Consider the following 72089-nt stretch of genomic DNA (forward strand, 5'->3'; position numbering starts at 1 on the left):
TGGATCCCAGTAAAATTGAGGCAGTAGTGAATTGGGCTAGACCGAGGAACGTCCAGGAGATCAGGAGTTTCTTGGGGCTGACTGGGTATTACCGTCGTTTCGTTGAGGGATTCTCAGCATTATCAGGACCTCTGACATGACTGACTAGGAAGAATGTCAGATTTGAGTGAGACAACAACCGTGAGCAGAGTTTTTAGGAACTGAAGCAGAGGTTAGTCACAACACCAATATTGATCATCCCATTAAAGGGTGAGGGTTATACCATCTACAGTGATGCGTCCTTTACAGTGATGCGTCCTTGAAGGGACTTGATTGTGTATTGATGCAGCATGGTAGAGTGGTGGCGTGTGCTTCTAGACAGTTGAAGGAGTATGAGAAGGACTACCCTAACCATGATCTTGAATTTGCTATAGTTGTACACGCATTGAAGATTTGGAGGCATTACCTGTATGGCGAGCGGTGTGAGATCTATTCCAACTACAAGAGCTTAAAGTACTTTTTTGCTTAGAAGGAACTGAATATGAGGCATAGAAGATGGTTGGAACTTACTAAAGACTTTGACTGCATTATCAGTTATCACCAAGGGAAATCGAATGTGGTAGTTGATGCGTTGAGCAAGAAGTCCAAGGAACCAGTGTTGGCGGCTATGGAGATCTAGTATCCGATCATGATGGATTTGGAGAGACTCGGCATTGAATTAGTTAAAAGTGGTTCTCAAGCTCACATTGCTAGTTTAGTGGTGCAACCTACTCTGCAGGAAAGGATTAAAGCTGCTCATAAGGAGACCCAGAGTTAGCAGAGGTAATAGACAGGGTATAGAGTGGTCAGGGGGAGGAATTTAGTATTGTAGATGATGGGGCTTTACGATTCCATTCCAAATTATGTGTTCCTACCGATGTGGATATTAGGAAGACTATTCTAGAGAAGGCTCACAGATCTTTATATACAGTTCATCCTGGAAGTATGAAGATGTATAGGGATCTGCGAAAGTCATTCTGGTGGAGTGGTATGAAGAAAGAGATTGACGAGTATGTGGCCCAGTGTTTGACGTACAAGCATGATAAAAGCTAAACACCAAAGGTCGGCAGGGCAGATGCAACCATTATTTATCCCAGAGTGGAAGTGGGATCATATATTTATGGATTTTGTGACAGGACTGTCGACAGTGTTACACGGTCAGAATGCCATTCGGGTGATTGTTGATCCTTTGAAAAAGACCGCCCACTTCTTGCCTATCAAGATCAGTTACTCCCTCAATCGTTTGGCAAAGATCTACATTCAGGAGATAGTTCGTCCTCGTAGGGTGTCAATATCTATTGTGTCAGATCGAGACTCGTGTTTCATGTCACGTTTTTGGAAGAGTTTGCAGGAAGCACTAGGCTCTCAGTTGTCTTTTAGCACGACATTCCATCCTCAGTCAGATGGGTAGACTGAGAGGACGATACAGATACTAGAGGATATGCTCCAACATGTGTATTAGATTTTTGGGGTAGTTGGACTCAGTTCATGTCGCTGGTGGAATTTGCATATAATAATAGTTATTAGGACAGCATTGGCATGACACCCTTTGAGGCTCTTTATGGTAGGAGATGTTGTTCTCCTTTATTTTGGGAAGAAGTGGGTGAGTGGCGAGTTGTAGGACCGGAACTTGTTCAGCAGACATACAATAAGGTTCGACTCATCAGAGAGAGAATCAGTGCAGCTCAGAGCTGAAAAAAAAAAGTTATGCTGATAATCGTCACAAGAATTTGGAGTTCGATGTTGGTGATCATGTATTTTTGAAGATAACTCCGTTAAAAGGAATTATGAGGTTTGGAAAGAAGGGTAAACTTAGCCCTAAGTTTATTTGTCCATTTGAGATCCTAAAGAAAATGGGGCCGGTGGCCTACAGGATAACTTTGCCCCCTGTGTTATCCAGAATTCATGACGTGTTCCATGTATCTATATTGAGGAAGTACGTCCTAGACCCTTCTCATATTATTAGTTACGGTGAATTAGAACTCAGTGATTCACTGGTGTTTGAGGAGGTTCCACTACAGATTTTGGATAGGATAGTGCAATAGTTACGTAATAAGAACATTCCTCTGATAAAAGTTCTGTGGAGAAATCATACAGTGGAAGAGGCTTCTTATGAGTTCGAGGAGAATATGAAGCAGAAGTATCCGCAATTATTTCAAGAAGCTTAAGTAGTTAGGTAATATTTCTTTTTGCAGGTACATGTAATAGTTTAATTAGTAAGTGATATTTTAGTTTGGGGAGAATTTTATTTTGTTTATATAATCTCCCAAGACTCAGAATGTAACCACGACATTCCTTTGCCATAAGTGAGGGTAGGTAATAAAATAAATAGACTGTTTTTCTTTAAGGGATGATGAACTACGTGAATAGAAAATTTTGAGGACGAAATTTTTACAAGAAGGGGAGAATGTAATGACCCGGAGGAATTATGGTATTTTAAATAATGATAAAGAGGGGGAAAATAGAAGTTGGAAGGGAAAAGAAAGGGGTAGTAGGCCTCATCATCGATTTCGCGTTCGCCGACGAAGTTACAATTGGGCTCGTCGACGAGGACGTGTTTCGTCGATGAGAAAATACCTAAAGATGGTTTTGGGTGACTCTGAATTTCGTCGACGAGGAGAGACTTCGTCAACCAGTTGTCTTCATGACCTTATCGACGAGGTGACGTGGCTCATCGACGAAGGCCATAGTATAAATAGTGCTAAATGCCAATTTTTGGCAGATTTCAGGCGAACATACTATCCCTCTCTCCTCCCTTAGGTTTTCCACTCTTCTCTCTTAGTTTCTGGGCCGGATTTCCGCTGAGCCACCACGACACTCCTGGGAGAATTCTCTTCAAATCTTCTGGAGTGGATCGTCAGTGGGGCTGAGTTGGAAACCATCCCAAATTCAGGGTAAGACTTTCTACTTAGTATTTGGATTTACTATAGTTGTAAGAAATGTTATATACGATGAAATACTGAAGTTTAGTTCTGAGAAATGTCGTCTTCAGGGTGTTGACTAGGGAACTCCGCGGGGGTTGAGTTAATTGTTTTTGGAGGCTTTTTTAGGAATCAGGTAAGAGAATAAACTAAACTAGTAATTTTATGAAAATGTATATATGATCTTACAATATTTGGCTTTGGGAAAATGAATATATATGTATATTTTATGTTGGGAAATACTGTGATAAATGGCGATGTGTTTAAATATACCTAATACCCATTTTATGTGGCATGAGTAAGATTTATCGTGAAATACTATTTTCTGAGAATACTTTTATATAATATGCTGGCGTATAGGCCGAGCTACTGATATGATACACCGACGTACGGGCTGAGCTACTGATATGATATGCCAGCGTACGAGCCGAGCTATTGAGGTGATTGAGCTGACATACGGGCTGAGTCTCCTATTTGTTATGTAAAGTGGCGTACGAGCCGTGATTGATAAAATATGAAATGCCGGTGTACGGGCCGATGATTTTTCACTTTGTATATGAAATGTGATATGATGATAGTGATTTGACAATTACTACTATGGAATAATGATGTATCACGATTTGGAATATGATATATAGTATCAGAACGTGGTTGGCTTGGTTTAGGCTTACACTAGACACGGTACCGTAGCTATGTGGTCACGTTGATCATGATATTTGTGTTATCATTGTCGTACGGGGCAGCGTGAGGATGGATAGTCGATGTGGTTATTGAAGTGTTGGCGCCCTGGTGTACAGACCAGTATGGCAGACCCATCGTACTTACTGACATTTATTTTGACTTGGCAGTGGTTGGCCAGCCATTGTCAGGTCCCGCCTTCAGGCCACACAACCTAGACATGTTGGGGTAATACATGACATTAGCCAACTAACCTAATATGGTTGTTTTCGTATTATTATCATTATAAAAGACGGATTATATTTATGGAAACTCAGTATGTTCAGTTATGCTATGATTATACATGTTTTCCTAGAAATAATATTGACAGTTTTACTAAATATGTTTATGTATGCTTTTATGTATAACACGGAATACTCATGTTGCCACACACTAGTAATAGTTTATCTTCTCTTACTGAGAGGTGTCTCACCCCAAATTATTTGATTATTTCTGGAGCCCCGGATAGGAGAGGGGATAAAGTTCCGCTGAGATAGATATCACTGGTCTACCCTTTTCTGAAGGGTAAGTCTTTTTGGTAGGGTCAGATGGATGTTATGGGAAACGACCCTAGGATTGGTCTTTGGAGATTTTGGGAGTTGTCTTACGGATATAGTAAACTCTAGTTTTGTATTTAATGATATTCTAGGATATATATATATATATATATATATATATATATATATATATGATTTTATGTTTTCCTGCTGCCTAGGCTTTCGCATTGTATTTTTGATATGTCCCTGGCACCTACGGGTACAGGTGGATTATGATCTGTAAGATTTATTAAGTTGGAAAAAATATATATGTAAAATAGGCATGTCATTACAGGTAATCCTTGTGCTTGTTAGCCAAGGCGGGGACGTAGGCAATTAGCCGAACCTTGATAACATTTCAGCGTGTCACCCTTACTTTACTGCTTTCTGGTGCATGTATGTTCGATTAAATTGCCTTATTTACTTCCTAGTATACATTTACATTACCTGCACTAGATTGACCGTAGAGTTGTGAATATACTGGTATTAGGAGATTGACCTAGGGCTTAAATTTTAAAATTACCAATTCACCCCCCCCCCCCTCTTGGGATCATGGTAAAGCTAACACTGTGTGAACTTGAAATCTTTTGAAAATTTAAATTGAAATGTCAAATGACTAAATCTTACTGATGGATTGTATTATGTTATATGAATTGTAAATTGAACTACTGAAATACATGCTTATGTTGAACGCCAACTGCATGGCTAATGCAGTACATTGTGAATTGCATGCGGGTAGTGGATTTAGGTTCTCGTATGGTCAAACTAACTAGTATCTGCATGATGCGTATTATTGTTATTTGTTTGCTTGAATCTATCAACTTTTAGTGTAGGAATTTTTTGGGAAATGTCAAATTTACAGATAGCGTGCTGTCGAAACTTCGTTAAAATTTTTTCAGAATAAAACCACGTACAAAGAAACATATGCCTGATCAGTTAAAAATTAGGCTTATCATTGAAAATCTAAAACACTTGGTTAAGAATAGCAATGTATATAATATAGTGAATGATCAAGAACTAAATGTCATATGAAGTAAAATATTACTTTTAATTATTTTCATTTCATGTGTTCATTGAAGCTTAGACCCGTTCAAGAACGGTTATTATGCATTCATGCCTAATCGTACATGTGAGACAAATCAATTGTTATAATTCAATTAATTATTTGTTTCACTTATGATTAGTAATGTTTGTATTTCAACCATTCTTGGATTGTCCAATGTGAGCAGTTCAGGAAGATGTATTTACATTCTTGTCATCGTTCACTCCTTGTCAATTGTCATTATATATTTTGAGCGTGTCTCTACTTGTGTTCTCTGGGTGTATAGTGGGGTGTCTTGACAATTTGTTAGTGATGAAAAACTAGCAACATATTTATTTCTCCCATCTCGTGTACTTGGAGAGCCATGGGGAGATGCTACCGAAATTTCTAATGACTACGACGAAGGAATTTGAGCGATTGATCGTAATGTAAATGCAACATTCCTAAATGGGATAGGATCCGTACCCTTTAGAGGAAGGTGGTTGATTATAGGATTCACGATGCATGCATCATAAACATTATGAGAATATAATCAACACCATTTACTTGAACATGTTATAGGGTAACTAATGAACATGGATAAGAGTTGGATGAATGCTCAGGGAAATTTTTTTCCAGAATACGTGAAAGGGGTACATAATTTAATAGAGTTCATGCATCCTCGTATAGACAAAGCCAGTAGAATAAGGTGTCCTTGCAAGAAATTCCAAAACATAACATTTAAACACATTGATCTGGTCCATTCACATTTATTAGACTTTGGAATGGAGAAAAGGTACACAACATGGGTGTTCCACGGTGAAGATTATGCAGTTCAGAGCGATGATGATGACAATGAAGATGAGGAGGCAAATATAGTAGGTGGTGATACACATTCAGAAGGGTTAATCGAAATGTTAGGTGACTTGCAAAGGGGGATTGCAGTGGACATGGGCGATGTCGGTGTGTCGCGTACCGGTGATGAATCTACTTTAGCAGGTACCATACCTTGTGATCCTAGTATGCTAAATCAACTCAGTAAACCATTTGCTAAACTCATGAGGGATGCACGGGCCCCCCTATATCCATACTGTAAAAATTTCTCGAAATTAGAGTTTCTGACAAAGTTGCTTCATGCAAGGACAATGCATGGGATATCTCAGAGCGCATTCAACATGCATTTAAGCTTCATTAAGACGACACTGCCTGATGGTGAAACACTTCCGAAGTCTTTTTATGAGGAGAAGATATACATGTGTGAATTGGGTCTCGGTTACACTCTAATACATGCGTGTAGGTATGATTGTGCACTCTTTTATGGTGAACATGAAAATGTGAACGAGTGCCCAAAATGTGGTGAGCCAAGGTATACAACTAATTGGTCAAAGGGCAAAAAGATCCCCTAAAGAGTTTTGCTATATTGTCTGTCGCGACGTCCCGGGAGCTCGTGTGCCCCGGGCGGCGAAATTAAAAAATCAATTTAATATTTTCATGGAAAAACATGGATATCGGAGTCGCCACTAACCTTTAGTGCGGTTAGAACACATGATTACTACCCCGTTAGGAGTAGAATCGGTCTACATTACCAGAGTTAGGCTCGGGAGTTTGGTTACGCGAGGGGAAGGTACAAGCACCCCCTACGCGCCCGTTCTTACGAACGGTACCTAATTAATTTGAAATTATCCCTAAGTTAATTTAATAAGTCTTTACATTACTCATTTTTATGAATTTATAATTATACATGAAAATAAATAAATAAATAAATATATACATATATTCCCTCAGAGCTTAAGGTACGTGAAGCCCGAAGGCTCATACCCTCGCAATAAAATCATAGGGATATACACACATGAAAATAAATAATAATAAAAATAAATACCCTAATATGCAACACAAAATATAAATATACCAAAGAAACAAAAATACTAAACATATTTAATATTAGTAATTAATAAAACAGAAATAATAGTAACAACACTGAAAACAATATAATAACAACCTTGTACTAATAATATTATATTAATAATACAATGCAATACTATAATTGTAGTGTATAATATCATAATAACATCATACTAATATATGTCGTAAAACTTCATAACAATATAATAATAATAATAGATAATACATAATAAAATATCATAACAAGAAACTACATAATAAACTACTATAAAAATGAACTAATATAATAATGTATAATACTAAACATACCATAATAAAAATACCATAATGTACTAAAATACTAAAAATAATATAATATATAGTACTGAGTATAAACATAATAATACTGAAATACCATAATATCATATATATACATATACACTACCATAATAAGAAACTACCATAAACAATAATAATAATTACATAATAACAATCTACCATAGTAATTAATAAAATATCATAATAGTAAACTACCTTCCTACATAATAATGATACCCTAATAATAAACTAAAAATGATAGTAAATACAAACATAATACACTAAAATAAAGATAATAATACAATAATAAACTAAAATGCTAAACTAACATAATAACACAATACGTAACTCTACACTACCATAATATATAATAATAAAAAGAATCATAACAATAAACTACCATAATATACAATAATAAAAAGAATCATAACAATAAACTACACATGATAATGGATGTAAATATAATAATAAACATAAACATAATAGTAAATGTAAACATAATAATAAATATAAACACAATTAATACTATAATAATAAAGAAAAACACAATAGTAAGTATGAACGTAATGATAAATATAAACATAATACCAACACATAATAACAAATATAAGCATCACACAATAAACTAAACATAATAAAAAAAAAAGGATAACCACAATAATAATCAAGATGACAACAATAATATATATATAATGAAAACTAAGATACTAAACCACCATAATACATAAACTAAACATGATAATACTATATATAATATAAACGTAATAATAATAAATACAAAAAAAAAATGTATATATATATATATATATATGTATATATATGTATTGCAAATAGCAAGTGGGTGTGCTATGTGTGTTGTGTGTGTGATGTGTGTGCTGTTTGTGTGTTGTGTGCAGTGTGTGTGCTGTGTGTGTGTGCAGTGTGTGTGCGTGCAGTGTGTGTGTGTGCAGAGTGTGTGCGTGCAGTGTGTGTGTGTGCAGAGTGTGTGCGTGCAGTGTGTGTGCTGTGTGCGGGTCTCTGCTGCTGCCCACCGGAGATGGCTGCTGGGGTGGAGTTGCAGAGGGGCTGCGGCTGTGCTGGCCATGAAGTTCTGGTGTGGAGAAGAGCTTGCTGCAGCGGTGCTGTTATTGCCGGTGGTGGCGAACTCTACGGCTGTCCGACGTGTGGCGGAGAGAGTTCGCCGGAGTAGAGCTGTACCACGCTCGGTCTGTGTATGAACTCCGGCGACGACGACGGACTGGAGATAGTGAGGTGCGTGCTACAGTGGGGCTGCCCTGAACTTCTGGTTGCGAGGAGATGCTGTCGTGGCCGTCGGTGTTTGCAGTGGAGGCCACCGGTGGTGATTATTGCTGGTGCTGGGCTCTTGGTGCTCGGGTTGATGCTTGAGGGATGCTCGGGTGTTGGAACCGGGGAGTAGAGGATGGCTGGGAAACAGAGCAAAAGAACCGAAGGAGGCTGGCTGGAATGGAGATAAGAGAGGGATGTGAGAGTAAATGGTTGCTGGAGATAGAAGCTAGAAGAAGAAGAAGAAGTGGAAAAAGAAAAAAAAATTTTCTTTGCAGTGCAGCCTCCCCGGCTGCGTTGCCGCCTCCCCTCTTATAAAAAAAGTTTGGGAAACCCTAAAACAACTTCCCTTTTTTTATTTTCTTTTTCTTTTTTCTTTTTTTTTATTCTTTTATTCTTATGGTAATAATGAAAAAGGAAGTAATAATCATAATAATAATCATAATAATATAAATATCAATAAGGTAATAATAATAATACTACTAAATAAATAATTATAGTAAAAATAAAGATAATAAAGATAAAAAAAATAATAATAATAATGATAATAATAAATAAATAATAGTGATAATAATAAATTACTTATAATAATGTAGGAAAATAAATAATAATAATAATAATAATAAATAATAAACAAATAACAGTAATTATAATAATAATAAACAAATAACAGTAATAATAATAATAATAATAATAATAATAATAATAATAATAATAATAATAATAATAATACTAATAAGAATAATAAAAATAATAATAAAAAAAATAATAGTAATAATAATAATAATAATAATAATAATAATAATAATAGTATTAATGGAAAATAAAATTTAAAATAAAAGTACTAGTAAGGATAATAATAATAATAATAATAATAATAAATATACTAATAATATAGGAAAATAATAATAATAAAAATAATAAAAACAATAATAATAATAAAGTATCAATTTTGAAGAAAATAATAATAATAATAATACTAATAATAATAATAAAATAATAAAACAGAGGGAACCCCTTGTTCTATTTGGCTAGGGCAAAAATAGGGTGTCTACATTGTCCATTAATCCTGTGACTGCAACGATTGTATATGTGCAAAAAAACTGCTGTAGATATGAGATGGCATCAAAAGAAACATCTACAAGATGGAAACACGCTTAGCCATCCAGTGGACTCTAAAGCTTGGGCCAATTTTGATAAAATGCATCTGTGGTTTGCTAGTGATCCTCGCAACATTAGACTTGGCCTTGCTTTAGATGGGTTCAATCCTTTCGGTAACATGAACAACCCATATAGAATGTGGCCAATTATGATGATGTCATACAATACGCCACCATGGCGATGTATGAAAGAACCTTTCATTTATATGTCTCTGCTCATTCCTGGATCGAGGGCATCTGGTAATGATATTGATATTTACCTGTGTTTGTTAATTGATGAGTTGAAAGAACTGTGGGAAAAAAAAGTGGAGACATTCGATGTGGAAACTGGGACTACATTTCGGATGCATGCTGCAGTGTCGTGGACAATTAATGATTTCCCTGCTTATGGTAACCTGTCGGGTTGGAGTACAAAAGGTTACTTAGCATGCCCAGTCTGTAATAAGGATGTTAGGTGCTTATCCTTGAAACATGGCCGCAAGTTATGCTTTATGTGTCATCATCATTTTCCACGAACTAGATATCCTTAGAGGACTCATGGCGTCAAAGGCTTTAATGGAAAACCTGAACGAAGGTTGCAACCAAAGCGACTAAGTGGAGAAGAGATATTAAACCAGCTCAGGTTGATTGGAGATATGAAATTTGGGAAACCACTGACTAGTAGGAAAAGAAAACGCACTGAGTGAGAGTTAAATTGGATAAAGAGAAGCATCTTCTTCAAGTTGTCATACTGGAAAGATCTTCCACTACGTCACAACTTGGATGTCATGCACATCGAAAAGAACATTTGTGAGAATGTCATTTGTACATTGCTGGATATAAATGGGAAGACGAAGGACACCACAAATGTTTACCGGGATATGGAAGACATGGGAATATGGCCTGAGTTGCACTTGTTTCGTGATGGGGACAAAATTCTTACGTCCCCAATAATTGTGATGAAATTGTTCCATATATCGAGTACGTGGTTCTAAACTCCTTACTGTGCATTGTGTTTACAAATGCATATTTATATACTTAGTTGACATTAACATGTACTACTATTGCATATAGCGAACATAAAGTTGAACTTCTAGACCAAAATGAAAGGAATGTTGACGAAAGACATAAGAAAGAATTTGTTAATTGGTTTGGGAGTCGTGTAAGTAACAAATATTGCCTGAGTATGAAGCAATGTACGTTTTCACTATTGACGGTTTACTCTTCTAAATTCCTGCTTATTTAATAGATGAAACTCATGTATTATAATAAGGAACCAACGACAAGAAAAGATTTGTATGCGTTGGCATGTGGCCCCGATCAACGAGTTAACCGCTACAGTGGTTGCATTATCAATGGATTTCGATTTCATACAGAATTCCTCGAAATGAATAGAAGAACCCAAAATTGTGGGGTTGCAGTGTTAGGCACAGAAGGAGATAAAGAAATTGACTACTTTGGTGTCTTGGATTACATTTTAAAGCTTAACTATGAAGCTAGCAGACTCGTCCACCTGTTCAAGTGTACCTGGTGGGACATTGGCAATAAGAAGACTGGGATAAATATGGATGCCTACTTTACTAGTGTCAATTTTAGTAAAACATGGTATCAAAATGACCCTTTTGTGCTAGCGACGTAGGCTGAACAAGTGTTTTACCTTAAAGACAAAAAATTGAAGGATGAATGACATGTGGCCCAAAAGATTCCTTCCCGAAGTTTGTATGTTGTTATAGAAGTTGCAGATGGAGAGATGAGTGCAAGTGAGGCTGCATTCCAAGAAGATGAGACATCTGTCAGTGCAGTAGCGCTATCTGCTTTCAATGTTGTCAAAGAAGGAGTCGATCTTATACCATTGCAGAGGGTTGGTGCCAAGGCAGAACACGTAGGGACATCTGACATTACAATTGAACCTTCTGTAGATGTTCACTTCATCGACGATGAGGAAACTGATTGGGAATATGAAACAGGGGTCGAGTACTGTAGTGAAGAGGAAGACACTTTAGAAAGTGAGTATGATACCGATATTGAGGACGTATAGGGGGTAAGCAAGTGAAAGTTGTCACCATGTATCTAACATGTGTAAATAACTAAAAATATAATTATTATGCTTCCATATAATATTCTTACTTCTTATATTTACTTGTCTAATATTTTGCAGACATGGCACCAGGAGGCCGTTGTGGCCAACTTCCTTCCAGGCTATCGACTACGTCATCGCATAAGGCTGATCCGGCGGTCTCGAGACTGGCGAAGCACGTCAGTGGTGCTGCGGCACCATCATTGTTGGAGCCATCTGGACCTTGGCCAGACATTGATACCACAGCTGCGACTGATACGCAGGGTGAGTTACCGACCATGATGAGCAGCGTTGGTAAGGTCACGATTAATTTATTTACATTTCAACTATTGATGGTTATTCAAGTGTATGATTATAATGTTGTTCTTAATTTAACTCTTCTTTTAGCATCTACATCCACGGTAAGGTCAAGCTGTGGTGTACTGAAGAACATGGCGATGAAGAAGCACCTTGATAGGACTAAGCAGTGGATTCGGATAGACATTCCTCTAGGCTACATGGACCTGCTTTACGATTGGTGCATAGGTGGACCCAGGAGCTCGGCATTATATGCCGATAGTATGCTCCAGTCACCGCTTTCAGTTGGCTGCAGGTGACTCAGGAGCAGCGAATAGTTATTTACATGCACATTTTGGTAAGTAATCCCAAACCTTGTTTTTCATTTTTTTTTTTTTTTTAATTTTAATATATTAGCCAAACAACTGTCTAACATTCTAATTATATTACTTATGCAGGAGGAGCTCGATATGGACATTCTCGAGGCTGACCATGTGAAGAGGGCGGTGGACGTCCAACTGTGCAGTAAATTTAAGACCTATCGCTCTAAAATGCGCGAGCATTTTCCAGTGATGGGAGATCAAGCAGAAGCATGCCTATACGATAAGATATCCCAAGAGGATTGGGAGGTGGTGTGTCGCCATTTTCGTGACCCACACTATCAGGTAATGTGTTTGTAATATAATAACTATTTTTTCACATTGATGACACTAATAAAAAGTCATTACATCTTTTTTGTAGGCTATATGTGAAACAAATGCTGCGAACCGCAACAATCTCCCTACGAATCATTGTGGTGGTTCGATTAACTCACTCGAAAAATGAGCAACTCGAAAGCTATCCCAAGTATAGGAGTTCTGTCGTGTAATATTAAGCCCAAGGGCTAGATCGTCTCCTCAGCGAATGCGTTTAATCTCAGATTTTACGTTCTTCCAATCGAAATTAAAAAGGTACTGAATTTAGTTCAGATTCGGGTTTTTTAGAATTTTGGAGAGTTAAACAAAAACTTAAATTAAAGTCCTAAAACTAGCATGCTTCAATTTAAAGAGTACGTATGGATGGAAACTCTAATCTACCTAAGGGAACATCGAAACACGCACTCATTAAAAATGGTAACATTGATCATGGAATTAAAGCACATAATGGAAACTCAATTAGACACAAACGCACATACTAAAATCGAACCTTTAACAAAACTACGAAAATTAAATCAAGCATCATGTTGTAAACGCAAACACAAACTCAATGAGAATTCAAAACACACAAACAATACGGAGCGCGATAAAAATATAAACTTAAATAAAATGGACCCTAACTAAACCGAAACTCAACAAAAAGAGTAAACTTTCTTGAAAAAAAAAAAACAACTAATTAAATTCTTTAAAATAAAGAAAAAAAAAACACTTTTATTTATTTATTTATTTCATAACGAACCCAACCTTAATCTGATTAAACAAATAACTTAAACAATGAAAACTAAATACTAAAGCAAAACACACTAACATCATATTAATATTCAGTCAAATACTAATTAAAGAACAAAAGATAGAGAAGCAAAACTAATAACTTAAAAATTAAAATAACAATCAACTACATAAAAAATTAAGAGAGAGAGAACAGAGAGTGGCTCGGTTGTTTCTGAAAAGCCTGAGAAGATGATGGCCACTGCTGCTGTGTGTAGCTTAGGAGGCAGGTATGAAGTTGTGGAGATTGGAGCAAGATGCAGGAAACAGGGCTGGTGCTTGGCAAGCTGCTGTTGGTGAAGCTGCTGCGAACAGGAACTGCTGTGCGGTGGAGCTCGGCTATGCTCTGTGGTTGTAGCTGGCCGGGGGTGAAGTTGCTGATGGTTCTGCAAGGTGGCGCTACTACTGCTTGCTGGTATTTTGGCCGAGGCTGCTGTGGCACTGCCGTGTGGAGTTGCTGGCTGTGCAGAGGGCTGAGGAGGAGGCTTGCTGTGGTGGGTGTGTCACAGGTTGCAGCAGAGGGGCTGCTGGTGTGCCACGAAGCTGGGGCAGCAGGTAAGGAATAGGGAGAGGGAGAGACTTCAAGAGATTAAGGAAAACAGGGGAAGAAGGGAAGGGAAACAGAGAAGGAGCAAAGCAGCAATTGAAAGAAAAAAAATACAAAACCAAAGAAGAAGAAGAAGAAGAAGAAGAAGAAGAACAGAGGAGAGCTGAGGAGAGGAGAACCCCCACGGGGCTGCCAAGGAGAGGAAGAGAAGGAGATTTAAAGGAGGCATTGGGTGCCCTAGACCCGGATAGCACTAACCCAACCCGTTTGGAAAGGGTTGACCCAGTAACTTGATTTTTTCATTTTTTTCATTCTTTGTTCATCGTAAATCTGACTCTACTGAAACTCGTATCTCACAAAACTTAAAACACAAAAGTTATAGATAATCCTTTCCTATTTTTCTAGAAATTTGAATCGTCTCGATCGGAGTTTGGACGGAAAAGTTATACATGAAATACGAACAGGTGTTGGTTTTGATTCCCGGGAATTTTTCCTACGACAAAAAATTACCAAAACTTCATAAATAGTGTAATAAAGTTCAAAAATGATGATTTTGGCACTTTATTAAAATATTGGACAATTTTGGATATTTAATTAAAAATATAAACCGTAAAACCCGGGTTAAACATCCAATTACACAGTTTTGGCGCGTAATCATCGATGTTATTTGTAAATCATCAAAGGGTAATTATTACATATTAAACTATTTGACAATGATTTGGCTTAATATTAATGATTTTTTATATGGTAATGTAGTGTGATCCCAAGACTGGCGCAGAGGAGCCGTTGCCGGATCTTTATCAAAGAACACACCAACGATAATAGGGGGAGTGGTGTGAGGGTGCGCAGGAAAAACATGTAAGTCAAAGAAAATATTTAGTTTATTACTTGATTCAAAATAACGAAGTTGTATTCTTACTTCTTGTTGACCTTATAGGTCATGTCCAATTTTGATTATGACAAATACTCATAATATCTAATGAGTATACGAGATTATGTGTAGGAACCTCAATCGTCAAAATCAAGATGCATGTAAAGTAAATGAAGCTTGAAGACCAATTTATATTTATGATTGTAACATATGTTTCTCCTACGTAATTAGTCTATAATAGTAAATTAGGGTCTTTGGTTTGTAATAAGCACACACATCACATGCATGGTCTATTACGTAAGCTCAAACCAAAAATAACTAAAAATGACCTTATAAAGACCATAGGGTTCCAAAAATGACCCTAGGACACTCACCTTTGCACTCATAAATGTTAGGCACTTAAATAGGGTGAAAGTGTATTGAATCAGGACCAAAATGCACACTTTGTGCACTTTCGATCGACCGACATTGGCAGTTCATTCTGCCCCGATCGACCGAAACAAATCTGGGTCAACATTTTGACCTCAGCCCGGTCGACCGAGCCCAAATTGCATTGCAACTGTCTGGTCGACCGAGGGTCCTCGGGAGAAATCCCAACTGTCTAGTCGACCGAATCACCCAGTACAAATCATCCTGACTGACCGAACCTCGGTAAAACTGAAAAATCACCTCGGACACGCACTTTTAGTCGACCGAGTCCCAAATTCAAAAATAGGCCGGTCGACTGAGCCATATGAACTTTGATCGATTGAAATGGTTCTGGATGACCAGGCCTCTTGGGTTGCTGTGAAGTTTTATCATGGTTAATAATTTTAAAACAGGGTTAAAATGGCTAATACATCATTAAACTTTTCTAATAATCCTAACTATGTCCCCAACGGTTATATTTTATGGGGTGTCTATATATACCCCTTCATTTGGGATTATTAGTAGCAGATTAGCAGATTTGATTAGGGAAAATTCTTTGAAAATCCGACCTGAGTATGTGCTTAATAGACATACAAGTCATAATCAATACTCATTAAGCCCAATACCTGAGTATGTGCTTAATAGACATACTAGAAAATTTGTTGCTTGCTTGCATGATCTTTAAATTTGTTTTTGGCAAGCATGCCCAGAACCATTTTGCAAACATTGAAAAGGGGATGTATATTATAATTATATACGTATATATATTTATCTGCATTAACTTTTGGCAAGATCAAATTTCAAAACAAACTCTTTTTCCTCTTGCCTCAGTGTTATTATATACATACATGTATTTCAAAATTGCATAACTTTGAGTATAGTCTTAATTGACTATTGTGCTCTTAAAATGAAATGCAATATGTCATGCATATGCCTTGAATGCTTAATATTTGTTGTATGCTAAATTTATTTGATAGGATGAGTATGTAAGAAATGCACTTGAGAGAACATCATCATTGAGCTTAATTCAAGTAAGCATGCATGCAAATGTACATGGGAATTTAAGTCCCAATCTTAGAATAAATCAGAAGAACTTAATGCCTAAAATCTCTTGCATGCTAAGTAATAGTAAGAAAAATGAACATATGATGGATGTGCTTAAATTAAATTCATTCTTAGGCATAAACGCACTTATGTATGCCTGAGACTATATCGGAGAGTTTAAGCCCCATCCTTGAGAAGAGAATTATAACTCACCAAGCTCAGTGGACCTATACTATTAATTAACTTTAACTTTTTGAGTCCGATTTGTTTCATTACTTATACTGTATTAGAAACCTAATGAATTCTTATAATTAATGTCAGTATAAGTAGATGCTTCCTAGACATTTCATAGTTTGCATAAATTTAGAGGGAGCTCTCAAGTAAAATTTACAAGTCTAAGAAACAAATTTTACAGTTGATATGTTTTATTACCTTAGACTTTGTGAATATTGATTGTTGCTTGTGTGCATAATTCGTATGTCTACTCCATGATGGCCTTGGACTCTACATTTTATTACATAATCATATTGGGCTTAATGAGTATTGATTATGACTTGTATTGGCCACTTCCTTTGTCCACTTTATGATGGATGATATTGAAATTTTATACTTGATTGATGGACCACACTAAACTGTTTGAGTAGTTATGGATAACTTGTTAGGTTTATAAACTCAAACAGGTCCTTTTTACAACAGGATTTGTTTTGGAAAGTCTTATTTTCAAACGGCATGCTGTCGAAATTTTTCGAAAAACTTTCCAAACTTATTGTGTATAAAAATGATATTTTCCTCTTATTTGCCTATATAAACTAAAATGTTTATCTACACCTTTTTTGCTGTTGCCAAAAGGGGGAGAAGTAGGCAAGTATTTGTCATCATCAAAATAGGGTATGACCCATAGAGTCAACGCTAATAGTTAACAAACTCTTCCACCTCCAAAAAGAAATTCTAGTATCTTTCAAACTTATATGCACCACCGACATTAGAAGAAAATTAAAAAACAGTTACTTTACTCCTGATAGAAAGTTATTGTGCTCATTTATGAAGGCAAATGTATTTTCTAAATTTGTTAAAGTACAAAACTAACTAGCTAACTAATCCACTAATGTAAGAAACTACAGTGACCAATTCAATTGAACAAAAATGGATTAAAACAGTTCATAAATTCATTTTTTGCGTCATTAAGCATCTTAACATATGAAATTCATTGTAGCCACACTCAAAAGAAAAAGTACACTGGATTTAAATACATTGAATGGCCTCACTTTTCAACTTGAAGCATAAACATTTAGCTCATAAGCTAGAAAAAAGAGAATCTAAAATCCAGTTTGCAAGTAACCATAACAGGATCCAAAGCTAAAGAACAAACAATTGTGCAAAAAATTGTGACCTAGCATTTAAATGTATGGGACTTAAATACAGAGAGTTAATTCATAATTTTACAAGAGAATAAACAGGAGGCAATATGCTTACATCAATATCACTACTCAGAAGATAAATCCCTATCTTGAATGAGCCAAAAACTTCTACCTATAAACCAGCAGCAACATCATAGAATCTAAGTAACAACTTCATGCACAACCCAAGTTGTATCAAGAATGCTTGAGAAGCAACCTTCTGGACAAACTAGAAAACCTTACTTGAATTGTGTTTTAACTTTTTCCTTGTAATATTTTCTTGATGGATAGTATTATGTTATATGAATTGTATATATTGAACTACTAGAATACACACTTGTGTTGAACGCCAACTGCATTGCTGATGCAGTACATTGTGAATTGCATGCTGGTAGTGGATTTAGGTTGTTGCATGTTTGAAATGTTTTATTTTGTGAAAACAATCATGCTTTAGGTATAAGTTTTATGGGAAAATGTCTAATTTACAGACGACATGCTGTCGAAATTTCGTTAAAATTTTTCCAAAAAAAAAATTCATGTACAAAGATAATTATAATAAAAGGAATGTTAAAATATTTTTGAAAGGATGAGTGAAAGTTAAATGAAAAGTCATTCCATTAATCCCTAAATTTGCATCTATTAACATACATGTCATATTTTGCTTTCAGAACGAGTTAAAGTGTTTACGTGCATGGTTTGATGCATGCAACTATATATATTCATACGTATGCCATTCACATTCATTTCAGTTATTGGTTTAGGGTTGAAAATTATTGTATGGCGCACTCTATATTTTCCTTTTTGATTATACTGAGTGTCAACTCTCCATTTGTATACTAATTTTTTTTCATGATTCTTAACTTGTAGAGTTTGCGGCTGTTATAACATCAGCACGATGCCATGCATGCATGCACTACAGTCGTCGGATACAACTTTTGATTATTCTTTGTAATTTTTATTGTTATTTGTAAAAATAAAATTTTTTTTATTTTAATTTGAATTTGTATAATATATTTGTATTTGAATTTTGATTTTTTTGAAATTTGTTTTTGTTATCTGAACAAATGTTATTTCTTTATTTTAATTGAACTTGTATTTGAATTCGAAATTTTGAATAATTTATGAATTTTGTAGTAATTATGGTTTCAGGTTATGTATGAGAAAATGTAATTACAAATTTTTATAGGAATTGATGATTTAAAAAATTAGTATTAAATTTTTTTAAAATTTTTTTAATTATTAGTGAAGGATTCAAATCCGTAACTACTAGTAGGGTATTAGTGACGAATTACAAATTCGTCACTAATAGTAGAATATTAGTGAAGGATTAAAATTTGTCACTAATAGTAGGCTATTAGTAAATGATTCAAATTCGTCACTAATAGTAGGGTATTAGTGACGAATTTGTACTAATACCCTACTGTTAGTAACAAATTTGAGCAGAACCGATGTAAAATTTATAGTGACGATATTAGGGTTTTAGTGAGGGTTATAATCTGTCACTAATATCGTATTATTAGTGAGAGATTTAAAATTCATAACTAATAGTTAGTAGTAACGACAGATATAACAACTAATTTAAAACTGTCACTAATACTTATAAATTCATCACTAATTGTATTAGTGATGAATTTATAAGTATTAGTGACGAATTTGATCCTTCACTAATACACTTATTTTTTATAGTGACAGTTAGGTTTCAGGTACAGGTTTTTTGGGAAAATGTCCAATTTACAGATGGCATACTGCTAAATTTTTTTTTTTTTTTAATTTCCCCAAAATAAAATCATGTACAAAGATAATTTTGATAAAATGAATGTTAACATATTTTTGAAAGGATGAGTGAAAGTTAAACAAATATTAAACTTCATCTTTTATGTGAACAACATTACAGATTACTATCCATAATGCACCGAATGACTAAATCTTTTTTTTAAACTTCTATAATTTTGGAAAACGTAATCTTATGGACTTTCATGCATATCAGTGTCTTTAATTTTGAGTCCTAATGTTTTCTTGAGCACATTGAGCATTTGTATGATGCAAATATCTTGTGAATTGCATGTTTTTGTGACTTGCACATTAGGAAATGCTCTATTTATAGACAGCGCGCTGTCGAAAAATTGTTAATTTTTTTTCAAAATAATTAAAACCATATACCATATTTGTGAGAATGATTATAGTGTGCTGAATGTTAAAACAAGTTTTTAAAGGAAGAGTGAAGGTCATATGAATTTTGAATTTCATCTCTAAATTTACTTTTGCATATGTTAAGTGAAAATTCTATCAATCATAGACTCATTTGCATTATTTGATTATTATAGTTGTTTTTGAGTCCTAAGAAAGCCATGTAAACCATGAACATTACATTCTATTTTTTCATAGGTTATATTCTAATATAGATTCTTTGTGAGATGTATGAACACATTACATTATTTAATGCTTATTATATGAAACTCTTGTGCACTTATTGTTAACTTTGGTGCAATCTCAAAAGGGGGCTGAATTGGTATTTAAAAAATTATTGCCTAGGTTAATTGATTAATCAACCATATTACACAATCTAGGGTCAATCTATGCTATCAATAAACAAACATAGACGTGCGATAAAAGTGAAGTGTAGAAATGTAAAGAACACGCACGATATGTTATCAGGGTTGGCCAACTGTGCCTACGTCCCCGCCTTAGCCACACCAGCAGAAGGATTACCACTAGAATGCTCACTTAAACAGGTGAAGCGACACCTAATACAATCAGGTCAATTCAAGGAGCTGACCTCAACCGACACGCCATAACAGGATGACGTACCTAACTTTCCTAACCGGGTCTAAGCCAATCTGGGACTATTCAACATGGCTAGTCTCCCTCTTTAGGCTCGTGCTTAAAATACAGCCAATGTGTATAAAATGTTCGTACACGGAAATACGCTTGTTGACAGGCAAATGTGTGCACCAATATAGCTCAGTCAATAATGCAAGTACGAATGATATGTAAATATGTTCAATGCTCTTATGTGTGCTAACCACTCAATTAAGTATGATAATCAATCAAGATCTAGAGTGTGTATCTAAATAAGATTTGAAACACAATATTTGAATATCACAATATCAGATCAGAGTTTCAAATATGTTAAGCAAGATAAATCAAACAAATTCAATAGGATATTTCAATGTATAAAGCACAATGAAATTGTTTGAAAGACTAGCCTTTTATAAAAGGATTTTTGCACACAAAATCTAGGTTTAGGTAACTTGCAATAATAATGCAAGAACCAAAAACCCTCAAAGTCTTTACATACTAGATTTATCAAATGAAATCGGTGGAAGTACTTTTAGACTATACTCTCAAATAAAATCATTCAATAAATATAAGTTTTAGGATAGAAATCTCTCATTAAAGAAAGATCGGGTCATCATCTAAATTTAACGTAACTAGACTCCACAGAAGTCCAACATTTCTTTTTCCAAAAAAAGAAATTGTGGTCATCTACATTGAGGGTAATTAAGCCTCACCGCAGACAACCGCCCCGGGTATGAATATTTATAGTTTTGGGGGAGAATATAGTTTAATATTCTCGTGCATTGGAATGCACACCATGAGAAAAAAATGCCTTGCATTTATCAGAGCTACCAAAGCACGGCCTCTCACATTATGCCCGCCTCATGTACATCAATATGCACCTAAACATCTTAAAAGCTTATCCTCTCTCCACTTCCCTCATTTGCCTCCCTCCTTGTCTACTTCAATTCCTTTCTGCTTCCATTTCTATATATACGTTTCTCTTCCCACCTCCTCGCATATGCGCATGCCTCCCCTATAGTTATCTTTACTTTCTCTTTTTTGCTTGCTTATTCATTCTTGATTTGCCTCTGCATTTCCCACTTATTGCCATTGCTATCTTCTTATTCACTTTTTAATTTTGGGAAATGGGCTGTTGTGGCTTTGACAAATGGCGTCCCGTGATGGCGGCAGCGGCGGTGGCGTTGGTGGTGATTTTGAATTTGGGTTGTGGGGTTGGAGGGGAAACCCAAGTTCCATGCTACTTCATATTTGGGGATTCTTTGGTAGACAATGGAAACAATAATGATATTTCATCGTTGGCCAAAGCCAATTACCTTCCTTACGGGATTGATTATCCTGATGGACCCTCCGGCAGGTTTTCCAATGGCAAAACCACTGTTGATGTCATTGGTGAGCTTCTCATTCTTCTCATTGTGTGTGTAGGTTTTACTGTTAATTTTTAAGCAGAGCTTTACTGATAAGATTGAAACATGAGATGAAGAATTAGTCATGTATTAATGTGTTTTGTACTGTTTGACAGCTGAGCTGTTGGGGTTCGACCATCCAATTCCGCCCTATGCAACCGCAAGAGGTCAAGACATACTAAAAGGGGTAAATTACGCTTCTGCAGCCGCAGGAATCAGAGACGAAACCGGCCAGCAATTGGTAATTCCGATACTATTAATTGAGAAAAGATTTAAAATAAAATTTTTAACCAAAAATTTACCGCATGAATTATTTTGATTAATAGAATGATATATAACGTATGCGCGTGTTTATTTATTTTTGTTTTTGTTGGTGAAGGGGGGTAGAACGAGCATGAACGGACAGGTGAAAAATTACCAGAACACGGTGGCGCAGGTGGTGGAGCTGCTGGGAAGTGAGGATTCCGCCGCTAATTACTTAAGCAAATGCATATACTCAGTGGGTTTGGGGAGCAACGATTACCTCAACAACTACTTCATGCCTCTCTACTATTCCTCCGGCCAGCGGTACACCCCCGACCAGTACGCCGACGCTCTCATTCGCGATTATTCTCAGCAAATCAGGGTCCGCTTCTCCTCCCCCTCCAAAGCCCTTCAGCCCAACATAACCACAAAATTCAAATACAACAGTACTAAATCAAAATCCAACTTATTAAAAATTTAGAATTCACTAATTATAGGGTGTATGTTCCCTATATTGAGGTATAAATCCATTAAAGTGATGTGGATCTCCAATGGACACATAACTATATTGCTTGTGTTTGAATTCAAGTGATAATTAATGTGAGGTAAGTCATGAAATTTGCAGTGGCCCTTCATCATTAATTAAGGTTACTGATTATAATTGAATTGGTAGATATTGTACAACTATGGAGCAAGGAGGATAGCGATGATAGGGGTGGGAGAAATAGGGTGCAGCCCAAATGAGCTGGCTCAAAACAGCGACGATGGGAAGACGTGTGTCCAGAAAATTAACAGCGCCAACGAGATTTTCAATAACCGACTTAAATCCCTTGTTGATCAATTCAACACGACTCTCCCCGATGCAAAATTTACCTACATTAATGTCTATGGCATGTTCCACGATTTGATCACCAACCCTTCGGCATATGGTACACATTTATTTTTCAAATAAAACTTTACCAGGGTAAACAAAAATATTTTGACTTAATGATTGAATTACTTTTTTGGATAGGTTTTCGGGTGACGAATACAGGGTGCTGTGGGGTGGGGAGGAACAATGGACAAATCACATGTCTTCCATTCCAAACTCCATGTGAGAATAGGAATGAACACTTATTCTGGGATGCATTTCATCCCACGGAAGCTGCCAATGTGATTATTGGAAAGAGATCTTACGGTGCCGAGTCTCCCTCCGACGCTTACCCCTATGACATTCGCCACCTGGCTCAGCTCTAACTCTTAACTAGTTAGGGATGCACGCGCAGCACTCACGATTCCAGTTAGCCGGCGATGGCTCTGATATGTATAGTACACTACGTATTTGTGTCATGTAATTTGTACTTTTTTTTTTCTTTTTATTTGATTTCTTGCTGTCATGGTTTGCGGGGTGTTAAATCGTTTTATTCATACAAGCTTGTAATTCGATATTTTGTGTGAAGATTGATTGTGCTTCTATCTAAGCACAATTTATGATATTATTTTAAGAAAAAAAAAAATTTTTTCCATTTAATACGCAGTTTTTGCCTTTGAATAAAATTTTATTGAAGGTAAACTATTTTTTTTTTTTGCAATGATAATAATCTCACTATATTATAGCCCTTATAAAAAACTTGTTTGTAAGATGAAAATAAAATTTGCCTCCCTTACATTCTAACTATAAGAGCATGAGGTTTTTATGTTATAAGTATTAGGTTCTAACTTCTGGGAGAAGGTGGAAAGCAGAACTGATGAGATGAATTAGATTTAGTTGTATAGCCTAAGGCTAGCGGGCCTCAAATAGGCCAAAAATAAAATGTAAAAAAAAAAAATTATCTGATATTACCCACTTTACCTTGGTTCATGCATTTTGTTAATTGATTCAATGGAGATTTCTAGCTTTTTTTTTTTTAATATATATTTTTTCTTCTTTTCATCAAGTATTTTTTTATAAACAATATTGAATTCTTAAGTCATTAGGTTTTTTGGCCCAACTATAAATATAAGTCACTCCCCCTTTATTTCTTTATTTCTTTCTCTTGCTAATGTGGGTAAACTTTTATTCGTATAATTTTCAACAATCTCTCTATCTTTTCAGTTCCTAGCACTTTCCCTTGAATAGAAGTCGGCTCTACTAAAAGCAAACTCAATTCTCAACAATTACTTAAGTGGTTTTCTTCCCATCACCTTGTTTGCTTTGAATTAGCATTCAATGTGCTTCTAGATCCATCTTACCACCTTAATTATTCTATTCTTATTAGCCTCGATTATACCCTACTCTAGCTATTGGCATTGTCCTTTATCTAGAGGTGTAGGCCATCGACTCTAACATAACTTAGTAGTACCAACGAAATTCTATTGAGATTTTCATATACATGAATGAGTATCGTCTTGACCCAAGAGATCAAGTCATTAGGCCTTGGATCCATCCTTCTATGCATGCAAGTCACTTCTCTACTCTCTTTTTTAATGCAAGACAACTTTCACAAATAAAGTTTCTAACACATTCAAATGTTCAATAAAAAAAGAATTGCATTAGGTTGCTATGGTTTTTGCTTGGAGGGCAATTTAAATGAGCATTCTCTATACTTTTCAGTAGAACAATTGAGTGAGGGATGATTTTCAAAGCTCAATTACTTACTCTTTTGGTGGGGGATCATCTTAGATCATTTCCTAAGGTAGTTACAGAAGCTCAATAGTGGGAAAGTTTCAGTTTTCTACTCTAGGGATGATTTTCAAGGCTCAATTACTTACTCTTTTGGTGGGGGATCATCTTAGATCATTTCCTAAGGTAGTTGCAGAAGCTCAATAGCGGGAAAGTTTCAGTTTTCTACTCTAATCAACTTTATCATTTTGAGATGAGAAGTATGTAGAAAAATAATTAAAAGGAATGGTTCCTCCATGTGGTACTTGTAACCTACCAATCACAAGATACTATATTAATATTTTGAACCCAAAGTGTCACGCCTCGAACCCGGAAATGGGACCCAGGGGTGAAAATATAAACCAATCAGTTCCTGTATCATACAAAACATCCAAGATACAGAACAAGGATGAGGATCCGACCACGTGGGGTTCCCAGGCACCCTATACACATCCAAACATAACAGAACATAAGGTCTTACTATATACATACAGTACCATACCAGAGTCTATACAAAAATAGAAACAGACTCTATTATATAATGTACAACTGGGTGCCCAACACATCCCAAAACGGCAACCCATCAAAATATAGTCCTAGCACTTACCCAAGCGCTAACCACAATATACCGGCCACTACGCTCCCTGCACCAGGACGCTAGTTCTGGTTACTCGAAGGACCTGTAAAAATGTACATACAGTAGGGGTGAGACACCTCTCGGTAAGGAAAAACACAAGTTATATTGGTGTGTGGCATTTGAGTGTTATCATGATGCAACATACACGTAGTTAAATGCAGTCCAGTACTAATTTTACACAGTGCATACACACACACATACACATGATCAGCAATCTTGGTGTCGTCACACCCATAAACCCGAAGCCGACTCGCAACATATGGCGTTGGCCCATAGCCAACCCGCGAACACGACACCACTGGCACATGGCTAGTCCGCGACTCCCATGGCATCGTACCAGTGCTAAACTGGTGGATCCACACCCTTCGACCTGCTCTTCCGAAATAGGCTTACGCCCTTGGACACTCTACCAATCTATGGCCAGCGATTTCATACGCCCTCAGATATAGAGCCGGACACTCTCAGTGCCTGGAACAATTCGGAACCGCGTTCCTACTAGCTTTTCAACCAATCACACACACATACATGCTCATATAACCAAACAAACCACACTCATTTGGTAATCTAAAATCATCGTTTTCCAAACAAATATAGTTTAAAACAAGTCAAGGCATGACCATCCCTATGACACAGTATAAATCAACATATATGTTTGGTTTCCAACAAAACCAGGGATCCAGCCAGTCGCCCCCTTTTCTCTAAAACTGTAATCATGAAAAACCCATAGTGTTCCCCGTTAGATCTCCCTAAATGAGTAGCCAAAACACACACAGGACCGTGAACCACAGTTCTACTGAGTCCAATTTAAAAAATAACCGATATAAACACAATTCACCTTACCTTTTCCCCGAATAGCAAATCTCGAACTCTAAGGCCCCTAAACAGCGAACCGAGTTCCAAAACCTACAATCAACAATACAGAATATACTCATACACTGCCCTCTACCAAACTACCAGATTAGAAAATAAAATCAAGCCTGACCTCGATTTTAAGCCGAAACCCAAAAATCTCCGAAATGGGATTCCGATCCGTAGAACTTGTAGAGAATCCTTCAACGATCCTTGTGGTAACTTCAGATTTATGATTCTCGTGATGAACGACGAAGAAATCTAGATAGATAAAGAGTAGGGAGAGTTCTAGAGAGAGAGAGAGATAGGATTTAGTTTTCTTAGTTGAGAAGTAAAGAGAATTGATATTTATAGCCCATTGACTCAGGCGTCCTCATCTACGAAATGGTGTCCTCGTCGACGAGGTCATATAGACAGCTCATCAACGAGACGATGGATTCGTCGACGAATCCTGATATCATTGTTTTCCCAAAATCTCTCAGCTTCTCCTTGTCAACGAGCCTCTGAACTTCGTCGACGAGACTTACATGAACTTCGTCGACGAACTCTGGCTTCATCGACGAATCCTGCTAAATTCTCAATTTGCCCCTATCTTATTTAATAAAACCCATATATCATGGTTCGATTTCTTACACAAAGAATATGGTGGGATATACATAATCGGGATCCACACCTAACAGTGCCATTCACTTATATGAGTCCAAGTGCTAATGTGGGCTGATATAGTTGGTGGGTTGAAAGTCCTCTATGGAATAACTTTTCTTTTTAAACATTTCTCCTATATGTGTGTGTGTGTGTGTGTGTGTGTGTGTTTTTTTTTTTTTTTTTTATCTGAAAATTATAATTATAGACCAAAAGGATATGTACAATGTCACTGGGCATAACTAGGAAAGGGAGAATTAACTCCTAAATAAGGATCTGCTAAGCAGATTATCAAAAAGCCTTACACGACTGAGAATAACTACAAATCAATACATCAAAACCTTGGCATCCCTAGGGGCAGAATCCAGGAAGGCAAAACAATCAAACAAACTCACTCAACCAAATGTGAGCACTGCCCTAAAGCAATTAGCAAGCCATACAAGGCTAGAATAACTACTACTCAAACATCAGAGTTGTTAACTTTTTGAGTTTGATCCTTATTTTGATGCTGACAAAACACATGTATCTTATATGTGCATTTAGTGTGTGAGTAGGTCTACGTCTCAGCACGGATATTGACTCTATGAGTCTGATCCCATTTTGATAATGAAAAAACCAATGTTTCTCACCTATGCTCTGAGCTTCTTAAATAGGTATATCCTTAGCATACATTGTTGGTAGGAACTTAAGTAGGTCATATAGACTATGAAGATCAAGCTTCATTTATGGCGTCTGAAGAATCGAAAGAATGAAGACCTATTTTTCCTATTGTATTTGCATTCATTTTTAATTGGTCTGTAATTGTAAATATTGGATAATGTATATAATAATCTCTACATGTCATGCATGTAGGTAATTGTAAGTTCAAGACCTTAGAAAGACCTTAGGGATCACCCTTTAGTTGACTGATGCCGAATTTTTGGGACCATTTCAAAATGACCCTAAAAGGACCTTAGGTCCCCACACAAATGCACAAAATAGTGACGGATTCAATTTCGTCACTAAAGGGGGGGTATTAGTGAGGAATTTGAGGACCGTCACTAATACGAAAATATTAGTGATGAAATTGAATCAGTAACTAATAATTTCATCACTAAAAATTGAAAAAAATTACGGAAAATAGTTTTTTGCGCAAAAATTATCTCAGCAAAATATTTGCAACGATTTGTACAGTATTAGTGATGAATAAGATCCATCATTAAAATATTCTTATTAGTGACGAATAAATAACCATCACTACTGTTATTTTAAAAATAAATAAATTTTTTATTTCAGAGTATTAGAGACGAATATTCAAATTTGTTACTATTGTTCCAGTATTAGTGAAAGATTTGGGAACCGTCACTAATAATTCCTGTATTTAAAAATAAATAAGAATTTTTTATTTCAAAATATTAGTGACGAATTTCTTTATTCGTCACTATTTTCCTATGATTAGTGATGGACTGGGAACCGTCACTAATACTTCACGTATTGAAAAATAAAATAAGAATTTTTTGTTTTAGAGTATTAGTGATGAATTCATATATTCATCACTATTGCCCAGTATTAGTGACGGATTTAAGAACCGTCACTAATACCTCACGTATTTAAAAAAAGAAAAAAAAATTTCTTGCTTCAGAGTATTAGTGACGAATCTCTTTATTCGTCACTATTTGCCCATTATTAGTGACGAATTTAAGAACCATCATTAATACTTCCCGTATTTAAAAATAATCTCAATATTATTGTTTCAAAGTATTAGTGACGAATTCGTTTATTCGTTACTATTGCACCAGTATTAGGGATGGACTTGGGAACCGTCACTAATACTTTTCGTATTTAAAAATAATCCCAATATTTTTGTTTTAGAGTATTAGTGACGATATTATATGTTCGTCACTATTGCCTCAGTATTAGTGACAGATTTGAGAACCATCACTAATACTCCTTGTATTCTAAATTTTTTTTTATTTCAGAGTATTAGTAACGAATTTCGATATTCGTCACTATTTCCCTTGTATTAGTGACGAATTTGAGAACCGTAACTAATATTTCCCGTATTCTAAAATAATTTTAATTTTTTTATTTCAGAGTATTAGTAACGAATTTCGATATTTGTCACTATTTCCCTTGATTTAGTGATGGATTTGAGGACCGTCACTAATACTTCCTGTATTTAAAAAAAAAAAGAATTTTGGTTGCAAAGTATTAGTGATGAATTTATTAATTCATCCCTATTGCCCTACTAGTAGTGACGGTTATGGATTCGTCACTACTAGTCCTTTTATTAACTTTATCCTAATCTTTCTTCTCTTTCCTCGTTTCCCTTTCCTTTCTCACTCGTCTCACTTTGCGCTCTTCCCATCCCCCCTTACCGATCCCCCTCCTTTCCCTCCTCTTTTTTTCCCCTCCTTTCCTTCCTCCTTCAGTTGCCTTCGAGGCCACTCTCAGAGCCGCCCCCTCCTTTCCCTCCTCCCTTCGTTCCGCTCCTTTCTTTCCTCCTCCAACTGCCCTCGCAGCCGCCGCCACCGCTACCCGCCACTTTCCATCAAGTTCACCGCCTCCGACTACCTTTGGAGCCACAGTTGCAGCCGCCGCCACCGCTACCCAGCTAGTTAGTCGTCGTCAAGTACCCCGCCTCTGGTTGCGCGCACTCGGAGCTTCAGCCGCAGCCACGCCGCCGCTACACTGTCGAGTCCGCTACCTCCCAACCCCTGGTATGTGTTTTTTTTTATTAAAATTTGGGCGATTTTGAATACATGTCCTAAAATTTTTAACAGTCATAAATTTAAAAATCCAACATTTAATCATTCAAATAGCAATATGATCTTCAAAATTTAACCATTATATATATATATATATATATATATGTTTGTTTATAGCATTATAATAAGAAAAATACTTTGTAACCTTAGTAATAATAGTAATAATAATGATGATGAATTTGAACTACATGAATTTCCAAGTTTTTAAGCGATTGAATGAGTCTGAGAAATTGATACAAGAGCCTCCAAATGAAATTTTATAGTAATCTGCATGCATAGGGACATGTAGAGTTAAAGTGCTTTAATATTAATGTTGATTCATATCATTTCGACCCAACTAGCTAGAGACTGCAATTATCATTAGCTGATTTGCATTTAAATGAACATTTTAGAATTTGGCTTTTGCTTGGTTAATTTTGACAATTATGTGAGTTGGTTTGTATCCTTATTTTTTTCTGTACGATTATAGTTATAAGCTTTTTGCATGGTATTCTTTGCTAATAAATTTTCATTTATTTATAAAATTTAGCGCATTTTGTATAATGCAAACATGAATGATATTTGAAAATTCTCAACAAATGTAACTATTGTTTGATTTTTGTTGTTGACAAGTTTTTACCTAGTTGGTTAGAGTAAAATTAAAATTGAAGGATATAAAAGTAATTTCATTATTTTAGTTTGAATCTCCACAAATAGAAAGAAGATTAGTCTTTCACTTTCTGCTATGTGAAATAAAAACTAAATTTTTTTAAAGAAAAAAACATATGCTATATCTTTACTAAAAAAGCACAAACTTTCCTCAAAAGATTTATTTTTTCACAAAATACAACAAAAGTTTGTGTCTTTTTGATAAATCTTAGGGAGGTCTTTGCAATTCCTGAAACATTAGGAGTAAGCACAAACTAACGATTTTGATGCTGCTCTTAATATAGATCAATGTCAAAACTTGTTTGGTACTGAAAGTAGAAGTAAGCACCATTATAGTTCATTCTCTTTTTTCCAAACTGTATTATGATTGACATGATTATAATTGTTACAAAACAGTTAATGATTTAGACAAATTTCTAACCATGATCCATCTTGATATTATGTAATTACTATACCATCATTAATGTATTAGTTAATATAAGCAAAAATAAATAAAAAAAATTCAAGCTATATTGATAATGAGACCTATAATAAGTTTGAATAGTTTAATTTTTCTAATGTGAAACAATTGTAAGAATTGTTGACTCTAGACACATTTAGATATTTAAGTTGCAACATGTTATTAGTATTAATTTGGTTGATGATATTCCTACCACATTTGGTGCTCCCCTATTGGGATCATGTTGGCCTAACGTGGCTTTCATATCTTCTTTTGACGATAACAAATAAAGGATAATTTAACTTGTGTTGTTCAAGTGATGATATTTCATGATTGATTATTGCACAAAGTTCTAAAGCATCAAAATGGGTTCAAAACTCACCAAGACATATTCATTGTTCAAAGAGATTGTAAAGAAGCTCAAGCAACACCGAAATGTACAAAGGATGATGAAACTAAAGCTAATTCACGCTAAAGTCCAGGGAAACACAAAGGGAACATGACATGGAGGGCTTAAAGCTTAGAATATAGGGCTTTAGGACATGAAATGTAAGTACTTCATAAATGAAATATCATGAGAAAATATTTTGAAGCTTATAAGGGGTATTATGGACTTAGAGACCTTATTTTTAAAATCTCGAAAAATGTTTTATAAAGTAATTAAAGAGAGCAAGTTGTGTTTGAAAACAAATCTAAAAATCATATTTTTGTCTATCCAGACGACTGAACGTTCACTTCAGACGTTTGAAGAATTTCCTCAGACGACTGAAGATTTTATTCAGATGGCTGAAGAATTTCCTGACCAGATTCTGAAGAGGTAGTATACTCTCAAACGTCTGACCTTGATCCTTAGACAACTGAAGTGTCACCTCAGACGTCTGAATAGGATCTTCAGACAGCTGATCCTGTATCAGTTCAAATTCTTCAGAGTTTTTAAATTCTTCAGACGACTGAACACTGTTAATGGCCTTATTTTTTAAATATTCTGATTTCAAATTTAAACTTTTTGCGCCCCAATCTTTCTAAAACCTTGCGGGACACTCCAAGTAAACTTGGGCAGCATGAATGAGAGTATTTCTAAGCCTATAAATACATGGTTTATGAAAATCAAACTTACCAAGAAATTGAAAACTCTCAAAGCTCTCTAAATTCTCTCTAGCTCTCACTCTTGCTGATCTGAATTGCTGAGAATCTCAGACGTACTGATTATTCATCACCTGTATTCTGAGTGCTAATCTCTCATCTTGAAGTGATATCTGTGATATCAATTCTAAGCTTCAATCTATACTCTTTTGATATTTGAATTTGAAGTATATAGTGCTGAACTTGTACTAACCTGCTCCTGTTTGAGGGTGTTTCTTGTACATAGAAATTTTTTTTTTATTCTCTTATAGATTGACGACTCCAAGGATTGTTTGAATCATTGTTTAAGCGTGGGGTATCACTTGTAAAAGGTTTGCTACGCCTGGAAAGGAGTGTCATAGTGGAATCCTTTGGTGGTTTGGAAAAGGCGAGGACATAGGTTGGGGATAAACCAAACCTCGTAAAAACTTGGTGTTCTTCTCAACCATACTCTTTTAATTTCTACACTATATATATATATATATATATATATATATATATATATATATATTCATTCTTGTGTATGCCAAGTGCAAGTTGCAGGGTTTAAACACTGAATTCAAAGAAGACACTTAATCTATAAAAAGTACGTTTCAATTAATCGTTTACAGAAACCCACAAAGGAGTACGTTGGTTAATTTGCGAAAGTCTTTATTAAGAGAAACGCAATAAAAATCAATCGAAAGCAGGGCTTGCATACAAATTGCAGGGCTAATTACAAAAGTTGAAAGCAATTCAAAGAGTTTCAACTTCTTGATTATTTTGGTTGTTGGTATTGTGTGGTTGATTGGATTATTTAACTTTTTAGCAAATTGTTGTGTGTTTTAGTTTTGATTGATAATTGATTTATTTACTTAAGTTTTGCTATAAGTATTAAAGAAGTAAGTAAAAGAATTTAAAAAGAACTTAAAATTTTTAAATAACCCAATTCACCCCCCTCTTGGAATCACTAATCTACTTTCAGATTACACAAATTCCAACAATTGGTATTAGAGCCTCGTTTCAAAAAGTTTAACCTCTTATGCTAAAAATCGCAATGAATCAATTGTTTGGTGTATCCCTGTTTGAGGGTCGGTGCTTTGCAAATTCTCCATTACTTTTATTATATAAATTTTATCGTTTGATTATTGAAAATGCTTTTGTAAAATCAATTGATTGGAGGATTTGGAAAGTATTTGTCAAAGCTTTTCATATCCCAATGAAAATGTTTTTAATATGCAAAGTTTCCCAAACCTGAAAATGATTTGAATTTGCATGACACTGTCTTAATGTATATCATCTTGTGTGTCATGCATACTTTTATTGTGTCTTAGATACTGATATTATTGCAAAGTTCATGCTATTTAATAGTGCTAATGATATTTGGGAACATTAAGAATTCTAAAAAAACCAAGTGAGAGAGGAACACCACCTTATGCTCTAACATCTAAGGAGTAAATTGGAAAGGTATATATTTTCCTCCTACTTTATTTGATGCTTGATTCACATGTTGTATGTTTTATGTTTATTCTTACTATGTGAATCTTGTAATGATTGCATACCATCTTATGAGGTGTACTTTAAAATAATTCTTTTTATACTCGTAAGAATTTAGGATAAAATATTTAAGATATTTCAATGTTCTGAACGCTTAAATGTGTTTCGTGCTTAAACTCTAAATTTTAATATACACTATCATCATACAATGAACCTTAGGAAGTTCAAGCCAGTATAAGAACTTTAGTGAAAAATCCAATCCATTTGGCCTAAGGTATCTACATCATTATGATTGGATATTACTTGATAATATTGGCTATAGCATGCTTATGTAAAACTATCAATTCTTAATTCAAATCTCATAAGCATGTTTAAATAAAATCCCATTCAAATGGTCAAAATGATTTTAAAACGTCATTAAGTTCTTAATGCTATATATATATATATATATATGTGTGTGTGTGTGTATGTGTGTGTGTGTGTGTGTGTGTGTGTGTGTGTGTGTGTTTTAATTTAAAAATCTTAAATATAGCATATCTTTGTCCAACACATGAAATTGAGCTTTAGGGAATTATTCTGGTACTACATATTTTTTTTTACCCTAAACTCATTTTGAAGATTAATAGTTTAATCATTTTCAAATTGGCTGCATAATTGAGGGGGAGCAGCATTGTTTTTTTAAAATTCATTTGATAAGCAGTATATTATGTTATGCTTATCTTGTTTTGTTTGTTGGATGATTTGTTTGAGCTGAATGCAACTGTACATTGTTTTCAAAATGATTATATCTTCATATGGATAGTTTATATTTTATTTTATGTATTGATTGAACTACTAAATACATGCTTGTATTGAATGCATCCTGCATGGCGGATGTAGTGATGTGAATTGCATGCCAGTAGTGGATTTAGGTTCTCGCATGCTTGAGATGAATTATAAATTGATTGTGTGAATCTATCAAGTTTTAGATACATGAAAAAATGGGAAATGTTCAATTTACAGACGACATGCTGCTGAAATTTCAGTAGAACTTTTCCCAAAAATGAAGCTACGTACTAGAATAAATTTTGATAAAATGCATGCTAGGTGAACTTTATAATTATTTTTATAATGCATGCAAAATAATTAAATAACTAGCTGGTGCATGTTGAATTTTAAAATGGTATGTGCCTAATGGAAAAACATGCACAGTCTTTGTGTCATTTCCTAGTTTGCTAGATAATTAAATAGATTAGTACATGTCAAATCCTATTGGTTTGCGCTGAATTGAAAACATGTACACATTTTATGGATCTAGGAGGAACTAGTTCAGGGAATCCATTTGGTCCTAATCCCTAGGATGTGAACTTCATGTTGGATCTAAATGGTTAATAATCATGTCATACATTTCAAGTCCATGTAACTAGGAAGATTGCATGACTTGGGGGGGGGGGGGGGAGGGGATTTTCCACTTTGCGCACACTCATTGTATTTTAAGTTGTGTCATTTGTCTTTTGATCCCCTATTGCATAATTCTTGAGTATAGCCTTGATCAGCTATCATGCCTTAAATTGAAATGCAATATGTCATACATATAAGGCTGAATGATCAATATTTGCTGTATACTGAAATCCATTGATAAGATGAATATATAAGGAATGGATTTAAATGACTATCATTCTTGAACCATAATGCAAGTTTGTATGCATGTAAATATATAGGGGAAGCTTAAGCCCCACTCATTATAAAAATAAATAAGTACTTAATGTCTATAATCTCCTGCATGCTAAGTAATATTGAGAAGGATAAATATGTGATGGATGTGCTTGAATCAAATTCATCATTGAACACTAATGCACTTATGTGTGCTTGAGACTCTATCGGGGAGTTTAAGCCTTATCCTTAAGGAAAGGATTTAAGTCACCTGCTCTATGGACTCTCATTGTTATTGTTTCTACTTTTTAAGTCTGAAGCATTTTCAGGTACCCTGAACATCATATCCTGTCTTTATTGAATCATCATTGATATGGATTGTTCCTGGTACGCACGAACACTGCACATAACTTAATGTTTGCATTTTCTGGTGCATGTGTTATCCATAGTAGCTAAGTACGAACTCAAATTGATAGGGGGAGCATCTAAAATTAATTGTCCATCTTGTTATACTCACCAACACTTTAGGCTTAGATCTGTTTTTGCATTCTCTGTGGCTTGTGCTTAAATATGATGTTTATATTGAAAATTTTTGAAATAAAACGCTTCTTGGCCACAGTTCTTTGTTTTTTCATACGATCCCTTTTTTTAAAATTTTTTTAATATCTTTGGATCTATATGGTTGCATTTTTCTAGTACTTTGTGATTTGTGCTTAAATGATAAACCAGAAAAGTAATGCTTGCTTAAGTTTTTAAATTAACGTTTCTTTTTCAACGAGCATCATCTCTAGTATTTATCAAAAATTTTAAGGGGATATATTTTTTATACATACATACATATATATATATATATATATTTTCATGTATATACATTTATAAAAGCAAGAATTGAACTTATATGGAATATATTTTATGTCTTGCTTGTGTGCTTAAATGCCTTCATGACTGTGTGCGTGTTGTATTAAATCTTTATGTCATGAAATTTCTTTTAGGGTGTTGCATAACTAGTTCATTGATCTAACATGAAATGCATGTGAACTAGTTAGACCATGTTTATGCTCAAATCTATTTTTTATATTAACCGCATGCTTTAAATTCAAATCTTTTGCGGGTCTTACGTTGTGCCTAAGTTGCAATGGTTTGAGGATTTTTCTAGCCTAATCCTATTAACATGTCATTTTAATATTTTAAATGACCAGTTAAACTGTTTTGTATGCTTAATGGCAATATCTTTAAAATAGTTCAAATTTTTATGCCCATATATATACTAAAAAGAGGGAGAGTTTTCTTTATATATATTGGGTCTGTAATTTTAATTAAGAAAAGGTCTGTAATAGTAAAATCGGAATGATCCATAATAATTGATGTGCATCATGCATGTAGGAACTGATAAGCTCAATACCTTAGAATGACCTTAGGGAGGTTGACTGACGCCGGGTTTTTGGGTTTAATTAAGAAGCTCAAAAAGCCCTTGGAAAAGACCATAGGTCCCTTCACTTTGATGCATAATAATCAGGACCAAAATCACATAAGAGAAGCAAGTTCGGTTCACCAAACCAGCCCAGTTCAAATATGTTGGTCAACCAAACCGCTGGGGAGGTCAACGTGTTGACCATGATACGGTCGACCAAATCATTTTTAACTTCATCAATTTGGTTGACCGAATCCCCATGTGGGAAACCCCAACGCTATGGTCAACCGACCAAACCAGTTCATTTTCATGATGGTCGATCGAAGTTAGGAATACAATCAACCGAACAAGTTTCAATCAACCAAACCGCAGACACCTTGGAATCGCCCTAAGTCTGGTCGACCATATATTCAGTTCAAGAATGAGCTGGTTGACTGAACCACCCAAAGCGGTTGATCAAACCTTAAGTACGATCAACCGAACCTCTCGGGTTGGTCCAAATTTTACCACGATTAAGAGTGGTTAAACATGGTTAATTTTCTTAAGCATAATTAAAACATTTTTGAAAATTACTAGGGTGTCCCCAACAGCTAAATTTTTCCCCTGTCTATATATACACATTCATTTGTCTTGATTAAAGGGGGATTAGCAAAAATCATTAAGCAAAAAATCTCTAAATTTTTCCTATCCTATTTTGTTTATACTACTCCTAAATACTCTCCTACTTCATATTCCTTGATTATTCAAGCCTAAAGAGAGTGTTTAAATTAGTTGTGCTTCATTCTAAATAGCCCTATACTCTCATTTGAAATTTGTATTGCTTGATTTTTTCCTTGAGAGTTTGGCTAGAGGTGTTCCCACTGATTTGAATAAGTAAATCTTTTGTGGGAAAACTCATTTGCTTTTGGGTCTTTGCATTGATATTGCAAGATTTCTTAAGCATTCTTTTTTGTGTGCAAAATATTTTACAAGGCTTGATTTCAAGCAACTCTTGTGTTTGATACATTTGAGAAAATATTTTTGAGTTCGTTTGAATATTATTGCTTGCATCTTTGAAACACTAATCTGATATTGAGATTTGATATACTTTGCTTTCAAAGATTAGCTTGTTTGAACACTCTTGTGCATATTTTAGAATAGACATTATACTGAGTGTTGATTGCACACATTCACACCATTGAGCTTATAGATCCTATATTACTGATGTGCATTAATTGATTGTATTGGTACATAGCTACTTATCGGAGAAGCATTATATTGTACACGGTTTGTATTGTAATTCGGTTATATTCCAAGCGTGGGCTTGAAAAGGGATACTAACCCTGTTGAATAGTCCTAGATTGGCTTACACCCAGTTACGAAAGTTAGGTGCACCATCCTGGTAAGGTGCGGTTGTAGGTTGAGGTCAGCCCCGTTAATTGACCTGGTTGTATACGGTGTCACTCCACCCTTGAAGTGAGTCTTTAGTGGAATCCTTATGCTTTTGAGTCAAGGTAGGGACGTAGGCAGTATTGGCCAAACCCCGATAACATATCGTGCGTGTACTTTGTATTTTCAGCACTTTATATTCATACACGTGTATGTTATATTCGATATATTGTGAATGTTGCGCATGATTTAATTTCCACATATTATCTGTGCATTTGGGTCATGTGTATATAGAAAGACCCTAGGTTGTGAAATACTATTGTTGACTTTGCTAAACCTAGGAATAAATTTTAAATATCCAATTCAACCCCCTTCTTGGGAATACACCAAAGTCAACAGGGAGTTCTCTTTGCTAAGTCTGCTTTTTAAAATATCAAAATATTTTTATTACTTAGCTTAGCCCTTTTTGCTGATGCCAAAAGCAGGAGAATACTTTTTGAGCAAAATGTTAATGACCAAAAAGGGAAAATATTTAGAGGCAAATTTCTAAGCAGTTGTGCTTTAACGCAAAAATTTAAATGCATAATTTCTTGTGATGTCTTCTTTTGTGAATATGCTTGAGCTTTACTATTTATTTTTACTTCATGCATGTTCTTAAGGGGAGCCTTTTTAGGCTGTACTCATTTTGCTCTTAGGTGTTTGTCATCATCAAAAAGGGGAAGATTGCTGAATTTTTGAGTCTGATCCCTGTTTTGATGCTAACAAAACACATGTATCTTATCTGTGCATTTAGTGTGTGAGTAGGTCTACATGTCAGCACGGACATAAGATACGGGAGAAATGGAAGCCAAGAATGAACTTAAAGCCTACATACAGCTTGGCGTATTCCATGAAGAGAAGAGCAAAAGAAGAAGACATTTATTTCTTGTTGTGTTGCATTTAATTTTTATATCTTTGGTCTGTAATAATGTATACATCTTGCATTATATGTTTTAAATGCTCAGATGACCATAGATTGACCATAAGGAACCAAATAGCTGTAGGGCACCCTTCGGTCGACCGATAAAAGGTTTTTTAGGTTAAATTAAAGAGCCTTGGCCATAGACTGACCTTAGGTCCCCAAGCACCACACAAAAAATCCCCTATATCTTAAAAGTTACACTTACATGAACATGGGTGACTTCAAATGAAAATCCAGACTTAAATGCACAATTTGAATGGCCTTGGTCGACTGAACTCGAAGTTATATAAAATTTTCAGTCAACCAAACTTGTTAGAGTCAATAGTTTGACTACTTGGTCGACCGAACCCGAATCTACATTGTAGCTTCGATCAACCGAACCTCCTAGGGTCAACTGTTGACCAATTGGTCGACCAATCTTAAAATGAACATCAATGCTCTAGTCAACCGAACTGGCACGTGGGGATTTCCCAACGCCCTAGTCGACCAAACTTCTAGTTATAAATGACTTGGTCTATCGAACCTATGAAGTTGGTCAACTGAACTTAAGTTTATCAACTGAACCTCGGAGGGTTCAAAATCGCCCTGATATGGTCGACTGAACTCGCAGTTCAAATTTGTCTTGGTCGACCGAACTTGTCAATATAGTCGACCAAACCTTCAACATGGTCAACCAAACCTCTTGGGTTTCGAATTTTTAAAGGCTTAAATGTAATTGAATTTGAGTTAAATAATTTAAAAAATACCCAACGTGTCCCCAAAGGTCATAATTTTCAAAAAAATCTATAAATACCACCTCATTACTCTAGATTAGAAACTTTGATTAGCCTAGCTTTTCTCTCAAATATTTTTCCTAATCAAAGTTCCCCCACATACTCTTTTACTTCAAAAATCATTTTGGGGTCAAATTTTTCATCTTCTTCAAACTCTCTTTCATTTATTTTTGTAAATCATTTTTAAAAGAGTATTTTATTTGGACATTTGTTTTTGTATTCATAGCACAAATATCTTTAAGTTTAACTCCTAGATTCTCCAAATATTTTTCACTTTCATAAATCTTTGTTAGTGAACATAATACTTATTTTCTTATATATTTTATTTGTGCTAAAACTATTTGAAAACCAAATCCTAGGTTTTCCAGCTTTGTACTGAAAATATTTTTTGGAGAAATATTTTATTAGGGTTCAAATCTTTGATGCAATCTTTCATCAAAGATTGAAATATTTGTTTTACACCCTTTCTCTACTGAGCATTATTGTATATCATATGAGAGTGCATTTGAGCTTAAATGTGTACATTTCTTTTTGTACTTTTCAAAAGCATTTTCATGTACAAAAATATTTTTATTGTACCGGTTGGGTTCATCCCATTAATTGAACTGGGGAGTTAGCCCCGTAAGTGAGTATGGTTTGGTTTAGCTGGAAAATTGAGCTGGGGAGTCTTAGCCCCATAAGTGAGACCAGTTTGATTCAACCTGGAAATTGAACTGGGGTTTTCCTCACCCCATAAGGAAAGGATGTAAATGGTTTCTGCTTTGCCCGTTTAAGTGAGCAGGAATAGTGTAATGCTTGGGGGGTATGCCCAAGGCGGGGACGTAGGCTAGTTTGTTCGAATCTCGATAACAAATATCGTGTTTCACTCTCTCCCTATCTCATTTAATTTATGCACTTTAAATTAAGCATGTGTAAGCCTGTTTATTCATAGTTCTAATTACTTGCATGCACACTTTTATTTAAATGAGACATGTTGCACGTGTATGTCTACATTTATCGTTTTATTAATCTACATACACACGTGATAATGTGATATGATATGTGGTGAATCGGTTAAACGTTTAAATTAGTCAAAAAGTTTTAAAACCCAATTCACCCCCCCCCCCCACTTGGAATCACACAAATTCCAACAAGAGTTCATACAACCAGGTAGGGAAATTTATCATAAACAATTCTGTAAATATGGGATTGGATAGAATTGATGAAATTCTTAATGAGTGATCTTTAGTTTACCACATTTGGGGTGATATTTGAATCTAGTATTGCTTTCAAAAGACTTCAGTAATCTCAAGAGATATACTAAGCAAATCACAAAAGGATGGGGGAGAGCGGATCCCCTTGTCTAAGCCTCTTCTTCCCTTCAAAAAATCCAAACAAACCCCCATACAAGGAGAGTGAGTTGGAAGTTGTAGAGACACATTGCATTATCCAACCCACCGTGGTACTTGGAAAGTTGAGGTGCACCAACATTTCATTCAAAAACTTCCACGAAACTGAGTCATAGGCCTTTTTGAGATCAATTTTGAGCATGCAACTTGGAGAGATCCATTTTCTTGCATACTTCCTAACCAACTCTTGAACAAGGTATATATTTTCAATCATATTCCTTTCCCTAATGAAAACTAAATGAGCACTGTTCACCAACACCTCCAGACAAGGTTTAATTTGGTTGGCCAAATTTTTTGCTATTACTTTGTACACCATATTACAGCATGAAATATGCCTATAATTCTGGACATAGTTGGCATGCTGAGACTTGACAATCATCACAATAGTAGTATAGTTAATTTGTTTTATAAGCCTCCCATTATTAAAAATTTCTTTAACAACCATTGTAAATTCTTTCCCTATAATACTCCATGCCTTCTGGAAAAAAAAAAAGAAAAAGAAAAGGAAGTGTACCCATCCAAATTGGGGGATTTATCCTCCCCAATGTCGAAGAGAGCATCTTTAATCTCCTCATCTGTAATAACATCCTCTATCTTCTTTGGTTGATCACCATTAAGGATAGGGCCATGAGAAATGACCCTAGGGTCGACAGAGGTGCACACATCTTCAGAACTTAGCAAAACCTTGTAGAAATAAAAAAATTCCTCAACTTCTTGCTGAGACTTGGTTCTATCTCCGTTACCCTTAGTAACAAAAACAAAATGCTTCCTAGTCGAATGCCTCTTCATCATGGCATGAAAAAAGGTAGTGGATCTGTCACTATTTTTTAGGAACTTACTCTTAGATTGCTATGCTAGGAAACTTCCATTTGACTCATCTAATCTGACAACAACCTCTCTCTTATATAAGACCATCTTTTGCAGCTCATCACTCCCAGGGGCATTATGAAGTTGATGTTAGGCATTCCTTAGTTCATTTTGAGCCCTAGCTGCCCTAAAGGATATGTGAGCAAAATGAGTGGCATTTAGAGCTTTCAGGGACCCTTTGACGCCCTTCAATTTTCGAGTTAGACAAAATAGCTTACATCCCTCAACCCTGCCACTCTAGGATTCCTTAATCACATCCAAGAAGATGTTGTGCTGAGCCCACATGTTGAAAAATTTTAAAAGACCTCCTTCCCAAATCATCTTTATCAAGAAGATAAACAATACATGAAGCATGATCTAAAATAATCCTAGGTGTTGACTTTTTGAGTCTAATCCCTATTTTTGATGCTGATAAAGCATATGTATCTTACCTATGCACTGAGCTTATGAACAGGGTTAATTCTTTGCACGCATGGATGGTAAAGATACAGTTGAAGCCATAAGGAACTCAATGCTCACACCCTATGATGGCGTTTGGAAAAGCAAAAGGAATGAAAACCTATTTTCAATTGTATTTGCATTTATTTTTATATTGGTCTGTAATAATTTATATCGGTCTGTAATAATCTTTGCATATCATGCATGTAGGATCTGTAAGCTCAAAATGACCGTAGATTGACCATAGGGACCGAATGACCTTAGGACACCCTTCAGTCAACTGGCGTCGGATTTTTGGGACTATCTCAAAACGACCCTAGTAAGACCTTAGGTCCCAAACACTCATGCACAAATATCATTCACAATCACGAGTGTTAAATATGAATTGAATTGAACATCATAGGAAAGTTTGAGAAAGCACGAGCGACCGAACCCCAGGAGTTCAAAACTCCTCGGGCGCCTGAACTGTTGAAAAGTCAAAAGTTGACCAAGCTCTCGGGCAACTTAACCTGTTTTAAACATATCTTCCCCAGGCGCCCGAACCCGCTGAAAAGGAACCCTTACCAACTCGGGCTACCAAGGAAAACAGTTCAAAATAGGCCTAGGCGACCGAACCTTTGAGTTCAGGCTATCGATCCACCGATCGGGCACCTGAATCTCCAAATGAATGCTACTAACTTTGGTTCGGGCTACCAAGCTAATATTTGGGTTGCCGAAATGTTTTAAATTTTTTTTTAAAATGAGTCTGTTCAGGCGACCGAACCTCAGTTTAGCCGCCTGAACCTTCTCGGGTTAAATTTATTTTACCCGACGTAAATAAAGGTTAAAATGGGTTAATTACTCTTAAGTGTTTTTAGACTTTTCTAAGATACCCAATAGGTCCCAACCGGTTATATATATAAATATATATATTATTTTGTTTTTTTATTATTTTTATTTATTATTAATTTTTCACTAAAAGAGGGCAGCACCTCCATTTATTTATTAATATACCCTCACTTTTGATGAAGGAAAACCGTGGTTACAAGATAAAACAAAAGGGAGAGTATTAAAAAACCCTCCCAAAAATCAACACCAGCAACCAACCAAATTAGGACAACAAAACTAAACATAACTAACAAAAAAGATAAAAAATATATATACAATCAAAAACAAATCCAAATTCACCCACCGAAACTCTAGAGTTGAACTAATGACGAACGGAAACGAGACCCCACCTATCCATTTGAAGAATACCTTTCAAATAACGTGGTAGAACCTGTTGTTTTTTGTAGATTACATTGTTTCTCATTTCTCCTTCTTTAGCAAGAAAATCAATCGCACTATTGCCTTCCCTATATTGATGCATTACCATGACGTTCACTCCTTCTAGCTCCACCATTAGCTCCTCCCAAAATTCCCAAAGATACCACAAAGTACATCTACCTTTCTGAAACCAATCAACTACAATTCATGAGTCACTTTCAATAATCACATTAAAATAATGCAAATGAATAATCACATTAAAATAATGCAAACGTTTGCACAAACGAATTCCTTCCCTAATTGCTTTTAATTCCGCACTATTATTCGTACCATTGCCAAAATAACTTGAAAAAATCGCTTTTACCATGCCATGACAATCCCGAATAATTCCTCCACCTCCTAAAGTACCTGAATTGCCCCTACAACTCCCATCATAATTAAGTTTTATCCACCTTACTGGAGGTTTAACGCACAAAATAATTTTGCCAGGCATGTCGCAAACTCCCTAATGCTTAATTTGAAACTCATTCAAAAACTTAATGTCCGACTTCTTTAATTTTTGAAAAGATTTGGTACTCTCAGCAATAAAACTAACCCAGAATCGAACACTTCTCCACATCTGATATGCACTTTTATAAACTCCTTCCATTCTTGCTTTACATCTTCGATTCCAAAGGCACCACGTAATCAAACACGGAATAAGCCCGATTAAAATACCTTTAATAGACGATTTTTGAGCATAGCGGAACCAATTTGCCATTTTATTTTTCTAGGGAAGGGATCATTGGAAAGGAATCCCCAACGCCACACTAGTCTGATGCCAAACCTCTGAAGCCACCTCACCTAAATAAAGAATATGATCAATATTTTTTTGGCTTCTCTGAACGTAGCAATCACAGACTGAAGCCATTGATATTCCTTTGGCCTAAATTCTATCATCTACAGCCAAGCATGTAAATCAGGTTCTCCATAGACACATTGAGATTCTTCTGGGTCATAAAGAATGAGAAAACCAGTCATTTGACACAAAATTATCACTTCTGCTCCTCACTGCCTCCCAAGCCGTTTTTGTAGAAAAATTACTTTTAGGGGCAAGCTTCTAGAAAAAAATATCCTACCCACTTTTACCCACTGGCACCTAGTGCAAAATTTCCATTGTTTTATCGGCACCAACCGATTCCAGTACTAAATCAGAGTTCCAATTATTATTCAGCCAACAATCCTTACTACACAGTTTCTTGTTCAAAATGTCCTCAGTGCTCACAGATAACGAGCCTGATGACAGCCACCTGTCAAACCAAAAAGACGAGTTTCCACCTCTCACCAAAATTTTAACATTATCCATAACTTCTAGAATGGTGGCCATAATTTATTTCCAGAACCGAGGGTCATTTGGTCTCCCCTTCCTATTAATAATGATCATTTCTGCAATATTTAGTCTGGAAAAAACCTACCCACAAATTGTTAGAGGTGAGCAATCTGAAGGAAAATTTCATGAGAAGAGATTTTTGAACTTCCTTAAGATCTCTCAAGCCCAGACCCCCTTCCGAAGTAGGTTTACAAATTTTTCCCCAAGAGCGCCAATGAATCTTTTTTTTATCTTTCACCTCTCCCCATTAAAAATTAAAAAGAAGAGAGTTAATGCGAGAATATGTGACATGTGAAACCTTAATAACAGACATCAAATGAATAGACATGCTAGACAACACATGTTTTAATAAAATCAATCTTCCACCTTGCGAGCAACTTAGATTTCCACCATACAATTTTCTTTCTAATCTTCTTCACAAGAGGCTCCAATGTCCTGGAAGACAATTTTCCAGACACCAAAGGTGCCCCCAAATATGCAACTGGAAATTTACCTTCCATGAAACCCGTGATTCTTGATAAACCACGCTTCCAAGCAGAAGTGATGTATTTCGACAAGAATAACGTTGACTTTGTCTTACTAATTTATTGACTTGACCACTTCTCAAACATTTCAAGAGCATAAACCAAATTTCTAATAGACCTCTTCCCATCATTCACAAAAATAAAAATATCATCCGCATATAACAAATGCGAAACAAATGGGGTCCCAATCGAATGATTAAATTGACCAATCCGAGCAGTCTCATAGTTTTTCCTAAGCAACCTTGTCAAAAAATCCTCCATTATGATGAATAAATAAAGAGAGAGTGGATCCCCTTGTCGCAAGCCTCTCGTAGATTGAAAAAACCCTTTAAAGGTTCCGTTCATCAAAACAGAAAACCATGGGGACTCCACACAATTTTTATAAGCTTGCAAAACTTCTCAGAGAAACCAAAAGCCTTAAGAACCTCCAGAAGAAAATTCCAATTCACTCTGTCAGCCTTAGCCATATCGAGTTTTGCCATCACATTACTGACAGCCATTTTTTGTGCAAAGACTGAACCTTTTCTTGAGCAAGTGTAATATTTTCAAAACTACTATGTCCAGGAATAAAAGCGCCTTGTTCATGCGAGACCAACTTATCAACAACCTCAGTTAGTCTAAAAACAATAATCTTGGAAAGAATTTTATAAGCCACATGGCATAAACTAATAGGCCGAAATTTATCAAAGTTAGATGGATTATCCACCTTCGGAATTAAAACAATAAATGAAGAGGAAAAAAATTTGGAAAGAGTAGTGCGTTGAAAAAAATTCATTGCCGCATCCAAGAGATCTTTTTTTACAATGTCCCAACATGATTTATAAAATTCATAGCCAAATCCATCCGGTCCTAGATTGCTTTTTTTGGGAATAGAGAACACCGCTTGTCGCGACGTCCCGGAGCGCATGTGCCCCGGGTGGCGAAATAAAAATCAATTTTAATTTTTAAGGAAAAATAGGGAATGTCGGAGTTGCTACTAACCTTTTAGAGTGGTTAGAACACATGATTATTACCCCGTTAAGGGTTGAATGGGTTTACGTTACCGGAGATGGGGTCGGGAGTTCGTTACGCGAGGGGAATGTACGAGCACCCCCTACGCGCCCGTTCTTACGAACGGTACCTAATTAATTTAGAATTATCCCTAAGTTAATCTAAAAAGTCTTTAAAATTACTCCTTTAGTAAATTTATTAATACACGTGTAAAGTGAATAAATAAATAAATAAATAAGTAAATAAATGATACAAAAATATATGTAAAATCTAAATATTTATATATTCTCTCAAAACTAAAGGTACGTGAAGTCCGGAGGCTCATACCCCAACATTAAAATCATAGGAATAAATATACACGAAAATAAATAATACGATAAGTTAATAAAAATAAATATCATAATATAAATATACCCAAGGAACAAAAATACTAAAAATATTTAACATTAGTACAATATTGACAATAATAAAAACATATTACTATAATAATAGTCTTATACTAATAATATCATATTAATATTGCGACACTACACTATAATAGTATCATAATAATACCATACTAATATACGTAGTAAATATAATAGTAATAACAATGAATAAATAATAATAGTAAATAATAGATATGATAATAATAGTAAGTAATAAATGATAAGGATAATAATAAGTAATGATAGGAATAATAACAATATTTATGGTAATAGTAATATACATATTTTATTTACCTTAATATTGACACCCCATTAAAATTACAATACACGCATATATAAGCAATCAATTAATAAAATAAATCAAATTAAAGGGAAGCAAATAATGAACTTATGGAAACCTATTCAAGCTATTACTAATATGCAAACAATCAACTTGGTAACTTCTAAACTTATAGTAATAAATCAAATCAAATTCGATATATAATCCTAAACAGTTAACATGATAATAATACAATATTACATGGTAGACCATTATATTACGTACAATACAAAATAATAAATTATAACATATACATGATAATAGAAACAATATCATAACCCCTAATGTGCCTAAATCATATATGCATAACAACCTTATAACCTAATAAACCATAATAATAAAAATAATATGAAATAATATATCACCATATTACCTAAATATATACATGACAAAAATATCAATAAACAACAATATTACAACATACCCTAAAGAGATATGACTTAATAACACAAGTTCAATAATAATATTTAAACATCAAGCAAATATCTAATACGGACAAAAATCCTGCACCCAAGAAAAATAAATCAATTAGTATTTAAAAAACAATAAAAATTTAAATATGAACAAAAATCCTGCACCCAAGAAGAATAAATCAATTAATATTTAATATGCATAAAAAATAATAAAAATTTAAATATGAACAAAAATCCTGCACCCAAGAAGAATAAATCAATTAATATTTAATATGCATAAAAAATAATAAAAATTTAAATATGAACAAAAATCCTGCACCCAAAAAAGAATAAATCAATTAGTATTTAATATTATTAAAAAAAAATGTTAAACACTAGAGATAATATCTCACAAGTATAGTGATAAAAAATAAATACATAATAAGAAATTTTAACTAGATAAAAGTTAGTGTGTGTATACACAGCATGTAAAAAAAAAAAAACTTAAACTTTATGTGTGTGTGTGTGTGTGTGTGTGTGTGTGTGTGCGCGTGCGTGCGTGGATACAGCAGAGGACTAACACAGGGGACTTACCGTGGGAGATCTGAACAGGGAAGCGTGGAGTAGTGGTGGGCCTGGCCGGAGCAAGCGGGAGTAGGTGGCCTGGTAGTTCTGCTGTGCTGGCGAGGGACAGAAGGCTAGCAAAGGTTGCTGTGCTGGCCGTGGAGCTTGGCTGCGGCTGTGGTGCCTGGCCAGAGTTGCTGTTGGCGGTGGCCTACTGGTGTAGGAGTTTCACAGCTGCAGTGGCTTCGGATCTCCACGGTGCTGCTGCTGTGCAGTGGCTTTGTTGGCGGCTTGGTTGCAGCAGAGGAGAAATCACTTGCTGCGGTGGCTGGGGCAGAGTTTCTGCAGACTGGTGTGGAGGTTGGTGGAGGCTCGGAAGGTGACTGGACGAGAGGCAGGGTGGCTGTGGTGCTGGTTGAAGAAAGGAAAAATGGGTTGCGAGGGGAGCTTGGGTGCTTGTTGCGGTGATGGGAGGACCATGAGGGTGAAGGGAGTATGGGAGAACAAAGGGAGTCTGAAGAGCTACGGTGATGGATGAGGGAGAGGACCAGAAGAAGAAGAAGAAGAAGAAGAAGAAGCAGAAGAAGAAGGCGCAGCAGCCGTTTCCCCTTTTTTATCTTTCTTGGCTTTGGCTTTGTGCTGCCCTGTGCGCCCTGTCCTTGGTTGTGCCCCCTTATATAAAAAAAATTCTGAAAACCCTAAAAAAAACTTCCTTTTTTATTTTCTTTTTCTCTTTCTTTTTTTTTCTGCTTTAACTATTATGGTAATAATGAAAATAGTAATAATAATAAAATCAATAAGGTAATAATAATAATAGTAATAATAATACTACTAATAATAAATAATAATAAATAATTGTAGTAAAAATAAAAATAATAAAGATACTATCAGTAAAATAATAATAATAATACTAATAATAATAATAATACTAATAGTAATAGTAAAAGAAATAGTAAAAATAATGACAATAAAATAATAATAATAATAAAAAAAATAATAAAATGATAGTGATAATAAAATAATAATAATAAAAATAAGGTAATAATAATAATGATAATACAATGAGAAAGGATCCCTTATTCTATTTGACTAGGGCAAAAATAGGGTATCTACAGCTGCCCCTCTTTGTAGGCTTGATTGCTTCAATGTAACGGTAGGAACTCTTCTACGTTTTTGTAGCAACAAGCCTGCAAAGATAAAAGACACCTATTTTAGTCAAACCATTCAACTTCCTATAGCTTTTCAGGTTAATCAAGAGTTGTTTATTTCTGCCAACTAGGGGTGATTTTTATTGAATGTAAGAATCCATGTTGAGGTACCCAGGGATGGCTTGCTGCGAATGTAAAAATTTGAGCCACAGGGATACGATGATCTGAGTCATGGGACACAATGATGACTTGCTTCGAATGTAAGAATCCGAGCCGTAGGGATACGAAGATCCAGCCATAGGACACAATGATGGCTTGCTTCGAATGTAAGAATCTGAGTCGTAAGGATACGATGATCCAGTCATGGGACACAATGATGGCTTGCTTCGAATGTAAGAATCTGAGCCGTAGGGACACGATGATCCAGCCATGAGACACAATGATGGCTTGCTTCGAATGTAAGAATCCGAGCCGTAGGGATACGATGATCCAGCCATAGGACACAATGATGGCTTGCTTCGAATGTAATAATCCGAGTCGTAGGGGCACGATGATCTAGCCATGGGACACAATGATGGCTTGCTTTGAATGTAAGAATCTGAGCCATAGGGATACGGTGATCCAGCCATGGGATACGATGATGGCTTGCTTCGAATGTAAGAATCCGAGCCGTAGGGAAACGGTGGTCCAGCCATGAGACACAATGATGGCTTGCTTCGAATGTAAGAATCCGAGCCATAAGGATACGATGATCCAGCCCTGGGACACAATGATGACTTGCTTCGAATGTAAGAATCCGAGCCAGAGGGACACGATGATCCAGCCATGGCACACAATGATGGCTTGCTTCGAATGTAAGAGTCTGAGCCGTAGGGACGCGATGATCCAGTTATGGGACACAATGATGGCTTGCTTGGAATGTAAGAATCCAAGTCGTAAGGATACGATGATCCAGCCATGGGACACAATGATGGCTTACTTCGAATGTAAGAATCCGAGCCGTAGGGATACGAGGATCCAGCTATGGGACACAATGATAGCTTGCTTCAAATGTAAGTGTAAACACCCTATTTTTGCCCTAACCAAATAGAACAAGGGGTTCCCTTTTTATTATTATTTTATTATTATTATTAGTATTTTTATTATTACTTTCTTATAATTATTTTTTTATTTATTATTACTGTTATTATTAATTTACTATAATTATTATTATTACCTTATTATTATTATTATTATTATTATTATTATTATTATTATTATTATTTTATTCAAAATTGATACTTTATTATTATTATTATTATTATTATTATTATTGTTATTTGTTTATTATTATTTATTATTATTATTATTATTATTATTTATTTTCCTATATTATTATAAGTAATTTATTATTATCACTATTATTTATTTATTATTATCATTATTATTATTATTTTATCTTTATTATTTTTATTTTTACTATAATTATTTATTACTATTTACTATTTAGTAGTATTATTATTATTATTACCTTATTGATATTTATATTATTATGATTATTATTATTAATATTATTTCCTTTTTCATTATTACCATAAGAATAAAAGCATAAAAAAAATAAAAAATAAAAATCACAAAAGGAAGTTTTTATTAGGGTTCTCAAAGTTTTTTCTTTTAAAAAGGGGGGGCAGCGCAGCACGGCAAGTGGGGAGGCCAAAAGAAAGAAAAAAAAAAAGCCCTAACTCTTTGACTCTCTTCTCTTATTCTTCCCTGTCTTCGTCCCTGCTCAATCTCCCTCGGAGACATTCCAGCAGCAGTTCTGTATCTCCGGCAACCACCCGAAGACCCCACTGCAGCATCTCCATCTTCCAGCAGCCACCACAGCACCTCCCCCATTCTCCCATCGCCCTCACGCTTCTCTCCCTCACTCACGATCCAGCCTCATTCTCGGCCACGCCTCTAGCATCGGCAACACCAGCTCCAGCCGAGACCCAGCAAGGCCGAACCCAGCAAACCATCAATAGCCCCTCTTCACGGCCAGCCTCCAGGACCTCCAGCGTCATCAACCACTGGCATCACCCCTGCTCCACGGCATCCAAGATCTCCAGCCAGCATCCAGGATCCCTGGCGACTCCTACGGCTCTCCCAACAGCAGCAGTGCCGCCCGTTGCTCCCTGCAGGTCCAGTCGCACCTGCTCTCCGTGAGCCACCTCCAGCAACCACCATGTCTGCTGCCTCCCAAGGTGCGGCCTTTCTCTGCTCCGACAGACCATCGGAACCCCAACGGCAACCCACAAACTCTCTGCCCCGCCGCCGTTCGCCGTCGCCGTGCCCTGCTCCGGTCACCTTCTTCACAAAGGTAAATTTTTTTTATGGGATTATTAGGAGGTATGTTAATTGTTATTATATATATATATATATATATATATATATATTTAGATTTATATGATTTATTATTATTCTATTGTTCCATGGTTCTGGGTTATTATTCTATATATATGCAGTGGCTTGATTTAATATTTTCCTTATTTTGTACTGATATGTGATATTATGGTCTATGTGTTTTCCTTATTTATTAGGTATATATTTTATCATTCAATATATGTGTGTTATTGTCTTATGGTATTAATTTTTGTAGGTTGATTGTGTATTTATAGTCTATGTGCATGTGGTATGTTTAAGGGTTTTTATTTATGTCTAAATTGATTGTACATATTAAATAATATTATTATTGTTGGATTATTATTTTTTTAAATACCCTATTACATGTCCATATTTATTGTTTGAATATTGGTGTAAAGTGTTTATGTTATCATTGTATTTTCAATCATTGTAATATACTCATTTATTATTTAGGGTGTCTATGTTATTGTTATATATTATCTTGAGAGTTTTTATTTATTTTAGGGTATATTGTGTATTTAGGGTTTAAATTATTTCCATAATTATAGTCATATGTCTTATCTGTTAATTCTAGGGTTTAAATCGCTTCCTATAATTTTACTTGTGTAATAGTTTCCATTATTGTATATATTGCATGTGTAGTATAGGGTTTAATTTGTTTCCACATTGTTATTGTACATTAATTGTAAGACTCTAATTATTTCCAAGCTATTATTATTATTATACATGTTGCCTATTATATTTAGGGTTTTGATTGGTTTCCATGTTATTAATATTTTTATGATTTAATTGCCTCTATATAGATTGATTATTAACTTTAGGGTTATGAGTGTTTCCATATTATTATCACATTTTAACTTTAGGATTTGTTATGTTTCCAAATTATTAGTACATATTTTTTAGGATTTTTGATTTATTTCCATTTTATTGCACGTTGAATTTTTTTTTTAGGGTTTGATTATTTCCATATCATTGTATATTTATTTTTAGGTTTGTCTAAATGCCATAATTTTGTCTTATCTGTTTCCATGTTTGTTTATATTTAACTTTTAGGGTTTGATTTATTGTCATGTTTCCTTTATTGTTAATATCAGGGTTTTATTAGTGTTATGTTACAGTTTTGATTATTTATAGTTAGGGTTTTTGCATGTATTTGTTAATATATATTATTATCATATTGTATAGTTAGTAAAATTATGATATATATGTATTATTAGTCTAGTAGTATTATTATGGTGTAGTATTAATATTTACGTGTTATGATATATATATATATATATATATATATATATATATTAAAGTGGTATTATAATATCGTATTGGTATTTATGTGTTATTAATATTATGAGATATATATGTGTTATTATTATAATAGTATTATTATTATAGATAACGTATTATCATTATAATATATTAGGGCTATTATTTTTACATATTTATGGAATTTTCAACTATATCCTATGTTTATATTTTGTATTGAGATATCCATTATTTCTAATATTTTCGTATTACTTTACTAAGTATTTTCGTATGTATTATCCCTATGATTTTATTGCGGGGGTATGAGCCTTCGGGCATCACGTACCTTAAGCTCTGAGGGAATATATATGTATATATTTATTTATTTTCCCTATGTATTTATAAACTCATAAAAAGGAGTAATTTAAAGACTTATTAAATTAACTTAGGGATAATTTCAAATTAATTAGGTATCGTTTGTAAGAACGGGCGCGTAGGGGGTGCTCGTACCTTTCCCTCGCGTAACCGAACTCCCGAGCCTAACTCTGGTTATGTAGACCTATTTTACCCCTAACAGGGTAGTTATCATATGTTCTAACCACACTAAAGGTTAGTGGCGACTCCGACATTCCATATTTTCCTTAAAAATTAAAATTGATTTTAATTTCGCCGCCCGAGGCACACGCGCTCCCGGGACGTCGCTACAGTATGAATCCGAGCCGTAAGGATACGATGATCCAGTCATAGGACATAATGATGACTTGCTTCAAATGTAAGAATCCGAGCCGTAGGGATACAATGATCTAGTCATGGGACACAATAATGGCTTGTTTCGAATGTAAGAATCCGAGCTGTAGGGATACGATGATCCAGCCATGGGATACAATGATGGCTTGCTTCGAATGTAAGAATCCGAGCTGTAGCGGATACGATGATCCGAGCCACCTAAACCAGTAACAAGGTGTGAAAGCAAAGTTTGGAAAGTTGTTACTCTATTTGGAAAATGCAGTTGGGGTAAAGTCCGAATGTCAATGAATGAATCCCCTTGTCTTTGGCATCTGTTGCCCCAATTTCAAAATAAATCAATGTGTGTTTGGGGTCAACTTGCCCCAGATTTCCAAGTAAATCAATGTGCATTTGGGGTCAGCTACCCCAGCTCAGAATTAAACACAATAGGAATCTCTCCATCAAGGATGTCAAATAATCATTTGAAAGCTTAAGATAAGTGTGAAGGGTGCTCTATTGTTGCTTGTGATACTAGAATGCAATGATATCTTGCTATATTTATGCATGTTGCTAACTTATAATGCAGTGATATGTTGCTATTAATATGCATGTTACTAACTTGTGATTATATGTATGCATTTTTTATTTTTTATTTTTTGTGTAATGTATGAAACGCACAATGGCGATGCATGAGATGTATGGTAATACGTGAAATGCATGAGATGCATGGTAATACATGAAATGCATGACAGTGCATGAGATGTGTGGTAATGTGTGAAATATAGGGTAATGCATGAAATGCATGGCGATGTATAAGATGTATGGTAATGCGTGAAATACATGATAATGCATAAGATGTATAGTAATATATGAAATGTAGGTAATGCGTGCAATGCATGGCGATACATAAGATGCATGGTAATGCGTGAAATGCAGGGCAATGCATAAGATGTATGGTACTACATGAAATGTAGGTAATGCATGCAATGGATAACAATGCATGAAATGTAGGCAATGCATGAAATGTAGGCAATGCATCAAATGCATGACAGTGCATGAGATGTATGGTAATGCATGGAATGCATGGCAATGCATGAAATTTAGGTAATGCATGAAATACATGGCAATGCATGAGATGTATGGTAATGCATGGAATGCATGGCAATATATGAAATTTAGGTAATGCATGAAATGTATGACAATGCGTGAAATTTGCATGACAATGCATGAATCTTTTCTCCCAATGCGCTTGTGATCAATGACCTCATCTTTGGTTTCTACATGAAACTCGCCATATTTGAATGGATCTATAACTGATCTTGGCTTAATCTTCTTTATTCATCCGGTCATGGAAGTGATTGACTCAGCTCAAATGAAAATCACAAAATCTGACCTAGTTGAATGGACCTATAGCTGATCTTAACTCTGATTTCATATTCCAATCTGATAAGAAGACACTTGAAAGGGACCTACTAAGACTCAACTCAAAATTTGCCCCAGTTAAATTCATCTGCCACCGATCTTGGCACTATTGTTGGATTCTTTTGAATAAGCAGATTCTAACATAACATTTAACCCAGTTAGGCTATTCTTTCTCCACATGTATCTTTTTCATAAAAAGTACTGGTGATTTTGAAACTCTATGACTATCCATCCTCTTTTAACGCTCTAAAGAGTAAGAAGGGTTCCTTTTTTTTTTTTTTTTTTTTAAGGAATGAGAAATGATTATGCAACTATGACATCAACTTGCTAAATCAAAAGGGCATCTGCACAAAATAAATGTTTTACCATGTTTCAATGCTATCATAGGGGAAAATTCATACTAGTATTCAAGAGTCGTATAACGTTGATTTCCTAGCCTAGACGATTGTCATTCTTTTCAACTACCCTAGTTCCATCAACCCATGCTTTGATCTCAAGATGGTCTTTAAGACTCGGGATGAAATGTAGGCTTAGGGATGTAGGCTTTCAGAATAAAAGGGAAACTAAGGCTCAAAAATACCACCCCAAATAATGTTTTATGCCCCCAGTTTGAGTTGAGGCGTTTTGCAAGATGTTGACTGAACTTGTTATTTAAACAAGTTGCCTACGTACCTTTTCAGGATCAGGTCATTACGTAGTTCAGACTCATTATTGAGTCTAAAAAATCATTTGAGACAACAATGTATACCAATCTGGTCAGGACTTTCATTTGGACCGTAATGTAGGCTAAGGGTATAGATTAATGAAAGAAAGATTTGAATAAGGCTCAAAACTTATCAATCTTATCACATGTATTCGTTAGTCAAAGATCACATATGACTCATGTCCCTTATCTTTCTTTTTTTTTTTCTTCCTTTTCTTCTTCCTTCTTTTTTTTTTTTTTTTTTTTTGCATTCTCCATCTCTTTTTACTACAATTTTCCTTTTTCCTTTTATAAAGGAATCTTGACTTCATTTTCATTTGAACTCCAATCCTTTAAAAAATTGCCCCTGTGTGGGGTGTGATCCTTCAACAGGTTAATCAAAGAATGAATTTTTCAGGCTCAAAAGGATTATCAAAAGATTTTTTCTTTGACTTTCATTTGGGTAGCAGAAAAATGGTCTGCCATCATTTTGGTAGTGGTCATTGCCTTGAATGACTTGTCAAACACTATAAGACCCAAACCCAGGTTGAATATTTGATGAACTGACTCTTAAGAAAAAAAAACTAGTTAAACATTCAGGCTCAACTTGGTTAACAAATGGTAAATCTTTGTTTGGGTTCTTTTAGAGATAACTGGTCGGTCAAAGAGGGTCATCCATCATTTGATCAAAACATGAGTGATGAATGACAGGAAATTATCATAATAGTGCAACCGCTTCGTTGAATTCCTCGGAAAGTAAGATACTTCTTCATAATATTTGAATTTGATGATTGTTTCATCCTTCTCTACTTTCGCCTCTTATGTTAAATTTTCAAAAGGTAACGACTCTTCCCAACTTGTGAATACTGGCAATATTACTTTTCCTATTCCCGCATGAAACATAAGCAAACAAAATTTGGCAACTGGACTCATGATGCAAGTGAGATAACGAAATGCATAATTCATTAAAGATAGAAAATCTTCTAAGACACTGGCGTCCACGGATTACAAAAGGCAAATAAAAATGGGGAAAACAAAAGAACATCAAATGAAAAGGATTAGATAGTCAAAAGCTTGCTACTCCATCACTTTAGCCTCGGTGGATAACGACTGAAACCATTGATTTGGGAACCTCCTTGATATGTTAACCACTTCCTTCCTCGTGTTTGGGCAAAGGATTCCCCTGGACTCCCAGTTTCTTGTCATCAAAAGCTAACCATCCTGCATCTCTTAACGATTGCACCTTATGCTCGAAAGCCCAACAACGGTTAATAGTATGGCCAAGAGAGTTAGCATGGTACTCACAACGAACCCTAGGATCATACCACTGTGGAGGAGGGTTCGCAACAGGAATCCTAGGGATTGCAGATACCATCCCCCTTTCCCGCAACTGAGGAAATAATTTGGCATATGTCATGGGAATGGGGTCCACCCTTCGAAAGTTTCTGGTCACATTCCTGTCTTGTGCTTGCTGATTCGGCGGGGTGAACGTAGGACCAGAGTGAACAATCTGGGGCCTTGTGCCTGTATGCGCCGTTTGATTCACCATGGGCTCAAAACCAAAGTTTCTCTTGGGCTATTGGTTCCCACCTCTAGTGTATTGATTCTTCTAGTTAAACTGCCCTTGTATCATTTGTGCCTCCTCTTCCTTCTTCCTATTAATCCACCTTTTGCCTGGACCAGTTTTTGCGCCACTATCCTTGACTAGGCTTGCCTTGATATCGCCTTCAATTCTTCCTCCCGCAGCCACAATATCCATAAAATCATGGGAAGTTACTCCCCGAAGTTGTGTGCAGTAGGGGTCTTTTAATATACTTACAAACAAAGAGATGGCTTCTCGGTCACTCACCGGGGGGTCCACCTAGATCGACATATCTCTCCACCGGTAAGCATATTTTTTGAATGTTTCAGTGGATTTCTTCTCCATTTCTTGTAGAGTCTTTTAATCAGGCGCCATTTCCCTCACATGGCAGTAGTGAGTAACAAAGGCGTTGGCCAAGTCCTTCCAAGTGCGGACCCGAGCCTTATCTTACTGAATGTACCAACGGATAGTGGATCCGGTCAAACTACTTTGAAAATAATGCATCATTAGTTTTTCATCGTCCGAGTAAGCGGCCATTGCTTGGTAGTACATCACTAAATGCGTTTGAGGACACCGGGTCCCATCAAACTTTTCAAAGTCTGACATTTTGAACTTTGGTGGCAGGGTGACTTTTGGCACCAAACATAGATCATTTGGATTAACGGAATCAAAAGTATTAGATCCTTCCATTGCTTTTAAACGTTCTTCCAATAAGTCACAGCGATGCTTAGTCTCAGATTTATTCATCCCCATATCAGAAGGTACGAATGGAGGAGTTCCTACCACTAGGAACCCCTGTGCTGGCATAGCAGGGATGAAAGGAGGCATATTTGGCAGTGGACCCCCCATGACACCAGGTGGTGGAACTGATGTTTGTCCATGATCTGGGGTGAACCCTAGGGGATGAGTGGGGTCCACATCTACTTCGGGATCAACCTGCACCACCTTTCTTTTGTTCATCAGTAACTCCAGGGCCTTACTTATCTTATCATTTATCTCTTTTTGTCCTTATTCTAGACCCAGGACTCTATTTTCCAATTGTACACTCATTTCTCTCGCTCTTCGCCTGGTATTGTACTGATGCGTGGCGGTCTCAATTATTGCTTTATATTACTCAAATGACCTCTTTGAACTGAAAACCAGCAATTTCTTTTTTAGGATCATGAATGCACAATTATGTACTGCATGAGTGAATGTGTTTTGATGCATGATTAGGGTATCCAATAGGTGTTTATGCATAGATACAACTAGTGCACTTCTATATACAAACAAAGATATGAGCGTGCATGCAGCCTATCGTGCATGACTATGTATGAAATGAAATGCATGAATACGATGTAATCTAAATGACTACTTTGCCAGGATTCTAGAAAAATTCCACTAATGAGAGATTTCAAGATTAATACGACCATTGATGGGCCACGATTTTAGTTCAAATCTTCCTTTAACCATTCTTTTCCTAGTTGACAGTCCATGTATCTCAGATTCTATGAAGGGTCAGGTTATGTTCTGAGGTTGGGGTTGACCCAGACTAGTCAACCTGTTGGATTTGTTCAATGCGGACTTGTGAACTTTAGTATGCACTTGGGCCTCAAGTATTTTAAAATATGGGCTTTGAGCTATTTCATGATGGGTTAAGGCCCTAATTGAAAAGGAATGAGGCTTGGATTACTTGAAAAATGTTGACCCGAATTTTTAGGTAATAGGACCGAAGCCCATTTTTGAAATTTGGGTTTGACCCATTTTGAAAATCAGGCCTGGGCCAAGTTTTTTCTTAGGAAAAGGTCGGGCCCAAGTTTGTTTTTAAAGAATTGGGCCTGAGTTATTTGAAAAGGGTTGGGCCGACCCATATTTTAAAATGCTTGGGCTAAGTGCTTCATTTTTTTGAAAGGATAGACCATTGTCTCATTATTGGGCTTTTTAGAATACTCGCTAAGTAGTATGCATGTCTAAATTGATGCCAAATGCATGATATAATACAAAATATCTCACAACATATATACAACACACTATACATGGAGAAGGATGTCCCAAACCAGGGTAGGTATGTATATATAGGGTTCTTCCTGGCTCTATCCTAGTTAGGGAAGACTATAGACAAGTATGTGTGGGTAAGCTCTAATCCCTATTGATAAAAAGGTTCCCAATCTAACCTTCATCCTCGCCCAAAAAGGGTTTGGACAAATTTTAAACTGAGTGGAGTGGTTCGCGGGTCCCCACAAGCCCTGCCACGTGGGGACAAACGGTATTACACTCCTTTCTAATCTTAGCAGCTAAAGCCCGGGTATAGAGCGTGAGAGTGTGTGAATTTATAAGCTTAGCCTAAACCCGCTACCCCCACATTCATTCACATGCTATTAAAAATATAGAAACAAGATATCTACAATTAATATATTTATTCAAAAAAATATGGAAACACAATATCTGCAATTAATATGTTTATTCAAAAAATTTGCAAACAAAATATTTACGATTAGTATACAAAATATCTATAATTAATATGTTTATTCAAAATATCTATAATTAATATGCTCATTCAGAATATTTGGAAACAAAATATCTACAATTAATATTCAAAAAATTAGGAAACAAAATATTTTTAATTAATTAAGGTTGTTTGTAAATTATGGAAATAAAATATTTACAATTAATCAAGGTTATTTACAAATTACAATATTCACAAAATAAGGAGTAATTAAAAATTTTATTAAATTTGAACTTGGGATAATTTCGAATCAATTACTAGCTCGACTCTCTAATATCCCCAACGGAGTTGCAAAGCTGTCGCGACGTCCCGGAGCGTGTGTGCCTCGAGTGGCGAAATAAAAATCAATTTTAATTTTCAAGGAAAAATAGGGAATGTCAGAGTAGTTACTAACCTTTTAGTGTGGTTAGAACATATGATTACTAACCCGTTAGGGGTAGAATGTGTCTACATTATCAGAGCTGGGGTCGGGAGTTCGTTACGCGAGGGGAAGGTACGAGCACCTCTTACGCGCCCGTTCTTACGAACGGTACCTAATTAATTTAGAATTATCCCGAAGTTAATCTAAAAAGTCTTTAAAATTACTCCTCTAGTAAATTTATTAATACACGTGCAAAGTAAATAAATAAATAAATAAATAAGTAAATAAATGATACAAAAATATATGTAAAATCTAAATATTTACATATTCCCTCATAACTAAAGGTACGTGAAGCCCGAATGCTGATACCCCAGCATTAAAATCATAGGAATAAACATACACGAAAATAAATAATACTATAAATTAATAAAAATAAATATCATAATATAAATATACCCAAGGAACAAAAATACTAAAAATATTTAACATTAGCACTAATTAAAAGTGATGACAATATTGACAATAATAAAAACATATTACTATAATAATAGTCTTATACTAATAATATCATATTAATATTGCGACACTACACTATAATAGTATCATAATAATACCATACTAATATATGTAGTAAATATAATAGTAATAACAATGAATAAATAATAATAGTAAATAATAGATATGATAATAATAGTAAGTAATAAATGATAAGGATAATAATAAGTAATGATAGGAATAATAACAATATTTATGGTAATAGTAATATACATATTTTATTTACCTTAATATTGACACCCCATTAAAGATACAATACACGCGTATATAAACAATTAATTAATAAAATAAATCAAATTAAAGGAAAGCAAATAATGAACTTATGGAAACCTATTCAAGCTATTACTAATATGCAAACAATCAGCTTGGTAACTTCTAGACTTACAGTAATAAATCAAATCAAATTTGATATATAATCCTAAACAGTTAACATGATAATAATACAATATTGCATGGTAGACCATTTTATTACGTACAATACAAAATAATAAATTATAACATATACATGATAATAGAAACAATATCATAACCCCTAATGTACCTAAATCATATATACATAACAACCTTATAACCTAATAAACCATAATAATAAAAATAATATGAAATAATATATCACCATATTACCTAAATATATACATGACAAAAATATCAATAAACAACAATATTACAACATACCCTAAAGAGATATGACTTAAATAACACAAGTTCAATAATAATATTTAAACACCAAGCAAATATCTAATACGGACAAAAATCCTGCACCCAAGAAAAATAAATCAATTAGTATTTAAAAAATAATAAAAATTTAAATATGAACAAAAATCCTGCACCCAAGAAAAATAAATCAATTAATATTTAATATGCATAAAAAATAATAAAAATTTAAATATGAACAAAAATCCTGCACCCAAAAAAGAATAAATCAATTAGTATTTAATATTATTAAAAAAAAATATTAAACACTAAAGATAATATCTAACAAGTATAGTGATAAAAAATAAATACATAATAAGAAATTTTAACTAGATAAAAGTTAGTGTGTGTATACACAGCATGTAAAAATATAAAAAAAACAAAACAAAACTTAAACTTTATGTGTGTGTGTGTGTGTGTGCGCGCGTGCGTGCGCGGATACAGTAGAGGACTAACACAGGGGACTTACCGTGGGAGATCTGAACAGGGAAGCGTGGAGTAGTGGTGGGCCTGGCCGGAGCAAGCGGGAGTAGGTGGCCTGGTAGTTCTGCTGTGCTGGCGAGGGACAGAAGGCTGGTGGAGGTTGCTGTGCTGGCCGTGGAGCTTAGCTGCGGCTGTGCTGCCTGGCCAGAGTTGCTGTTGGCGGTGGCCTGCTGGTGTAGGAGTTTCACGGCTGCAGTGGCTTCGGATCTCCACGGTGCTGTTGCTGTGCGGTGGCTCTGTTGGCGGCTTGGTTGCAGCAGAGGAGAAATCACTTGCTGCGGTGGCTGGGGCAGAGTTTCTGCAGACTGGTGTGGAGGTTGGTGGAGGCTCGGAAGGTGGCTGGACGAGAGGCAGGCTGGCTGTGGTGCTGGTTAAAGAAAGGAAAATGGGTTGCGAGGGGAGCTTGGGTGCTTGCTGCGGTGATGGGAGGACCGTGAGGGTGAAGGGAGTATGGGAGAATAGAGGGAGTTCGAAGAGCTGCGGTGATGGATGAGGAAGAGGACCAGAAGAAGAAGAAGAAGAAGGCGCAGCAGCCGTTTTCCCTTTTTTATCTTTCTTGGCTTTGGCTTTGTGCTACGCTGTGCGCCCCCGTCCTTGGCTGTGCCCCCCTTATATAAAAAAAATTCTAAAAACCCTAAAAAAAACTTCCTTTTTGATTTTTTTTTTCTTTTTTTTTCTTTTTCTGCTTTTACTATTATGGTAATAATGAAAATAGTAATAATAATAAAATCAATAAGGTAATGATAATAATAGTAATAATAATACTACTAATAATAAATAATAATAAATAATTGTAGTAAAAATAAAAATAATAAAGATACTATCAGTAAAATAATAATAATAATACTAATAATAATAATAATAATACTAATAATAATAATAATAATAATAATAATAATAATAATAAATAATAATAATAAAATGATAGTGATAATAAAATAATAATAATAAAAAATAAGGTAATAATAATAATAATAATAATACAATGAGAAAGGATCCCTTGTTCTATTTGGTTAAGACAAAAATAGGGTGTCTACATCACTCTTTTAACTTCTTCTTCTGTTGGTTCGACGTAGATAAAATTATTATCAACATCTAAAATTTGCCTTTGAATTAACTTGAAGAGATCGCATGGTTCAACTGCTGAAGACTCTTATAGAAAATTCCGAAAAAAAACAGCTGCTTCATTATGAATTACTTCCACACCCTCCAATATCCTCCCATTGTTTAGAACCATACGGTCTATACGACTCTTATTCCGCTTTTGATTGATAACTGAATGAAAGAATTTAGAGTTTTGATCCCTCTTAATCAACATTTTTTTTCTCAATTTGTCCTGAGCGAGATATTTCCTTATTCTCCCACACCTGAATCTCCAACTTAGTAGTCAAGAAATTAGCTTCGACGTCCTCAGAAAAACCTACTTGCGGTTGATTTTCTAGATATTCCATCCTTTCCTTAAGAGTTTTTAAATTTTCTCCCAGTCTCCTAAAGTCATTTTTATTCCATGCACGTAATGCAACTTTAGTTCTCTTAAGGCAAATAGCAAGTTTCAAAAGACCCGAGGCTGAGTCATTCCTGATCCAGGCATCTTTAATGCACGACAAAAACATATCATGCGAACTCCACATATTCAAGAACCGAAATAGGGTAGGGCCATACCAAGAGAAAGATGTATTTGTATACAACACCATAGGGCTATGATATGAGGATTTTTGACTCAGATATTTGAATTAAGTCGTACCATATAGGTTGGAAAAAATATTATTAATAAGAACACGATCAAACTTAGCCCAACTACGAGCCACCCCTTCGTGGCCATTGCACCACGACATTTGTAAGCCCGTATTTGATAAATCAAAGAGGTCACAATGATGTAAGCAGTCATTAAACTCCATCATACGACAGTCATCAAACGGTTATATTTCTTACCTTGTCTATAAATATGAGTTCATTTGTGAATATTAAGATAAGATTAGCCAAAATCATTAGCAAAAATTCTCTCTATCTCAAAATCTCATTTTTCCCAAAATACTCTCAAATATTCATTCTCTTGATACATCTTGATATTGTGAGAGTTTATTGATTGTTCTTGTGTTTATTAGATAGTACTAATACTTCCATTTGTTTGGTTGATTATTTGATATTATTTTGGAGAGTTTAGTTAGGTTTATTCCACAGATTTGAACATCATAAATCTTATGTTGGGATAAACTAACAAGCTTAAGGATCTTTGCATTGTCATTACAAGATTCCTATTGCTTTGATTTTGTTATGCAAAATATTTTTCTACAAGCTAAAATATTTTCAAACTACTCTTGTACTCTTTACATTGAAGGAAAATATTTTGAGTTAGGTTTGAATATTTGATTAACATCTTTGAAACCCTGATTTGCTATTGAGATTTCATTTAACTTGTTTCAAATATACATCTTGTTTAGAACACTCTTGAATATTATTGTGATCATATCTTGTTGAGTGTTATTTTGCACATATATTCGCATCACTGAACCTACATTTACCTATATAGTTGATGTGCATTTGATTAATCTGTATTGGTAAATATCTGCTTATCGAAAAAGCATTATATTGTACACAGTTTGTATTGTAATTCAGTTGTATTCCAGACGTGGCCTAAGGGGGTGGTAATCCAACCCATAAGGATTGTTAGGATCTTCTCCGCCCCGCAAGGAGAATTTGTAAAGGTTGAGGTCAGTATTGTGCTAATTGACCTGGTTGTAATCGGTACCGCTCCACCAGTTAAGTGAGCTTTAGTGGAATTCTCAGACTTGCGAGCTAGAGGCAGAGACATATGCACAGTTAGCCGAACCCCGATAACATATTGTGCGTGTTTTTTATATTTCCGCAAATTTATTTTTCGCACTTTTATTTTCAGCACATGTATGTTGTATGCTTGATTCATTATATGTAGTACATGTGTTGATTGAGTTTATAATTATATAGAAAGACCCTAGGTTTATGTAATACTGCTGCTAGATTAGTTGACCTAGGGACAAATTTTTTAAATACCTAATTCACACCCCCCCCCCCCCCTCTTGGGAATATACCAAAACTAACACTAGGAAATTGAAAGGAACCATGCTTATTCTTAACAAACCTTTGCTTGTTTGGATGTTTGGAAAGAAAAAAAAAAAAAAAAAGCAAGAAGAGAAAAAAAAAAAAAAGAGAAAAGAAAAAAGAAAGAAAGAAAAGAGGAACAAATAGAGAGAAAGAGGAGTCTATGTGCTAAGCACTTAACTAGTCCCATTTGAACATTAACCAAGGAAAGGCCAAAACTTGATCCTAACCGTAATAAGACCTATGGGTGGCAAAACGATTGAGTTAGCAAGTTGGGTTTAGGTCGGGTCATTAATTAATGGGTGGATAAGTAAACCATAAACATTCGATCAATTAACTAATGGGTTATAGATGAGTACCTATTAAGAAATATATAAGATATTCACTTAAAATTTTTTTCTTTAATATTTTACTAAAAATGAGTTAATATTTTTAAAGAAATATCATTCATTTGTTCTTCTTCCATTAATATCTTAACAAATGTGAATTTAAAACTTAAAATCTAAAAACAACACCTATTTATTATTTTTTTCTCATTAATATTTTAAAAAATGTGATTTGAAATTTTAAAATTGACATCTATAAATTATTTACTATTTTTTCCTCAGTATTCCAACAAATGTGAATATATAACTTATATCTTTTCTTTTTTTTAAAAAAAAAAAAAGGTAAAATCTTGTATTTCAAAGAGAACAAAAATATAAGGCAACTAAGCAAGCTACTTGAAGGCAAAGAGGAATGCCTAAAAAAAGGAGGGCTGAATACAACTAAAGAGATGAAACAATAACCAAGAAATTATTTTAATTATACTAACTAAACCTGGGAAGACATATGCTTTAAAGGAAAGAGGCTGCTAAGAATTCATAGGAAAAAAATTACATAAGCACCTATAGTAGAGCCTCGGCAAATTTTGTGGTTTCTTTCTTTCTATATTTCCCAAAGAAATTGTCTTTGGGGTAAAGAGCTTCATGGATTTTTTGTTGCCATTCAGATGGGTAAATCTCCACATAGATAGGAAATTAGAAACTGAGTTTGGCATAACCCAGTGAATCCCAAGAAAATAAAAGATTGAGTATTGCACATTCCTGTTAATAGATTTTGAGTTTTTTGTGCATGTGTGACAAAAAGATGTGATGATCTAGTCCATTCTCTGGAGGTTGTCCAAAGTAAGAGTTTTGTTTGCGTAAATATCGCAAGATAATAAGTCTTGGGCGGAACATGAAGGTTCTAAAAGGATTTGTAATTTAATGCTACAGTGGAGCTTGTGTTGATTTGTTCGAAGATGGTTATATGAAGATTGGATTGAGGGCTCATTTTTTGAAGGAAAGTGACCAAATCAACGTGTTGACCCTACAGTCGAGTCTAGAGGGGGGATGAATAGACTCTTGTATGTATTTTTACTTTTCTCTACAAAATATAAAATCTTGGTAAGATACAAATGACTCTATCACAATATTTATATAATATGAATCATGCACAAGATATTAATTAAAGAGTAGGGAAGAAAAGTTCAACAAACAATATTAATGTCATTCTGCCTCTTACCTACGTCCACGCCTTGAGACACACTCAAGGATTCTCAATTCACTGTCACGATCTCCTTTAAGGACATAGACGTCTTTACACCTCAAAGCAACAAATCCCTTTACGCTATCATAGAACCTTTCCAATGGAACAAATCCCTTAATGCTCACACAATGCCTTCACATAGGAACAAATCTATTTTGATCGCACGGAGACCTTGTACAGGGGAACAAATTCCTTTAACACTTGGTTTACAAAGAACTCGTACAAGATGAATATGATTTACAAAAACAATGCTTCTTGAATGTGTTGATATTTGATACAATGAAAACCTCACACTAATCTCTCAAAGTGATGAATCACAGTAAGATTAGGGAGTAAGAGAGATATTATGCACAAAGTGTTAGGAAATTTTAATTTCCTATTGTGGGTTCACATATTTAAAAGTAATTATGTTACTAAACTATTTTAACATCTATTGGGTATGGGTTTTGCAATGTATAGAAACTCAATACTAAATTAATTTAAGACTGATGGACTTCTAAAATAACATAGTATATAAGGTGTCGCGACGTCCCGGGAGCGCGTGTGCCCCGGGCGGCGAAATTAGAAATCAATTTTAATATTTTCATGAAAAAACATGGAATGTCGGAGTCGCCACTAACCTTTAGTGCGGTTAGAACACATGATTACTACCCCGTTAGGGGTAGAATCGGTCTACATTACCAGAGTTGGGGTCGGGAGTTCGGTTACGCGAGGGGAAGGTACGAGCACCCCCTACGCGCCCGTTCTTACTAACGGTACTTAATTAATTTGAAATTATCCCTAAGTTAATCTAATAATTCTTTAAACTACTCCTTTTATGAATTAATAAACACACATGAAAAATGAATAAATAAATAAATATATACATATATTCCCTCAGAGCTTAAGGTACGTGAAGTCCGAAGGCTCATACCCCCGCAATAAAATCATAGGGATATACATACGAAAATACTTAATAAAATAATACAAAAATACTAGAAAGAGTAGATATTGTAATACAATAGAAACATAGAAAATAGTAAAAAATGAAAAAATATATATATATTTGATAATAATAAGGCTAATACATCATAATGATAATACACTACATGTAATAACTATTCTACTATGATAGTGATACATATATATATATATCTCATAATATTAATAACATATAAATGTTAAGACAATATTTTAATATTATATATCATAACACGTAAGTACTAATATTGTACAATAATAGTATTATTAGAATGAGAATATACCTATATCACACTATTAGCAATAGTAATACACATATATTATAACAATACTACTAGAATACTAATACACATATACCACAATAATATACATATCTTAATACGTAAATATTAATATTATACCATAATAATACTACTATACTAATAATACATATATATCATAATTTTAATAACTATACAATATGATAATAATACATTTTAACAAATACATGCAAAAACCCTAATTATAAATAATCAAAACTTTAACATAGCACTAACAAAACCCTAATATTAAGAATAAAGGAAACATTTAAGAACTCGCCAATAAATCAAACCCTAAAAGTTAAAAACAAACATGGAAACAAATAAGATGAAATTATGGAATTAGCCAATCCCTAAAATAAATATACAATATATGCAATAATAATTATGGAAATAATTGAAGCCTTACCATTAATGTACAATAAAAATATGGAAACAAATTAAACCCTATAATACACATGCAATATATACAATAATGGAAACTATTACACAAGTAAAATCATGGGAAACAATTTAAACCCTAGAATTAAAATATACAATAATAATTGTGGAAATAATTTAAAACCTTACCATTAATATATCATAATAACATGAGAGACCAATCACACCCTAAATAAAACACATGATGAACAAAACCCTAAATGTATCATTAAAATCCTAAACAAAACATGTAATAATCTAAACCCTAAATACACAATACATAAATAACATACCATAGGATAATTTACAGCAATAACATAGATACAATTATTAATTAAATGCTACAACAATATGTATACAAAGGAAACCCTAATACGAAAATCACACATTTGAATCGAGACCACAATAATAAAAACCTTATAATATAAATATCAAACACACAATAAACACAACGAAATGAAAACCTTAGAAATACATTTTAAAATTAAATCCAATTTAAACTTTACAATATGAACATTAACATTTTAATAAATACCACTATGATAAAATCTTATAATATTAATATTACACACATAACAAGTAGCAACGACACCCTAAAGATGTATTAAGCATCGAATTACATATGTCAACAATACAAATCCCTCAATGTAAATATTAATGTTTTGATAAATACAATCATATTAAAATTCTCACAACAATTAGAACAGCTAACAACACAACCCTAGCAATACATATTAAATTAAATATAACCGCACTATAAGCATTAAATATAACAACAAGATAAATAATAATAATTAAAATTATATATGATGAATAGATAACAATATAGATTATATACAATAAATATGTATAACAATATTAACAATTATATCATAAGCACATACTAATAATAATAAAAGGAAAACTCTAATAATATACTATAAAAGAAAACTCCCTATAAAAAGCACAAAGTATACCCAACAATAAAACCTTTTAACAACAATATACAAAATAAAACTAAACACTATAATAAAATCCTGACAATAATAATCTATCAAGTTACCCCAAAAAAAAACGCTGCCTGCGCTACTTCGCCGGTAAAGACCTCTGCTCCGCTCCGACGTTGCTGCTGCTGCTACTGTTCTTGCCGTGCGTGAGGGGGCTGAATGTGCTGGCCGTGCTTGTGGCTGCAGGAGGAGAGCTAAGGTGCTGATAGATGGTCGGAGATCCAGCTGATGGAGACGCTGCCGTGATCTGCAGGGGCTGCTGGTGTATGGGTGGTGGCTGGGGGTCGGCGACGGCATGCACGAGCTGTGATGGCGAGCAACGGCAATGACGACGGCAGATGGTTGACGATGAAGAATGCAGTGGGGTGGTGATGTCGAGGCCGGAGGAGGGTCGGGTTACTGCTGTTATCTGCTACTGTGGGTGTTGTAGCTGCTGTTCGGGGAGCCGCTGCAGAGGATGGGAGCCTCGGCTGGCTGGAGCAAAAAGGGGGCCTGCAGTTCTCGGCTGGTGACTGCAGAGAATCAGGGGGAGGAAGAAGAAGATGGTTAGGTTTTTTTTTTTTGGTTGGTTTCTTGGTCTCCCCTCTCTTTTGCCGTGCGGTGCCCCCTCTTTTATAAAAAAAATTTGAAAAACCCTAAAAATATTTCCTTTTTGGATTTTATTTTTCTTTTTCTCTTTTTTTTTTTGCTCTTATTCTTATGGTAATAATACATATAGAAATAATAATAATAATAATAATAATAATAATAATAGTAATAATAATAATAATAATTATAGTAATAACATCAATAAGGTAATAATAGTAATAAATAATAATAATAATAATAATACTACTAGTAAATAATAAATAATTATAGTAAAAATAAAAATAAAAATAAAAATGATGATAAAATAATAATAATAACAATAATATTAATAAAAATAAAATACTATTATTAAAAGTAATAAATAATAATAATAATAATAATGATAACATTACCAAAAATAATAAAAACAATAGTAGTAATAATAATAAATAATAATAATAATAATAATAATAATAGTAATAAATAAATAAATAATATATCAAAAATAATAAAATAAATGAAAAATAAAAGTAATTATAGTAAAGTAAAAATAAATTAAACGTACTAGTAATAATAAATAAAAATGAAAAATACTAATAATAATAATGATAATAAAAATACAAGTAAAGTACTAATAATATAGGAAAATAATAATAACAAAATAATAATAATAATAATAATAATAATAATAATAATAATAATAATAATAATAATAATAATAATAATAGGGGACCCCTTGTTCTATTTGGTTAGGGTAAAAATAGGGTGTCTACATAAGGAAAACGTAATAGGGCTATGGTCGCTAAGTCAAATCAGAAACAGTTTCACGTTCTTTATTTTTCTCATTTAAAGAGAAGAACACAAGTGAAACACTTAAAGATTTGACTGTGCAATATCAAAACACTCCGCTAAAGGCTCTTGGACAATCAAATCAGACACATCTATGGATCCAAGTATTTATTCTGCGTTTAGTTTCCTTAATTGAATAACATGATGATCTTGGGTTATTAGATTTTATGGATTAAAGTTATTTCTAACAAGTGGTATTAGTGACTAATCATGTTGTTGATTAAGAAACTATGCATTGAATAACATGATGATCTTGGGTTATTAGATTTTATGGATTAAAGTTATTTCTAACAAGTGGTATTAGTGACTAATCATATTGTTGATTAAGAAACTATGCATGATCTGATCTAGGAATGATATTGATTGTATTAAAACCCTAAGTCTAGTTTTTGCATGACAAATTTTAAATAAAACATAGATTTGATGTGTTGTTGCATGATTTTATGGATCAACATGTTTTAGGGTTAAAGAAATTTTATTCGCCATGCTTAAAATCATGGTTTTCATCCCCAATTTGGGATCTTTAAGGTTCGGGATCGATTTGAAGTAATTCCAATCGAATAAATAAATAAACATAAAATAAGGACTTCACGCTTCAACGCCTATGAAGAAAAAAAGAATTCTTTTTAAGGTAATTTGTATATGTCTAGTGTTTTAGTATACACTACAAAAAATAAGATTATTGGTAACAGTTTAGAATTTGTCGCTATAACTGCGGTTACTAATACTTATTAGTGACAAATTTTGCTCAAAGGTAGCTATTAGTGAAGGTTTCAAAATCGTCAATAATAGTAGAATATTAGTGACGAATTTCAAAATTGTCACTAATAATAGACTATTAGTGACGATTCTGAAATCGTCAATAATAATTAGAGTTTACTGACGCTTTTGAAATTCATCACTAATACTATGCTATTAGTGACGGTTTTTAAATCTTCCCTAATACTTAAAAAAAAATGGGCAATTATTAGTGACGGTTTTGAAACTATCACTAATACTTAGGCTTTAGTGACGCTTTTGATATTCGTCACTAATGCTCTACTATTAGTGACAGTTTTGAAACCAACATTGATACTTAAAAAATGGACAATTATTAGTGACTGTTTTAAAACTGTCACTAATAATAATTTAAAATTAAAAAAAATTAATCATTAATTCTTGTAAAAATTTGTAATTACATTTTCACATATATAACATTAAACTATAATTGCTAAAAAAATTCATAAATTATTCAAATTCTAATTCAAATTCAAATACAAATAAATTATAAAAAATCAAATTCAAATTCAAATAAAAATACATTATAAAAATTTAAATTAAAATACAGAAATTTCATCTGTTCAGATAACAAAAAAAATACAAAAAAAATAAAAAATAAAAAACTGCAT

The 72089-nt window shown here is 34.5% G+C and overlaps 1 protein-coding gene across 1 annotated transcript; it reads left to right on the forward strand.

The window, feature by feature from the left end:
- Nucleotides 1–21719: 21719 nt before the first annotated feature.
- Nucleotides 21720–23869, forward strand: LOC131144094 (GDSL esterase/lipase At5g45670-like). Its single transcript, XM_058092480.1, has 5 exons — nucleotides 21720–22109; nucleotides 22240–22364; nucleotides 22503–22748; nucleotides 23040–23295; nucleotides 23379–23869. Exons 1-5 carry the CDS (start codon nucleotides 21845–21847, stop codon nucleotides 23600–23602), a joined length of 1116 nt encoding a protein of 371 aa, XP_057948463.1. The 5' UTR covers nucleotides 21720–21844; the 3' UTR covers nucleotides 23603–23869.
- Nucleotides 23870–72089: the final 48220 nt, after the last annotated feature.

Source organism: Malania oleifera, chromosome 12, assembly GCF_029873635.1.
Source record: "Malania oleifera isolate guangnan ecotype guangnan chromosome 12, ASM2987363v1, whole genome shotgun sequence".
NCBI classification, from domain to species: Eukaryota; Viridiplantae; Streptophyta; class Magnoliopsida; order Santalales; family Ximeniaceae; genus Malania; species Malania oleifera.

Bases quoted from the DNA above. Each gene is read 5' to 3' on its own strand.
- LOC131144094 (XM_058092480.1), top strand. From the start codon at position 21,845: ATGGGCTGTTGTGGCTTTGACAAATGGCGTCCCGTGATGGCGGCAGCG. The intron at 22,110-22,239 runs GTGAGCTTCTCA...ACTGTTTGACAG, and splicing joins AACCACTGTTGATGTCATTG to CTGAGCTGTTGGGGTTCGAC. The intron at 22,749-23,039 runs GTCCGCTTCTCC...TTGAATTGGTAG, and splicing joins ATTATTCTCAGCAAATCAGG to ATATTGTACAACTATGGAGC.